The sequence below is a fragment of the Panthera uncia genome, chromosome A2 (genome assembly GCF_023721935.1).
Source record: "Panthera uncia isolate 11264 chromosome A2, Puncia_PCG_1.0, whole genome shotgun sequence".
Lineage (NCBI taxonomy): Eukaryota > Metazoa > Chordata > Mammalia > Carnivora > Felidae > Panthera > Panthera uncia.
The window spans coordinates 7,855,001-7,920,959 of NC_064816.1; the positions used below are offsets into that span (position 1 = coordinate 7,855,001).

The following is a 65,959-nucleotide window of genomic DNA, read 5'->3' on the forward strand; positions in this document are numbered from 1 at the left end:
TTTTAAATATACATATTGAGCGGCGCCTGGGTGGCTCAGTCAGTTAAGTGGCCGACTCTTGGTTTCGGCCCCGGTTGTGATCTCACAGTTTGTGAGTTCGAGCCCCGAGTTGGGCTCCGCACTGACCGCGCGGGGCCTGCTTGGGATTCTCTGCCTCTGCCTCTCCCGCACTCTCGCTCTCTCTTTCTCTCTCAAAATAAATAAATAAACGTTTAAAAAAAGTAAAAACATAAAAATAGATGAGATATAACTGAAGTATAATTCACATACTATACTACGCCCGTTTAAATACACAATTTGGGGCACCTGGGTGGCTTCGTTGTTAGGCGCCTGACTTTGACTCAGGTCATGATATCCCGGTTTGAGTTCAAGTCCCACATCTGGTGAGCTTGAACCCCGCTTCGGGTAAAAAACAGGAGCCATCCAGGGGTGCCTGGGTGGCTCAGTCAGTGAAGCGTCCGACTTCAGCTCAGGTCATGATCTCGCGGTTCATGAGCTCAAGCCCTGCATCGGGCTCTGTGCTGACAGCTCAGAGCCTGGAGCCTGTTTCAGATTCTGTGTCTCCCTCTCTCTCTGCCCCTCCCCCGCTCATGCTCTGTCTCTGTCTCTCAAAAATAAATAAACTGTTTCTATAAGCTTCTAGGTACTTCATATCGGTGCAACCATAGCACAGGCTACTTTTGTGACGGAAAGTGGCCAGACTAGGCTTTGTTTTGCCTAGAGAAGCTGGCTGCTACATCTGGCCACATTAAACACCTAGAAGGCATCAGGTGATGCCTGGACGATCCTGGGGTGTTAGAAGGGCTGAGGATGAAGGCTCAGAGCCTACCCCTGGCAGACTCCAGAAGCCAGGCCCTAGAGGAGGAGACCGCAGTGCGGAGATAAGGCCAGACTTCCAAATGGGACGACCGCAGGGGCAGAGTCCCCTTTGGCTCATGGAGGCATGAGCACTTCCTGGCCCAAGGAATGAGGGTTCAAGCTGGGGTCCACAATACTGGACCAGGCTGCTGTGTCAGATCCCTGCTGGCCCATGTTCTCAGAAAGAAGCCGGCTCTGGTATCGTAATCATCTGTTTACACACCTGGGTCCCTCTAGTATCTGAGTTCGTGAAGGCAGGAACGGCGCCTGGTTTGTTTTGGTACAACGGTTGGCATACACTAGGCGCTCAATGGATGCTCGCATTCCAAAAGTAGGATGAATGAGCGAATGGGCAGTTGCCACCGATCACAGAGAAGGCCTGACTTTGGACTCAGAAGACAGCCCTCGGATCTCAGCAGCGTGGCCTGGAACACGAGGCTTCCCCCCACGGTCCCTCTGGATTGTCAAGCAAAATGCGGGGGCTCCAAGAAACGGACACGCCAACTCTTTCAGATCTGTTAAGAGAGAACAACAGAAAACGGTCCGCGTGCAGCCTGCGGAGGAAATTCCGGGGCTGGGTGGGACTGTTTTCCCTGACCCCTGAGATCACGGCTGAGTCTGGGGCCAGGCCGGTTTTTGTCTCTGCAAATTCTCTCTCACTCCCGTGGTCAAGAGGAGGTCGCGGTTTCCAACGTGGACACCAGAGTCAGCGAGGAGATGTCCCCGGAGACGGCGAGAGAACTCGTCCAAGAATGCAGAGGTCCTGCTCCCAGACAACACCTGTCGTTGCAGCCTGGCCCCCTGTCCTTCAGCCCCTCCCGGGGTCCCCTTTTACGATCGCAACTTCCCTTCGTTTTCTTAAAAACATCTTTTCCCCCGCGTGCCTAAGGAAGACATGCTCCTTACAGACCACTGGGGGACATTTCCAGAGAAAAACGACATAAGAACAAAGAAGGTCGTTCAAAAGCTCACCGACGCTGGCGATTTTGTGGCCTTCATTCTGGTCGTTTTTCTCTACAGAACGGGTATCTGCTCGCCTTTGTCAAAAGTTGGGATTGTTCTGAATGCACAGCTTTGGAATCCGCTGTGTCCTCCCTGCAGTGCTGCTGAGATAGATAGTTTTTCCACACCATTGAACCTCCGAGGCTCTGATGGATTCCGTATTTTAACACAGGAAAGACTGTATGTCTGTCCTCAGGGGCAAAAGGCAGGACGGGCGCCCTGAAACCACCAAAACATCTATGTGGCGACTGCGACCCTGGGGGGCGCGTGGGTGGCTCAGTCGGTGAGAGCGTCCAACTTCAGTTCAGGTCATGATCTCGCGGTTCTTGGGTTCCAGCCCCGCGTCGGGCTCTGTGCTGACAGCTCGGAGCCTGGAGCCTGTTTCGGATTCTGCGTCTCCCTCTCTCTCTCTGCCCCACCCCTGCTCACGCTCTCAAAAATAAAGCAACATTAAGAAAAAAATTAAAAATAAAAAAGACTGCAACCCTGGGGCCAAATTATGACTTTCACCACTTTCTATCTGTGACATGGGCCAGATGTTTTAATTTTCATGCCTCAGTTTATCCATCTGTAAATTGGGGATTTATTATTTCATTCCTTTCAAAACAACCCTGCCTCCCCCACCAGTGAATAAATAGCAGAGATTTCCATGTTCTTTCTTTTTTTTTAATGTTTATTTATTTTTGAGAGAGAGACACAAAGTACGAGCAGGAGACGGTCAGAGAGAGAGAGGGAGACAGAATCGGAAGCAGGCTCCAGGCTCTGAGCTGTCAGCACAGAGGCCAACGTAGGGCTCGAACCCACAAACCGTGAGATCCATGACCTGAGCCGAAGCCGGACACTTAACCGACTGAGCCACCCAGGCGCCCGTCTATTTCCTCTTTTAAAAAAAGACTTTAAAAATAAATATTAAATAGTGTAAATTGTGGAACAACAAAAAAAATAGATACCACTACCAGAGTTTTCTTCTTTTTAATTAATAGAATTTACTTATTTTTTTAATTTTAGGCTTGCAGAAAAATTGGATGTAAAATGCAGAGGGTCACCATTTATGTCCTCTCCCCGCCAAGTGGCTTGTCCCATTATCAGCATCTTGCATCAGTGGGATCAACTTGTTACAAGCGATGGACGGATATTGAAGGTGAAATGATGTCTCTCTGGATGGGCCCTGAGCTGATGGGCCTGGTGTCCTTCGAGGAAGAAGATTAAGTGACAGATACTCCCAGAGGGAAGACCATGTGAAGACGCCTGGAGAAGATGCCCATGTGCAAGCCAGGGAGAAAGACCTCAAGAGAAACCCTTTCCCTTTCTGTCCTGCACTCCAGACTTTTTTTTTTATTGGATAGTCGTTTCTGATTTGTTACCTCCACCCCCCGATGATGGTTACCAAAACAACGGAAGCCATAAGATGCCCCCTTGTTGGGGCGCCTGTCAGCTCAGGTCATGATCTCACGGTTTGTGAGTTCGAGCCCCACACGGGGCTTTCTGCTCTCAGCTCGGAGCCCGGTTTGGATCCTCTGTCTCCCTCTCTCTCGGCCCCTCCCACTTCCGATCTCTCTCTCTCTCTCAAAAACAAACATTAAAGGAGAAAAAGAAGGAGACAAAGCAGGAGAGAAATGAACTATGACTATCTTAACACACCCTAAGCTCTGTGATTAACCAAATTGGAGTAACTCTGCTATTTCTACAGTAATATTTAAATGTCTTCCTACTGGCTCTGCAGCTCCCCTTCAAGAGCAGCTTTTCAGTGTTTTCTAGAACCTCTGAACTATTACTGACAGATTGCACTAATTTCCTGTACGATTTTCTTTTTTCTTTTTTGCCTTTTTGTTTTTGTTTTTGCCAAATGTCTGACCTTTGTAATTCGCCGGATGCCTGCACAATTCTGTCTCTTCGCGTCAGTTCAGTTGGTGTGGGTTAGGGGGGCTTGGAGGGTGCGTCACAGACACGCGCCATTTCCTCCCACTGGCGGACAGAGCCGTGGCTCTGGGGGACCGCGGCCGGCTGGGAGACTAGCGTGGGGGACCCGTGTAGGGCCGCGCTTCCGCTGATGACCGCCAGGGGGCGCGAGAGGCCGAGACCGGAGCCTGGTCCTTGCAGGGACTCCGGGGCGGGGCGGGGACTTGGTTGGGGGGGGGGGGGACTGCCTCTGGGGCGGGGCTTCGGAGGAGGTCCCTCACCCGCCAGGCCTAGGGTCCCACTTTTCCTCCAGCCACCGCCCGGCATGCTCTCCTTCCGCCTCCACTCTGCCTCCCGTCCTCCCTGCCCTTACTTGTGTTCCATTTTCCTGCCCTCTGCGCCACCCCTCTCCCTTCCTCCTTTGCGCCAACACTTTCCTGCCCACTTTTGCCCACATTTTCACGCCCTCATGTGCATCCCTGCATTTCCCCATGCTCCCTCGCATCTCCATTTTTCTCGCCCTCCTTTGCGTCCCCGCTTTCGGGCCCTCAGCCCCTGGCTCTTAGGCTCCTTATTTCAAATGACCTTTTAGAGAAAGTCATGGAAGGACACACTCCTAGCCGTGAATGTGGCTTGTAGTCCAGGGAGGAGGCAGTGACTCCTACATGAACATCTTTAGTTCCACATATTTCAAAGAGCAGACAGTTTGACAAACATTTGTTATTTAAATGTAAAGTATTTTCTCCCTTTGAGCTGAGCCCTTTGTAGGGGCGGGGGCGGTCACAGAAGATTCTGAAAGTCCTGAGCCCTCCAAGGACCGGCTCACACACACCCTCCAACCCAGGGCTGGATAAAGAGGGCACATGAGTGGAGTAGCACGGACCTGGGCGGGGGGCAGGGAGACAATGTGGGCTAAGGGCTGCAGGAGTTAGGGGGGAGCCCTCAATGCCAAGTGCATAATTTTTGCTCTGAAATGCCTGCTGTGGCCCAGTGATCAGTGGCACAGGGCTCGAGGCAACCTGCTTCACCTGCTATGGCTGAGCAGCCTTCCGAGGGAGAAAGGACAGGTTTGGGCCGAAATGCGGAAGTGGGGCAGGAGTTGGCAGGGTGGAGGGGTGTCAGAGGTTGCCACGTTCATGTCCCTCTTGGAGCTTCAAAGCCCAGCCTTGACTGACCTTGCTTCCTGTGTGGCTTTGGGCAGTTACCTTGGCCTCTGAGCCCCGTGAGAGGAATGAGTTCAGTGAGCTGATGCGTAGGCAGAGGCTTAGGGGACCCGATGGCTTGTAACCAGATGCTGCTTCATGGAGCTTCATTCACTCATTCATTTATTCCACATCAGTTTCTTGAGCACCTGCTGTGTACCAGGCTTTGGGAACGCAACCGTGACTAGGACAGCCCAGGACCCCACCCACTTGGAGCCCCCAGCGTAGCGGGGTTATTAACCATAAGAGTGGTCAGTGCTGAGCACTATACCTACGGGGCCCAGGTGGCACCTAGGGGGTACCAGGGCAGCACATCGTGCCTTTTCTCCACCCCTGGTGGAGAACGAGGGGCCCGCAGGGGCATTTCGGGGCATCTGCTTCCCTGGCACTGGGAGCCTTTGCTCCAGCATCCAGTTGCGATGTGATAAAAGCTTATGATGGAGGAGAGGTAACTGCTGGGGCCCCCTCCCTGGCAGACGATCAGGCTGCCAGGAGAGCGGGGGGGGGGGGGGGTGCACAGCAAACCAGCCTGGGTGCCCCCGACCCCGGCCCTATACCATCTGGGGAAACCGTAGCCAGGGGTTTAGGAGAGATGCTGACTTCAACCTCCGGAGCACCCCAGTCTGGCTGACACTGAAATGCACACTCCCTACTCTTCCTGGAAGAGACTGTTATCTTTCTTCAATGGCTTCACGGCGGTAAGTATGTCACCACCCAGACCCTGGGGCTTTGCAGCCCTTCCTCCATAGCTGTCTCCCTCAAAGACAGAAATAAGTTGATCCAAATTTCACCGGCATCCGGATCGGTGGTCTCCGGGGAAGCCGGAGGGATGTAGGGCAGACGGACGAGGAGCAGGACGTGTTGCGAACGGGTGTAGGCTCCATGGACCCAGAGTTGGTGAAATCAAGCACAGAGGAGTGTGATGGGGGAGGGGGGCCGGGTTGGCCGTGGAGGAGCTCGGCTCTAAGTCAAATCTTGCAGAAAATTAAGTTGTTTGGGAAGGGCAAAAGGGAGGGGGTATTTGACCGGTCCTTTAAATTTTTCGAAAAAGCCTTTTTTTTCTTACTATGAAAGTGACCCAGAATGTACCTCATTAAAGAAGCAATTGTTTTGGTAGCAGAATCGCACTAAGGAAAGACTGCCAGGAAAAAAAGAAGGATATTAAAGACCACTCTTCATCTTGTTACCTGTGATGTAACATTTTCACGGGAGTTAAATGAGACAAGTACATTTCTTTCCTTTTTTTTTTAAGTACATTTCTTTTTTAAAGCAGGCTCTACGTGCGGCGCCTGGGTGGCTCAGTCGGTTAAGCATCCAACGCTTGATTTCAGCTTGGGTCATGATCTCACGGTTCATGGGATCAAGCTCCTCAAGGAGCCCCGCAGGGGGCTCTGCACTCACCGCCCGGGGGCTGCTTGGGCCTCTTACTCTCCCTCTCTCTCTGCCCCTCCCCCACTCGTGAGCACATACTCTCTCTCAGGATAAAGAAGCATTTAAAAAAAATTTTTTTATTACATTTATTTATGTTTGAGAGAGAGAGAGACAGCACAAGTGGGGGAGGGGCAGAGAGAGAACGAGACACAGAATCCAAAGCAGGCTCCAGGCTCTGGGCCATCAGCACAGAGCCTGACTCGGGGCTCGAACTCACGAGCCGAGAGATCATGACCTGAGCGGAAGTCGGATGCTTAACTGACTGAGCCACCCAGGCACCCCTTTTATTTTTTATTTTTAAATATTTATTTTTGAGACAGAGAGAGACAGAGCATGAACGGGGAAGGGTCAGAGAGAGGGAGACACAGAATCTGAAACAGGCTCCAGGCTCTGAGCGGTCAGCACAGAGCCCGACGCGGGGCTCGAACTCACGGGCCGCGAGATCATGACCTGAGCCGAAGTCGGCCGCTTAATGACTGAGCCACCCAGGCGCCCCAAAACCTTTAACATTTTAAACATGAACTGCAAAGGGTCCTCCCGCACGCACACACACACACACACACACACACACACACAAGTCTGTTGCCTGGCAACCATATATGAGTCGATCTCTCCACATCCTCGCTAACTCTGGGTACACGGGTATTATCATTTTTTAATGTTTTTGCTGACTTTATCCGCCTTTGCTCTTCTCCCCTCCCCTGCGAGAGCTCCATTTGTATACAACTGACAGACTGTTTTTCCCTGTCTGACTCCTGTCCCAAAGATATCTGGTGTGATCCTCATTGGCCGGGGCATCTATGGCAGCTTCAGAGGGGCTGTCCTGACGAGGGTCCTCGCGCTGTCCTCCGCATACCTCCTTCACGTTGGCTCCCTGTGCCCGGCAATGAGCTGCCTCACGGGGCTGCTTGGCTTTGCCGGGTGGTCTGGAGCAACCAAAGGAAGCAGAGACACTCTCTTGTTTGTAAGTCAGATCTGCACACAGACCCCAAAGTACCCTCCCGTGTGAATCCTTCCTCACGCGCATCACAGCCCCCTGGCAGCAGGCGTCCCCTACTTTTCAGCGTTTGTGGTCTCATACGACGGCATCAGAATGCATCCGTGTTCTTCCTTTATGATGTACCTCGGTCGGGACTCCTCTCCCACCCAAGGCCATAAATTACAGTCTCCCGGGTCTTCTTTCCATAATTTTAAATCTTGCTTTCTCACTTTTAGCTCTTTGGCTTTTGGGAGTTTTATGATCGGAGCGTGGTGTGAGGTAGGGGTCAGTCCTCTCCCGCCTGCGCTAATTTCCATCTTTCTTGGGTCTTTTCTGGGCACACTGGTCTGTGTCATCAGCCCGTGTGTACGTTCCCACTCACGCAACACTGCGGCCACTGTCATGTGTGTCCAAGTACACGAGGGACAAGGGTTTTGAGCGCGATCGTGCAGACGGCGTGTTGCAGATTTTACGTGTCTTGCCCCATCCGGCCTCGGCTAACCCCCCAAAGTCTGGCCCCCAGTCTCCCCACTCCCATTTCCCTTAGAATCATGTTTGAGTGGATTATCCCACCCTAGGTAAAATTTGTCTCCAGCATTTTTTTTGTTTTGTTTTCCTTCCTCCACTGTGTTGCTCCAAAACTCTGGTTATTTCAGTGGGCGGGGGGGTTTCAGGGAGAGCCTCAGTACGGTCATCTCCCAGAGCATAAACCACCTCCACGATTAAAAGCACCCCGCCCCCACTCCCCTCCTCCCTGAAGCTCTATCATCTTGTTTGATTTCTCAGTTTCTCCCTTCAGCAAATAGTTATTGGACAGGTCCCGTGCCTGAAATATTTCATTTCCTTTTCAATCTGATGCGGACGCTATTTGCTAGTTTATTTATAGTTTAACTTGGAGGAATCAGAGTGCTCTCTCTCACACACCACGTCCAACCCATCAGCAAATCCGATTGACCTTACCCTTAGTACCTGTCGCTCCAAAGCCTCTGAGAACTCACTCAAAAAAAGCAAACTCAAGGGGGCGCCTGGTGGCTCGGTCGGTTGAGCATTGGACTCTTGCTTTCGGCTCAGGCCATGATCCCAAAGTCGTGGAATAGAGCCCAGTGTTGGGCTGTGCGCCGGGCACGGGGCCTGCTTAGGATTCTCTCTCTCTCCCTCGGTTCTCTCCCCCGCTGTCTCTGTCTTCTTAAAAAAAGAAAAAAGAAAAATTAAATTAAAAAAAGAAAAGAAAAGCAAAATCATTTTGATGGTGTTGGGAGCCACAGAGGATTCTGAGAAGAGGTAGGAGCCCTGACTCAGGGACTCACGGGCGCCCTCTGGTGGCCCTTGGGGGAACGGTGTGGGGAGACCACTCTGGAGGGACTGTGCCGGTCCAGGTGGGAGGCAGTGGGGGCTGGGAGGCATGAGGCTGCGGAGGGGGAGAGAAGCGGGCAGATTAGGGGTAGGTTCTGAAAATGGAACCTATCAAGGACATACAGACGCCTGGATATCAGTACTCTGGCCACCTCGGTCACCGAGAGGCGGGGACATGGTAATAATATTAATCCTCGCTATCTGTCCCATGAGCCGCTAGTCTAGGGTTCCACAACTGCTAAGCCCTGCATCCGTGTTTGTCCTTGTGGGTCCCTGGATGTGTACCCGCTGCTGTGCCTTCCTGCCTTTCTTAGCTAGATAAGGCCAGCCACGGGCCGGTCTGGCAACTCCAAGCCGGGATGTGCAAACAGGCAAAGATGGGAATAGATGAAAGGGGAGCCAGGAGCTGACCTTCCTTTACCCCCGTCTGACCCCCAGAAGCTCTGCAGAACTCACTGACGCCCCTGGAGCTGGTCCAACCCCCACATTGTACAAATGGGGAAACCGAGGCCCGGGCTGAGCAGCAGTTTCTCCTTGAGGGGTAACTTGGAGACATCTCCTCTGTTTGCTGCCTTTCTCATTGTTTTCCCCTGGGCTGGTGAATTTTGTCTGAAACATAAGCCAGCAGACCTAAGTCCCCCCCACCCCACCACCACCCTGTGGCCACCAACCTGTCCCCCCCGTGTCTTCCCTACAGTCCCCTTTCCCTCTTCCCCCATTTGCAAAGGTTTTCAGCCCGCTTCTCCTCCCCTCCTCCTGCCTCTGTTCTGTCCTTCCCACCCTCCCTCCTGCTTCCTCCATGGGCACCTGCTGCCAGTGCACACAGCCTTTATTGACCTGGAGGTCCCTCATAGGTCTTCCTGATGCCCAGAAAGTTCTGGGCATGAAACGGAGGTCCAGCTAGTGGCTCCCAAGAAAACCTCGGTGCCATCATCCTGGCCAAATGCAGGAAAATGACACACAGAGGAAATAACCCCCACACCCCACCCAGGCTGAGTTCTTTCAAACTGAAGAGGCTACGTGGCCTGGGGATGAGGCGAAGAGGGACAGGTCCCTCCCCTGCAGGGACAAGGTTGCACAGGCTCCCAGCCCTCTCCCTCCCTTCCCTCCGTGTCTTCCAATGTTTCCTGTTCATGGTTATCATTCTCATCGCTGAAATCACAGTGGTCCTCGCCTTCTTCCCCATTGTAAGTACAATGTTGCCTCTCCCACGGCACATTACAAATAAATCGAATCAGTAGAGACACTGCCCCTCCCTCCCCCACTCAGTGATACCTGGCCCACGGGTCCCTGGGACGGGAGACCGGGTCTCCACAAATGGGGTAAGGAGCCAGAAACTTCCGCTGTCCCCTCAAGAGACTGGCCGAGTTAATTTCACCATCTCTGCTTCTCTCCTGCATTTGGTGGTAAGGTATCAGAAAGGAATGGGGGAAAAATAAGACAAAAAAAAAAAATTAAAAATAAAGGTAATGGGAAAAGCTGTAAAATTTGTTGGGGTTTTGAAACGTGTTAGAAACAGAGGGCTATTTAGCAAAATCCGTCAAGATGATGAAGCATGGATGCTTTGACCCAACTGTCCCATCTCTAGGAATTATCCAAGGATTTGCTTGCTCAGGTGCAGAACGACATATAGCTCAGGGCGTGCAAAAGACTGCCACGGGCCTCGTAAGCCTCAGGAGGAGGGTGGCTAATTTATAATAATGCACACAAGGAAGTCCAATGCAGGGGGAAAGAAGGAAGTAGGAGGCTCCCCATGCACGAGGTGGTGCCTTCTCCGGGACAAGACGCTCTCCTCCATTGCATCAACGCCCCCAGAGGCAGACCCTGAGATGAGGTTCTGCAGGTTCATGGTTTATTAGAGAGGTGGTCCCAAGAAGCACCTGTAGGGGACAGGGGAAGTGAGGCAGGGAAGGGGACGCAGCCCTTAAAGGGTGACACTGCAGGGCTGCTGGGCTCATCGAATGTGTGCCCCCACAGGGGACAATGTTGACGTACCTCCCATCAGGATTGCCTGAGGGCCGCCCCCAGGGCACCTGTGGGCTGAGAGGCCACAGAGAGCCAGCCCTGGGTTGCTGGCCGTGTGCGCAGAAATGACAAATGCCACGGGGATGTGAGCAGGGCACCGAGAGCCATTTCTACTCTTGTTAAGAACAGCCAGATGCCTAGGGCGCCTGGGTGGCTGGGTCGGTTAAGCAGCTGACTTCAGCTCAGGTCAGGATCTCACGGTTCGTGAGTTCGAGCCCTGCGTCAGGCTCTCCGCAGTCTGCTCGGAGCCCGCTTTGGATTCTGTGTCTCCTGCTCTCTGTGCCCCTCCCCTGCTGGCGCGCTCTCTCTCTCTGTCTCTCAAAAACAAAGAAACATTAAAAAAAAAAAAAGTTTAAAAAATAATAAAAAGAACAGCCAGATGCCGACCAGTGAGAATAGTTACAAAGCAAGGAGAGGAATGATGAGAATATGCTTTGCTTTGACACACATTGAATACCTCTTTTGGGACACAGGAAACAGTAACAGTCACCGCGGCCGAGTGGGAGGCACTTGTTGGCTGGGAGAAAAAGGTGGGAGGGAGACTTTTTCGCGGCGTCGCCTTCTGTGCTTTGTGGATATTGTGCCACGTGACTGTTCCACCTCGTCCAAAAAGCCTGTTTTATTTAGACCTTTATTTAAAAAAAAAAAAAAAAGAAAATTACATTCGCCCCTTTTGTGCGGAGACTGATTCAGCGGCTAAAGACTATAGCGGAGGCTTTAATGGAGTTACAGCCAAATCGGGGGCGTAGCAGGCCTGTGGGCGATTCAGAAGAGCAGACGATTCAGGTTTGTGATGGGTACAACCAGATGCACGAGCTCAAGACCCACGCTCTTCTCTGGGGGGAGGGGGGGGTGATGGCAGCCAGGATTTATCCTCCTTCAGTGCAGACCCAGAGCTCAGGCAGGGCATGGGCTGTGAAGGGTGCAGAAGGAGGCAGAAGGGACACCCCCGCCTCGCCGCTCTGTCCCCGAGAAACCTCACCAAGCGGGGCACCTTGCGCTGCCGTGTGTCCGTCACTTCCCTGTTTCGTCTCTGAGGTTCAAGAAGTGGCCTTGGAGCACGTCTTCGCGACCCTGAGGAAGAATCTATAATCACAGTGAGCCAGACGACTATTCCGCAGAATGGAACTTGGTCACGGGGACGGTGAGGCTCACACCTTGTGCCTGTTATTGTGGCAAAAGACACGCAACATAAAGTTACCTGTCTCAACCGTTAGAAAAATTAAAAAAAAAATTTTTTTTAATGTTTATTCATTTTTTTGAGGGACAGAGCGCAAGCGGGGGAGGGGCGGAGAGAGAGGGAGACCCAGAATCCGAGGCAGGCTCCGGGCTCCGAGCTGCCAGCACAGAGCCCGACACGGGGCTCGAACTCACGAACTGCGAGATCAGGACCTGAGCCGAAGTCGGACGCTCAGCGTCTTGGTGTTTAAGGAACTGGACCGGCTGGCGTGTGGCATCTAAGCTCTTGGGGCGGGTGGGTTAGCAGCGTCCCTGAAGCCAGGGAGGGTTTGGAAGGAGAGAGCATTCCCTGTCTCTAGGAGTGTGTCACATCCGGGGCTTGGGCCCGGGAACTGCTGTGGGGCCACGTTCAGGCTTGGGAGGGGGCCCCACCATGGGTAGGCAGCCTCCGGCATCCCAGTTTTGGCTCCCGAGGCTCGAGACGGGAGAGAACGTCTCTCATACATCCGTACGGCCCTTGCACTGATATTTATTGAGCACCTACTGCGTGCTGGGCACTGTTCAGGGCTCTGGGGACACAGCAGGGCACAGAGCAAAATCCTTGCCCGGTGTTCCTGGCGCTTAAGTGGGGACACGGACGAGAAATCAATAAGTGAGCGTGGGTGTCCGAGGTGATACCTGCCGTGAAGAAGAACAAGGCAGGGAAAGGGCAGAGAGAGTAAGGGTCTGGTAGTCAAAGGTGCTGTGTGTCATCCATTGTCACCACACAGTGGGGTGCTCTGTCCTGGCCCCTTTGCGGGGGTCCTGCGATGCTTCCGGCCAATGAGCTGTGGCCGGAAGTCTTGTGGGTCGCTTCTGGGCCAAATTATTTAATTGCCTGTGCAGGGCCCCCGCGAGAGCTCTCTTTCTTCCTGCCATGACCGTAGGACATCTGGACGGTGGCTGCTTCCTCAGCCTGAGTCCCTGAGTCATTCTGATAAAGCAGAGCCCCCTTGCCAAGCCATGAGGGGCGTGTAGCATGCATGGGAAGTGAACTGTCGAGATTGAGGGGCCATCTGTTACGCAGCATCACCTGACCCCGCCTGGCTGATACAGGGGCTGTGGCTAACTTGGAAAGAGGGTTCAGGGCAGGCCTTCCCCGGGCGGGACGTTTGAATAGAGAGCTGAATGAAAAGTGAGTGAGAGAGCCGAGCAGGTATTTGAGGGCATAGCGTTCCAGAAAGAGGGAACAGCCTGTATAAAGGCCCCGGGGCTGGAGCTGGCTGAGTGCGTTTGAGGAACCGTGAGGGGACCAGGGTGGCTGGCGCTGAGTGAGTAAGAGGGAGAGTGGAGGGAGATGTGGGCCTGGGGGTGACTGGGCAGGTCGCGCAGGGGCTCTCGGGCCATGGTGAGGAGTTCAGCTTTTACCGCCCAGTAAGATGACTAGGCACCGAGGGCGCCTGGGTGACTCAGTCATTCAGCATCTTGACTTTGGCTCAGGCCAGGATCGCACGGTTCATGAGTTGGAGTCCCACATTGGGTGAGCTCGTACCCCGCTTCTCTCTCTCTCTCTCTCTCTGGCCCTCGCTCACTTGCACCCTCTCGCTCTCAAAAAAAAAAAAAAAAAAAAAAAAAAAAGATGAACACCCAGGGAGGTTCTGAGCCTAGACTGGCTAGAGGGAGGGAGGCATTTAGCGCGAGAGCCCCTGGCATAGGCCTATCTTGCCGACGCTAGACCGTAGCCATGGTGACCATGCTTTCTATTGTGTTCATTATTTCCAGAGTTGAAAGGGCACCTTCAAGTGACTATCCTCCTCTCTGCAGCTAAAGTGCTGTGGGGCAAGGAACTACACAGGCTTTTCTGGGTCTTCCTTTGAAATGACTGCTGGTCCCTCGGACCCCAGGGGCTGCAGCCCACAAGGGTGACACCATCCACCAGGGGGTCACTCAAGATTTTGTTGGACGGCACTTAGATAGACCTCCCCCCCCCACACACACACACCCCTGCCCAGGGCTGGTGACTTTTATAAAAATTGCCTATTTGCAGGAAGCCCAGCAAAATAGGTCAAGGGAGGAAGAACGTAACTGGAGTTGGGTGTTCAACTCATTCTGACCACACAGCCTTGGGGGGGGGGGTCAAGGTTACCACGCCCGTTTCACAGACGGGGAAACCGAGGCTTGGGGAAGGGACGGCTCAAGGTCACGTGGCCTTGGCAGAGCTGGGTTGGAAGCTGGGTTCGGGGCTACACTGCCTGCCTTACAGAGGGCCTGAAATACAGCGATAACGAGGAACAGAGATCACTGTAGGATAGTGACAGCGGCCACAGGACCGGGCACTCAGTTTGTGAGTTCAGTCCCCATCACATACCTTGAGGTGGGGACTGCTTTGCTCCCATTTTACAGATGAGGAGACCGAGGCACAGAAAGGTTCCCAGCAGCGAATCGGCACCTGACAGTGTTACTGCTGTGCTTTTCACCTGTGTTCTCCACTCAAATGTTGGCTTGGCCGAGGCAGGGGTTACGTCTTGTTTCGTACATTGCTGGGCTCCCAGTGCTTGGCTCCCAGCAGGCACTCAATAAATGCCTATTAAGTAAAGGGGGCCGGCCAAGAGCAAGGTCAAGGCAGCTCAGGCTTCCGGAAGCAAGAACTGCCAGGGGCCTAGAGAGCGGAGCTTCTCTGTGACTGTCCCCTCGCCTGCAGGTGGCTGTTCTGCCCACACACCGGGGCTTCCGCTCGTTGGCTCTATGACTGAGGTCAGGACCCCAGCCTCCCTCTCATTTGTAAGTTTGCGCTGGCCCATTGTTGAGTCACTCGTGATGGGGAGGCCATCCGAGGCTTCGCACCATGTCCTACCCAACTGCAAAGCCATGAACTGATTCTGGGAAGTGACTGTCACCAACACCAGGGAGGTCCTGCCCAAGGGAAGGGTCCCAGGGAGGCAGTGGTGGAAAGGGGATGACTTCTCCGTCATCTTCTTCTTTGAGGTGCTCTCCCTCTCTCTCTGCCCCTCCCCTGCTCGCGTGTACATACACACACTCTCTCAAAATAAATAAACTTTAAAAAGGAAGAAAATCCTTTAAAAAATAAGCAATAAAAGCTTAAAAGAAACGAGGCATGCAAAGAAACAAGAAAGTGGGGAGAGACAGACAGACAGACAGCGTGAGTGGGGGAGGGGCAGAGAGAGAGAGTGAGGGAGACACAGAATCCGAAGCAGGCTCCAGGCTCTGAGCTGTCAGTGCAGAGCCCGATGCGGGGGCTTGAGCCCGAGAACCCCTGATCTGTATTTTTTAAATAGGCATTTTTTTCATTGTACAAATTTATATTGCATCTATGTTTACAAACGATATCACACCCTCTTCCCCCAAAGAGGTCACGATAGTCAGGATCCCAGCAGGGAACAGAATCGAGCCCCGGGGTGGTCCTTTTAAGAAATTTTCAAGGGCGGGGCACCTGGGTGGCTCAGTCAGTGAAGAGACCAACTTCGGCTCAGGTCATGATCTCACTGTTCATGAGTTCAAGCCCCGCATCAGGCTCTCTGCTGTCAGCACAGAGCCCGCTTCAGATCCTCTGTCTCCCTCTTTCTCTGCTCCTCCCCAACTCATGCTCCATTTCTCTGTCTCTCAAAAATAAACATTTAAAAAAGAAAAAAAGGAGTTTTCAGGGGCTTCCTTGCTGAGATGTGGGCAGGGTTAAGAAAACGAGGGATGAAGCACCAAGAGTCTAGCAACACGGGGAGCTTTTACTTCTAAGCCTGAAGGGGTAGGAGAAGAGGGGCCATCCGACCTACGGCTGCAGTCTTGGAGGGCTCAGGATGGGCAGAAGAAAGGAGGGAGTGGGGAAGAAATACTCCAACTTTTCCTCCAGCCTCTCCCATCTCCTGAAGGTGTTTCCTATTGGCCAAAGCTAACAGGAAGTGGAAGGGTGGGAGATTCTGGGAAATGTAGTTTGCAGGACCCAGGGCAGAGCGGAAGAGAGTGAAGATAGGTGGGAATCAAGGGGAAAACGACCAACGCGCATGATGAAAGGCCTCCGCTTTCTGCTTCTAAGACTGATTGTGTAAACAGAGCCAAGTCGCTCCAGCCTGACCATGAGGGACCTTCAGCTCTTTGTCAAACCCTGCCCTTTACTTTTCTGGAAGAAGATGCTTCCCTTCTCAGTGTCTCCAATTTGATTTGGGTTCCAGAGGTCCCTCAAGTTGGTTCAATATCTCTTTCTTTTTTTAAGTTTATTTATTTGAGTGTGTGTGTGTGTGTGTGTGTGTGTGTGTGAGAGAGAGAGAGAGAGCGAGCGAGCGAGCGAGCAGGAGAGGGGCAAAGAGAGAGAGAGAATCCCAAGCCAGTGCAGAGCCCGACTCGGGGCTCAAACTCACGAACCTCGAGATCATGACCTGAGCCCAAGTCGGATGGATGCTCAACCGACTGAGCCACCCAGGTCCCCAGTCTGTGAAAGAAAGTCTTAAATATTCACAAAAAAACAAAAGAACTTGTCCAAAAAAACTCTTATATACCCATCACCCGGATTCAACAATCACCAAGAGCCCGACAGGTTTGCTTCATGATTCCTTTTTCCCCTTGAGGAAGTATTTAAAAACGGATCCCAGACAATGTCATTTCCCCCTTCGTACTTCAGTACACATCTCTAAAAGTGCGTACATTTGTGTCAACCCCAATGCTCTCATCACACCTGACTAAATGTTTGTGTCCCCCCAAATTCCCATGTTAAACCAAATACCCATTTATTTTTGAGAGAGAAAGAGAGAGACAGACAGACAGAGCGTGAGCAAGGGAGGGGCAGAGAGAGAGGGAGACAGAATCCGAAGCAGGCTCCAGGCTCCAAGCTGTCAGCACAGAGCCCGACGCGGGGCTCGAACCCACGGACCGCGAGATCATGACCTGAGCCAAAGTCAGATGCTTAACCGACTGAGCCACCCAGGCGCCCCATGAGAACTTTTGAGATGTGCTGTCTTAGTAACTTTCAAATATGAATTAGGGTATTATTAATTACAGCCCGCATGCTGTACGTTACATCCCAGGACTTACACATTTGGTTTCTTTGAATCGGATCCAAATAACGTGCACACATCATGTCTTCTTGTCATGTCTCCTAAATCCCTTTTACTCAAATTAGAGCGTGCGTTAAAATCCCCTGAAGATTCTGTTCAAGCACAGAGGCCGGTGGCCCCACCTCCCGGGCTTCTGACTCCAGATCCGGAGTGGGACCCAGGGCTCTGAATTCCAAACAGGTTCCCGGCCGGTGCGCCAGAACATGCGCAGAAAACCGCTGTTCCGGGTTCTTCCTCCTCGTCTCCAGTCCCACCAACCTTCGATTTGTGGCAGAAAGAGCGGGGAATACTGGGGAATGCCATGCCTTCTGGATTGACTCCTCAGTGCTGTTGTGGTCCCTTTATCTTCTTCCTCCCTCCCCCATATTTCCTGTAAGTCACTTGTTGCCAGCCCTGGCTGTCCCTTAGAACCTCCTGGAAGCTTTCACAAAATACCCAAGCCTCCACCCCCTCTCCACCTTCTGGTTTAATTGGATTGGGCCGGGGCCTGGGACTCTGATTGAATTGGATTGGATTGGGCTGGGGACTCTTACATTTACCAGACGATTCTAAGGGGGTGGCTAGGGTCATTGCAGAGAATCAATAAGCGAAGGGCTTCATCCAATGACCTCAGCCACCTGGACCAGTTCTGTCACTGGGGATTCCAAAATGGCGGTTTCTCTCATCTTTCCATCCTTCCTTTGGGGGGATTTGGAGAAAGATAATATGAGCACGTGTGGTATGTGTTATTGCTGCAATCACTTCCCACTTCAGGAAAGGAGGCTCCCACTTTCCTCTGGAGCCAGCCCACCTCTCCGATTTCCATCCCTAAGCCTGTCGGGGCAAGTGGTCTCAGTCAGCCAATCAGAATGTTCCAGCTTTCTGTCCCATGCTCTGGTTCAGGCAAGGGACCCAAGCTGGTCAAGGATGCTTGGCTTGGGGACTTTGGATACGGTGCCCAGCTCCCATGAAGCTCACCTCGCCTCGTGAGGGCAAGGCTGCAGAGCAAAGGCACTGGGAGCGGCCGAGAATCCTGGGACGGTATGCAAGTCCCTGGACCCAGCTCACTCTTGAGCCCTGCAGTTCATACATTCACTCAACAAACATCTGTGGCGTGCTTGCTGTTAAGTCACAAATGAACCGTTTTTACTCGCAACACTTCTGGCACTGCGCGCGTGTGTGTGTGTGTGTGTGTGTGTGTGTGTGTGCGCGCGCGCATGCGTGCACGTGTAGGGGTTTCACAACAAACAATTCTCTCCAGGGACCAACTGGGTGTCCTAGAGTTCAATTCCGACACTACCCAGAGTTTGAGGCAGATACCAAAAATGTAAAGACTCAGTCCCGCGAGACTGCCCCCACTTCAGACACCGGTTACAAGTATTGGGTCCCCAGGTGACCTCTACTGTCTGACTTGGCCCCCAACCCCAGGCAGAGGGTTCCGACAATCCCCCTTCCCTTTCAGGCTTCACAATTAGAATGACTCACAGAACTCAGTAAGTTTGTCAGTTACTATTGTTAATTAGGCAGTTAAAAAAAATTTTTTTTAATGTTTTATTTATGTTTGAGAGAGAGACAGAGACAGAGTGCGAGCAGGGGAGGGGCAGAGAGAGAGAGAGGGAGACACAGAATCCGAAGCAGGCTCCAGGCTCTGAGCTGTCAGCACAGAGCCTGACGCGGGGCTCGAACTCACAACCCTGAGGGATCAAGACCCGAGCTTCGATCAGGAGTCAGAAGCTTAATGGACTGAGCCACCCAGGTGTCCCAAATGATGAAGGGGTATAAATCAGGAACAGCCTAATGGAAAAGACGCACCGGGCAAGGTATGGAGAAGGGGCGCGGGGCCTCTGTGTCCTCTGCAGGTGCGCCCCCCACCTCCCTAGCCCCTTAATTGGCCATTGGGGATGAACTCGATCTCCAGCTCGGGCCTGTCTCCCCTCCCCGGAGGTCAGGGTCTTGGCTTGTTCTTTCTGGAGACCAGCCTCCATCCCGAAGCATACAAAACACACTCTTATCACTCCAGAGATCCCAAGGGCTTTAGGAGCTGTGCGCCAGGAACCCCAGGACAAAGAGCTAATATTTCTTTTTTATTCTGTCAAACAGGAAATGAGCTGGGGGTGGTGGCGAAAAATTTTTAAAAATCCCTGCATTTGAGGAACTGTCATTGTATTGAAAGAGGCGCTTGTTTACGTTAAATAAGTAAATTGTATAGTTTCCATTCTAGGGGCTATGTGGAGAGGGACACAGGGAAATGGACATTAGAAATGCTGCAGAGACCCCTCTCTCTCTGCCCCTCCCCCGCTAGCACTCTGTCTCTCAAAAATAAGTAAACATTCAAAAAAAATTTTTTTTTAAAATGCTGCAGAGAGGTTACAGCACTAAACGCGGGGAGGGAAGGAAGAGGGAAAGGGGGTCAATGAGAAGGTGAGATTTGCACAAAGAGGGCTTGAGGGAGAGGAGCCATTTGACTTCAGGCAGGGGGCATAGCCAGTGCAAAGGCCCTGGGGCAGGGGCCTGGTGTGTTCAAATAGCAGCAAGGCCAATGTGACTGCAGCATTGCAAATGTGGGGGGCAGGTGGGAAGAGCTGAGGGAAGGGAAGTGACAGGTCAGATCATGCAGGACCTTGTGAGCCACAAGGAAGACTTAGGCATCTACTCTGAGTGGGAGCCATGGAGGGTTCTGAGGAGAGGAGCAATCTGCCTCGACCCGGGTATTCACGGGCTCCCTCTGGCTGCAGCGGGGAGGACAGATGTCTTACCCTGCCCCCCGCCCCCCCCCCCCACCACACAGCAAACTTTCCAGGGCCCAGGTGGTGGGCACGAACCTTGGCTAGAGGCAGCCCCAGACCCGAGCCTCTCTAGCCTGATTCAGGTTCTGCTGCAGAACGCACGGCCCTCGACCAAGCATCTACTTGGCTGATTCAACCCCTCTCTTCCTGGAAACCACGTTTCACTAATGGAAATACAAGAACAAGGGCATCTGGGCATAACGGCTTTATTTTCTCTTGTGGATAAAAGTGCTCATCTTGCCGAGTGGACATCAAGGAATTGCTTACACAGGAGAACCACATCCAGTAAAACAAATGACCGAGCCGAGAGCTCCCTCCGTAGTGTTCCGGGATGGAGGCGAGAAGCCGGTTCGTGGCCTCTCCCGACTCCACTCTCCCCGGAGACGCGGCTTTCCCGCAGCTTTTGGCTTCGTTTTGGTTTGTAAAACTCAACAAATCTCCATCCCCCTGCCCGTGATCTTCGAGGACATTGGTTGCGGTTCCCCAGAGACCATCGTGAGTTAAGCCTCCCACCTAAAATTATAAAATAACCACTTGCATTATTTTTAGAAGAAACAAGCCAAAAAAGAAAAAAAAAAAATCCCTCTCCTACATAAACCTAGTCTTGAGAAAACCCAGAGGCAGCTCGCTGTCTCAGGGCTACTCAAAGCTGAACTGTTCAAAAATCTTGTGTAAACACAAGGCTTAGCCCACGTCAGGTACAAGACACAGGTTGGTCCGTCCCTTTAGATAACAGCAGTCTGGTCCACTGTTTTGTTTTTTTTTGTTTGTTTGTTTTCTGGCAGCAGCCTGAGAAAATGGGCTGGCTGACACACTCTTGATAGACCATGATGCATCTTAACAGGCTTTTTCCTAGCTGCCTTCATTTCTCTTTCACGCTAGAGCAACTAACATTTTTGACTCCTGCCCCGAACGTTCCCCAAACTCGCTGTGCGTGTTTCCAGAAACTTGTCCGTCTCACCCCTGTTGTCTGATGTGTTGGCTTACAAAGCTACCCTCGCTTTGAAAGCTCTAAGGGCAGCCCTCGGCAACGGGACGAACGGGGCCCTCTAGAAAGAAATTCAATCCACAGCTTCTATAAAGGGAAGAGCTAAGTCGAACTTCCAGCAGGAGGAGGCTGAGATCTTTAAGGCTCCAGGAAGTCATTTTGGTGTCAGGGGCTGGGAGTGGAATACGAACCATCTGTTCAGGCCATCCTCACAGGGCCTGTCAAGTTATGGGAGGTTAGTTGGTGTGCCGGGGCCCAAAGAGGTGCCATGCCACCCGAGTTCGGACTTCGGGGGGGGGGGGTAGGAGGGACACTGAGTTGGGGTGGGGGATGGAGGTCAAGATGTAGATCCTCCAACTGCACATAACCTCCCAGCAGGAGCCTCCCTGCCGGCTGGGGACCCCAGTCAACCGGGGAGACTGATTTCCAGCCCACCCCCATCAGCCTGCCCCTCCCGAGCTGTATCTGCGAATCCCATGTGGCAATAACCATTGCACAACGCTGCCTTCTTGCCTCTTCTGCCCAACCCCAAAGCCTCCCTTAGAGGGACGCCTCCATTTGTAGGAAGCGTCACATCACTGGGCCCCACCACTGATGTGACTCAGGAAATGGACTCTGGGTCCTCAAGGGTCCTTGATGGGGAAGAGCCCAAGTCCTTCCGTCGGCAAGCCGCCAGCAAGAGCAGGCTATAGGAACATTGCTCAATTTCCTTTTCTAGCAGGATGTAGGATGTGGAAAGACCTTGCTTAAAACATCGCCGGCCAAACGGGGTCTGGGAGAGGCAGGTATGGGCAGGAGGGCCGGGGCTCCCGGCTCTGAGGCTAACTCCTGGCAAAAAGTCGCAGGCAGGAACACCCAGGGTTGGGCCATTCTCTGCCCAGCCTGATGCGGCCCATAGTTCTAGGATTCAATCCAGGGATCAGAGATCTAGCGAATAGAGTAAAACAGTGGCAGGGTTGTGGGTGATGTGGAATACTGGGGAAGCTCAGAAGGCACTTCTGGGGTCCCTGAAGCCGGCAGGGGGGCAGGGGGGGGTGCTGGGGGGTGGGGCTCTGACTTCCTGTCTCTTTACAATGGGAAAACCTGCTTTAATACTGTGTTCACAGGCAGCCGATCTGCAGGCCAGAAGGGAAGGGTCTGTGCGGGCCAGAATCACCTCCCCGCCTTGGAAGCTTGAGGTGTGAGGAGGTTCACGGGCAGGCTTGGGACCACCCCGGGGGACCCTGAGAAAGGAGTTGCCTTCCACATCTCCGAGGGTGAACTCTGAGGACTCACACCGCAGGAGGAAGAAGACGAACGAACCAGCTTGTGAATTCCAGGCAATGCCCAACCCAGAATGGACGAGAACAACAGTTCTAACCCAGAAGGCACTGTGGATGCCCCTCCTCCAGACGGGTTGGGACAGGCCGCCCTTGCTCCCTCCATTAAAATGGCTGAAAAGCAGCAAGCTCGCGCACGTCAACATCCACGGACCCCGCCTGCCGTGCAGAGTCCCCAGGGTCTGGAGCTTATGATAAGGCTGCTTTGGGCAAGTTGGCGGCCATGGCGAGAAGACGAGCCATGCGGGAGTCGGGGCGGCTGACAGCTGGGGGGAGGGGAGGGGGTGCCCTGAGCTTAGAAACAGCCCTTGTGGCTCATGCCTCAGTCACAGTCCCTGCCGAGGCAGGAAGGGGTGGACAGGGGTTGGGGATCATCTCTAGCAGCTGCAGCCGCTGGGCTCGGGGGGTGGGGTGTCCCCCAAGGCCGGGCCTTTCCCGTTGCTGCCCGGGCTGGAGCTGGGTTCTAGGGACTCATTCATCTTCTCACAGATGATGTCCACCAGGCGCTCGAAGACCTGCTTCACGTTGATGTTCTCTTTGGCACTGGCCTCAAAGAACTCGAAACCTGGACAGACACAGGGTGGGAACACCAGTAAGCCCGGGCTGTGGCATCACCCAGGCACGGCTTCCGAGCCCAGGTCCGCCCTTCGTGCAGCCGTGGGATCTTGGCTGAGCGCCTCGATCTCTCGAAGCCTCCATTTGCTCATCGGTAGGATGGGAACGACGCCGATGCTGATAAGACCTGTGGCGGCAGCCCCCCCGTGGGGACTATTCTAAGAATCTCCTTGTCACAAAGCAGTGGCCGCAGGTGACGTTCTGGTGCCCAGCAGGCACGCAAGGAACGGCAGGTTTCCCGGGGTCTGTGGGGTGTATGCGATGCATACCGTTCTTGACCCACAGAACGGGCTAAAGATGGTAATAAGGATAATACTAAATAACAATAATAATAATAATAATAATAAGCGGTGCTGACATTATCCTTACTATGGCAAGCGCTTTTCTCAGCATTTTCTGCAAACTGACTCATTTCATGATACTCTGAGGTTCACGGTATTAGAGTCCATTTTACAAATGAGGCAACCAAGGCACAGAGAGGAAAAGCCACTCGTCCAAAGGTATCACACGGCAGAGCTGGGATTCACACCCAGGCCGCCTGGCTTAAGTGACGATTGTTAATAAACATGAAATACATATTTCAGATCTAAATAAACAAATGATGATAAATATCCCTACAGTCCCACCTTGGGCCTCAGGAGGGAAGACACGCTGGTTGAGTCCTTCCGGGGAGGAGGACACGAGGGTCCTTGATATATATATTTTTTAACAGTTATTCATTTTAGAGGAACGGAGAGACCGAGCATGAGTGGGCGAGGGGCAGAGAGAGAGGGAGACACAGAGTCCGATGCGGGGCTTGAATCCATGAACCGTGAGATCATGACCTGAGCCGAAGTCAGATGCTTAAGCGACTGAGCCACCCGGGCCCCCCAGGACTTTTTTTTTAGGATTTTATTTTTAAAGTAATCTCAACACCTAACGTGGGTTCAAACTTACAAGTCTAAGATCAAGAGTCGCATGCTCTACCAACTGAGCCAGCCAAGTGTCCCTGAATATATTCTTAGCATCAGAGTGACCAGCATACCTGTCTCTCATTTTAAAAAAGCTTGTCCTGGGGCACCTGGGTGGCTCAGTTGGTTAAGCATCCGACTTTTGATTTTTGGCTCAGGTCATGATCTCACGGTTCGGGGGTTTGAGCCCCACGTCGGGCTCTGTGCTGACAGTGTGGAGCCTGCTTGGGATCCTCTCTCTCCTTCTCTCTCTGCCCCTCCCCTGTTCCCTCTCTCTTTCTCTCAAAATAAATAAATACACTTGAAAAACAAAAAACAAAACAAAACGAAACTTGTCCTCCCAAACGTGGAAGGTAGTAAATATACTTTGGGGACTTGCCTGTCGTCCCTCGGCTACAAAAAGCGGCTGTCAACCTAAAAATAAGGGCGTACATGTACATGACAAGGCTTCCCGCACCCCGGAAGGCTGGCTCAGGCTCTGCCTAGGGGTCCCCGATATGTCCTCACCCACCACACCTGCCAAGTTGGGCCAGAGATTCAAACATCTACCATAGTATGCACACAGCACCGGGCAAACAGGCCTCTCTCCCAGCACCTGTCATGCCGCACTATAAAAATGTAATTGTAATTAAGTAATTACGTGTGTAATTACCCATTTACTATCCGTCTCCGCTACTGGAAGGCCAGCTCCAAGGTGGTAGGATTTCTGTCTGCCTCGTCGGGTGCCTGGCCCAGAGCAGGTGCTCAGAAACTACTTGCTGAATGAATGAATGAATGAATGAATGGATGAACGAACGAACGAATGACAGAGGCAGGGCATGAACTCAGATCTCTTACGCCAAGCCTCGTGATCATAAGTGTCACTCCACTGTCCTCCTAAACAAGACTGGCATTTCCTTATCTGCGTGCAGCTCTGTCTCAAACAATCTTAGTTTTTTTTTTCCTTAATACTTTTTTTTTTCTCATTATAAATATTCAGTGGAGAAATCCACTGAAGAAGTTAGAAACTCCTGAAAACTACCAAGACAGAAAAGCTACCTGTGATTTTATCATTGAGAAACAATTACTATTGGTCTCTTGATATTTAGCTTTCCGCTATATATTTTTTTAACATAAATACACAATCATTGGGGTTGGGTCTGCAGGGGGTATGTGTGCGTGTGTGTGCGTGCTTGCGCGTGTAGTTTTTTTATTCTTTTAAGTTTCGAGAGAGAGAGTGCAAGCAGGAGAGGGGCAGGGAGAAGAGAGAGGGAGAGAATCCCAAGCAGAGTCCGCGTTGTCAGCACAGAGCCCGACGCAGGGCTTGAACTCACGAACCGTGAGATCATGACCTGAACCGCAATCAAGAGTCGGACGCTTAACCGCTGAGCCATCCAGGTACCCCGTGTGTGTATTCTTTTCCCTACAAAACTGGGGTCAAATTCTGCCTCCTGCTCTGTATGTCAATATTTTAAACTTAATGCCAGATCAGACACCCCCCCCCCCCCCACCACTAGATGTTCTCTGCAAGGTGTGGGCAACATCCCCAAGTGTTCCAGCCCATGGCTGGGTCATAGCTGATTTTTCCCGGTTCCAGGCAAATTGGGGATCTAGTCCCCAGCAGCAAAAGCTGACTCCCCAGCATACCTGCAATTGAGAGCCAAAGCCAGAGCTCCCAGAAAACACAGGGAACAAAGGAGCAGGTTAAATGATACCGCGAGGGAGCAAAGAGGCAAATCTCAAATGGGAAATATTCCATAGAACAAAGACCCAGTTTGTCCAACAAACAGATGGTAAGAAGAAAAAAAAAAAAAGAGAGAGAGAGAGAGAGAGAGAGGGGCACCCAGGTGGCTCAGTTGGTTAAGCATCTGACTTCGGCTCAGGTCATGATCTCACGGTTTGTGGGTTCGAGCCCCACATCGGGCTCTGTGCTGACAGCTCAGAGTCTGGAGCCTGCTTCGGATTCTGTCTCTCTGCCCCTACCCCGCTTGTGCTCGGTTTCTCTGTGTCTCTCAAAAATAAATAAACATTAAAAAAAATTAAAAAATGACAGAGCTATAATTAAAAAGAGAGAGAGATAGAGAGAAAACCGTTCTAGTCCAAGGTCCCTGACCTTTCTCTGTAAAGGGCCAGATAGTAACTACTTTAGGATTTGCAGGTTGTTATATGGTGCCTAGAGTTTTTTGTACAAAGCATCAATAATAGTTCACAATCACGCTAGCTGAGATTCCGATACATTCTACGTGCGTGCCTGGCTGTGATATCTGCTTCGTAGGTCGTAACTCATTTAACCCCCGCGACAACTTGACATGGTGAGGCTGTTATTAAATCCACTTCACACAAGAGGGAGTGCGGGCCCAGAGGGCTGAAGTCACCAACACAAGAGCACAAAGCGATCGAGAAATAATACGAGTTAACGTTCAAATGGGGCCGGTGTTGGCTTATTTCATCTTTCTAATAGCGCTAGGAAGTAGGCAGTTTTCACTCTGTTTCCCAGATGGAGAAATGGAAGCACAGAGAGGGGAGGCGATGTGTCCAAGGTCACACCGCTAGTGGGTTGCATAATGGGATTCTAGCTCCTGAGTCTGGGTCCTTAACCCACCTTCCCCTACAGTGGTCACACCGTCTCCTGCAACGGGAGTCCTAGGCAGGGCTTAGAGTACTAGAATACTCCAGGCCAGATTCCCTTTGAGCTTAAATTTCCATTTACCCGATTCAAAAAGGTAGGCTGAAAAAGCACTCCTTCCATCCTAGTACCCTGGCCCCCAGTTCTCAGACACACACAGATCACTGCTGTGACAAGATCCTTTTGTATCCTCCTGGAGTTTCTTCAGGCAAACATAAATATATATTCTTATTCTTACCCTTTTTATACACTAATGCAGGGGTCAGAAAACTTTAAGTCACAGGCAAGATCTGGCCCATTGCCTATTTTTATAAACAAAGTTTCGATGACAGTCAGACTCACTCATTCAGTTATTTTCTGTGGTAGCTTTCAAACAGAGCTGAGGGGCGACAGAGACCCTAGGGCTGAAAATATTTCCTATCTGGCCCTTTAAGAAAAGATTGGCTGATGGGGCACCTGGATGGCTCAGGTGTCCAAGTCTAGATTTCGGCTCAGGTCATGATCTCTCAGGGTTGTGAGTCTAAGCCCTGTGCTGGGCTCCACACTGGGCTTGAAGCCTACGTAAGGGGCGCCTGGGTGGCTCAGTCAGTTAAAGCATCAGACTCCGGCTCAGGTCACGATCTCACAGTTCGTGAGTTAGAGCCCTGGGTCGGGCTCTATGCTGACCGCTCAGAGTCTGGAGCCTGCTTGGGATTTTGTGTCTCCCTATCTCTCTCTCTCTCTCTCTGCCCCTCCCCTGCTCACGCTCTGTCTCCCTCTCTCTCTCAGAAATAAATAAAACATTAAAAAATTAAAAACAGGGACACCTGGGTGGCTCAGTCCGTTAAGCATCTGACTTCAGCTCTGGTCATGATCTCGCGGTTCGGGAGTTCAAGCCCCGTGACGGGCTCTGAGCTGACAGCTTGGAGCCTGGAGCCTGCTTCGAATTCTGTGTCTCCCTCTCTCTCTGCCCCTCCCCTGCTCACACTCTGTCTCTCTCTCTCTCTCTTTCAAGAATAAATAAACATTAAATAAAATGTAAAAAATAGATAAGTAAAGTTAAAAAATGACAACAACAACACTTGCTGAGCCGCCGACTAAAGGAAGCAGCCAAGCCCATTTTTCCACAGTAAGCATATAGCCCAGAGATCTTGCCAGAGCAGAGCATAAGGAAAGTGCTCGCCCTTTTTCACAGCTGTGTAGTATTCCACAACGTGACTATACTTTATGTTTGGCTGCTTCCCCCACCGTGAGACATTTAAGAGGTTACCGAGGTTCCCCTCCTGCCAACAGCGCTGTGACTCGATATCCTTGCCACTTCCCACATGCGTGGCATGTTTGTAGGATACATTTCCAGGAGTGTTTTGTGGCAGGGAGGTGGGGAATACCTGTAACTGAATTCTCTGAAATGAAATGCGCATTTAGTTTCATTTAACATATGGCTATTTTTCCTAGCAGATCCTCAAAGGGCAAAGGGTTGCTGACTGCGGTTGGACCTGGAACCCAAGGGCGGGGACTGGGGTTTGGTCTGAGGGGTCCGGGGCCTGGGGCCCAGGCTGGGCACTAACCAAGGTCATCAGCGAGCCTCCGGCCGTCCTCAGTAGGCACAACACGCTCATCCTCCAGGTCGCACTTGTTCCCCACGAGGATGACCTGCGCGTTGTCCCAGGAGTAGGTCTTGATCTGAGTGGCCCTGTGGAGTGCGAGGGCCATTAGGCTAGAGATTGAGGGTCAGGGGGAGAGGGCGAAGGTCAGGGTGTCAGTGGTCAGCAAGCACTCACCAGTCCTGCACAGCGGTGAAGGACTCCTGGTTGGCAACATCATACATGAGCAGGAAGCCCATGGCGCCGCGGTAGTAGGCCGTGGTGATCGTGCGGTAGCGCTCCTGGCCCGCCGTGTCCTAGGACCACAGCAGGGTCAGGCGGCTAGGTGCTACTCTGCTTCCCACCCCACCCCCGCAGGGTCCCAAGCGGGGCACCGCCCCGTGCTCATAGCCCCGGTCTGCCGGAAGACGTGGCCCTGCCCCTGAGGAATTGCCAGTCTGAGACGTCAGTGCCTCCCACAGACTCGTAAGCTCCCTCGACCTCGTCTCCAAGACCAACGTGGCGACCAGGGTCAGAGAGCGCCATCTTGACGCAGACACCCCGGGGCTCAATACCATGACAATCATCACCAGCGGCCTCGCTGGGAGGGAGAGCATCTCCGAAGAGCGCAGAGGCTCAGCGGGGGGACCCGCTGGGTGTGCCCCTGCGATGGTACCCAAACCTCTGCCCCGCTGGTCACCAGGACATCCAACCTGCCTTGGATTGGCACTGTCTGCCCCTCAGACCCCACAGGGCAGGGCCTACCCCCCTCATCTTGATGAATTCATCTGTGGGAGGCCAGACCCCGGTGCCAGGCTGAGACCGGGTCGAGCAACGGCTCCCTGTTGACTCAGCCTGGCACCGGGGTCCGGCCTCCCACATTCATCTCATAGATACTATCCCCCTCCTCTTCGCCTCTACCCCAAGCCCCCTCCCCAACCCTGGACCCCTCCCCACAGCCCCACACCCTATCGTGGACATCCTCGGAGGAACCCCAGGCCCTCCCGGCCCGCAGACAGACTCCTGTCCTTCGCCACAGACCCACAGCAGCCGCCCGGCCCACCCAGATCTGCAGCTTGATCCTCTTGTCATGGCGATAGACCGTCTTGACCTTGAAGTCAATGCCCACGGTGCTGACGAAGGCAGGTGTGAAGGAGTCGTCCGCGTAGCGGAACAGGAAGGACGTCTTGCCCACGCTGCTGTTGCCGATAAGTAGCAGCTTAAACATGTAGTCGAAGTTCTGGTCTGCTGCATCCCGTGGGCCTGTGGGGGGGTCTCCGGCCGATGCCATCTTGGCAGAGAGCCTGCTGGGGGCGGAAGGGCTGTCGCCCTGCAGAACAATAAAACACCAGGAATGGCTGCGGTGTATACACCAGACCTGGATTCAAATCCTCCCTCTGCCACTTGGAGGCTAAGCGGCCTCCGACGCGTCACTTGCTGTCCGTGGGCCTCAGTGTCCTCGTCTGGAAAATGGGGACGTTTATCAAGTGCAAGGGCCCAGGTTGTAGGGGGCGCATGGAGTGCCTCCTGTGGCCACTGAGGAACCAGACCCTGCAGAAGGCGCAGGTGTGGACTTTGCCCCACAGTGAGCAGCTGGCTGGGCCCAGGTGTGAGATGGGGGGGGGAGGGGGGGGCTGCCAGCTGGTGGATAGAGCCACCCCCCCGCCCCGCTCCCGGGCCTGGGTGTTGACTTTGGCAGGGACACCTGCCGTGACACCCCCCTCCAAAGCTGGGTTTAACCCCCTCCCTGACCTCCACGGGGAGGGGGGATTTCAGCGGACACAGTCCAGGCTTAAAGCCCAGATCTACCCCCAAATGGGTACTGCCACCTTCTGTTTGTCAAAGGGGTGGGCCCGTCTCCCTCGGGGCAGGGCTGACTCACCCGGGCCCCAGCCCCAGCCTGCAGAGGCTGCAGTGACAGTCCCCAACTCCAAGGAAGCCACACAATAAGAACCCTACCACCACCCCTCCACCCCTGATCCTGCCTTTCCTGGCAATCTGTCCCCACAGCTGGGCTGCTTCAGCTGCGTCAGGGACCCTCCCTCAGCCCTCACTGCCTCCCTAGGCCTCAGTTTCCCCAGCTGTCTATGGCTACTCCCTGAGCTACACAAGGAGGCGATCCAGGAGGCCTGGTTGAAAGGAAGGCACCCGGGCGGAGGAACCCTTAGCAAAGCTATTTCTCAACTGCCTGTGGGGCTTTTTTCCATTTTAAAAGAGGACCGAACCTGTGCGTTTTCCTGCCCAGCCCTCGGGGCCCCACCCGGTGTTCCGGGAGAACGAGTTCGAGGAGGGGAAGACAAGTGGCAGGAAACCTTTCCCCATGCTGGGCAGGGCCGCCAGGCTGGGGCCCTTACCCCACCCCCCAGCCCCAGCCCACCTGTCAGCCTGTGCCACCTCTTCCTGACCATCCGCCCACCCTCGCTCACGCCTGGCACTAGATGGGGGTCCCCGGAGGGCCCGGCCTTGTCCCTCTGCTGGATTCGGGGCGCCCCCGCCGGTGCAGGGGGGCTCAGGAGCTTCCTCCCATCACCATATGGTCCCATCTCCGGTTCCCAGCTGGACTCTCCGCCCCGCCCGCGCCCCACTAGCGCTCCCCGGGGAGCCCAGCTGGGTGGGGGCGAGGGAAGAGGCGTTCCCCCTCCGTTCGCCTTTGTTCCCGGGGCCCCGGGCCCTCCCTCTAACCCCCGGCCCCCCAGACCTGCTGGGAAGCGGATGTACGGGGCAGGCTACGCTCCCTCCGAAGGGGTCACCTCGCGTGGCGGAGGCGCTACCCGCGGGCGTTCGTCCTCCGAACTCGCTGCGGCCCGGCCCCCGCCCCGACGCCGACCCCTCAAGCCGCCGCCGCTGCCACCGCCGCTGCCCGCAGCCACCCGGATCCCGCGCCGGCTCCGCCCAGGCGGGGGAGGAGGGGCCGCTCCCCGGAGAGGGCGGGGCGGGGCCGAGTCCGGGGCGGGGCTTGTAAAAGCCGGGGCCGTGAGGCGGCGGGGAGGGGGTAGCAGAGGCTGGAAGCGGCCCTAGGCTTGGAGCAGTCTAGAGCCCTCCCGTCACCAATAAACTTCTCGTTTTTCCTGACTATATGTAGAGCGCCTACTACGTGCACAGAAGGGAAGAGCGTGGATTCTGGAGTCGGGTTCGAATCCCCGCTCCATCAATGTCTAGTTCTGTTCCACTTTGGACGTGTTCCTTAACCCCGCGGGCCTGGTTCCCCAACCGTCCAGGGGTCCATAACAAGAGTCCCTACCGCACAGCGCTGCGTGAAGGCTCTGATCGGAGACAGTGTTTGTAAAGTGCAAAGCCTGACCCTAAAGCCGGCTAGTCCCTGCGAAATACACTTCCGGGCCCTTAGAATTAAAACCTTCTACAGATAAGGAAATGGAGGTTCAGAGCCCGGCAGTCCCTTGCGGGACACACTTGGCATCCAGGCCCAGCCGAGGCCCCAGAGTTTTTCTTCAAGCCATGAGAGGATCTGCAGGCTTTGCTGGGATCCATACCCCAGTAACTGCACCTGAAGCCACTTCTCCGGGTCCCCTGTTGCTTCCAGGAACAGTAGTAGCTCCCTCTCAGGGCTATCACGAGTGGGTCGGGCATGCATGATTCAGGAAGGGCCTCGTGGGATCAGTGACAAGCAGTCCCCAAATCTCCATGGCACTCAACATCCAAAGCGTGCTTCTCACTCACCCTGGTCATTGTGGTGAAGGGGAAAATGTGGCTAACCGTGCACGGGCTCCCACGCCCGTGACTCTTCACATTTCCGTGGCTTTGGCAAGTCCTGTGGCCGTCCCCGATGTCGGGGGAGGGGGTGGGAAATACGATTGTTCCCTAGGGATCAGAACCAGCCATTGTTACAATAAGACACGGTTTGTGCAACGGTCGGCGCCGTGTCCGGCACACGGAAGAGCCCAGTCAATGGGCCCTGTTATGGGAAGAGCTTGGGGGCTGTGATGGTAACATCCCGAATCATCAGGCCACGTGAAGGAGGCAGCGAGGCTCTACCCTGGCCCCCCCCTCTGCCAGCTTTCCGGTTGGGAGAAAAATGACAGCAGCCGTTTCCAAAGAAGTGTTTATTGACACCGGGGCCCTGAGCAGGGCCAGAGAGGCAGCGGGTGCTACAGGCTACTGAGGCCCAGGGCGAGGCCCGCCAGACACAGCCCGTTGCTCAGGACGCAGCCCAGGTTGCACATGGAGGACAGGCCGTGGTAGCGGAAAAAGATCTGGCGGAGGACACCGTACTTGGGGTCCTGTCCCCGCAGCTGGCGGTAGGGGTCGGGGCCCTGGTGGCTGCCGGGCACCTCCCCGCCCAGGCCCCGCTCCTTCTCCACCGCGTGCAGGGCCCACATGGCGGCCGTGGTGCGGGGCTCTAGCCAGCGGGCGTTGACGGTGGACAGCGTGAGGCTCAGGAACAGCAGGAAGAGCTGGCGGGGTGGTGGAAGGGCAAGGTGAATCATGCGCAGGAGGCAGGAGGGGTCCCCCTGCGTCCTTAGAAGCCCAGAGGGGGGTGGGAGACAGCATTAGGTCAAAGCGAAGGCCTCCCTCTCCTTCCCCGAACCCAGTCTAGAGGCCCCAAACAGAGCTCTGGCTCTCAAACCCTTGAGGCCAGCAGCTCCTAAGGAAAGGCTCTATCACTGTCTCCTCTGTTCCCCCCAACACCTTCTGAGCCTCTCCTCCTCTGATACCCAGACTGGAAGTTTCCACAACACAGCCTTGTCTCCTCCCTTCCTGTTCCCCCAAACTGGGGGCATCTCAGGGCAGAGCCTCTCTTTCCCAGAGACAGAACACCATAACCCTCCCCCCCCCAAAGAGAGACTAAGACGGGGTCCATCTCCTCTGTGAACCCCGCCCAGACTCCAGAAGCCGAGACTGGGCCCACAGGGAGCGAAGAGAAAGTCCTGTAAGTTCTAGTCACAGATAGTCCTGCCCTGTCTCAGTGGGATTATTCTGGAAACCTTTGTCAGGCCTCACCTGCCTACAGCTGCGGAACATAATGGGGGGCAGGGGGAGGGCAGGATAGAGAAATATGAGATGCAGAGACGGTTCCCTGCCTGGTGGCTGGGAAAAAGTGTGGATGGGAGTGGGGAACTGTAAATTCCCAGTCGGGCTGGTTTTTAAACAATGAGCTGGGGTCACTGCCCCAACCCAGCTGAGTCACCACAACTTGGCCACAGGCCTAGCCAGGGAAAAGAGAGGGAGCAGCAGCCAGCAGAGAGACGCTGGGGGATAGACAGGGCTACTAGTGATGGTTGTGCAGGCTGTGCACTGCTCAAGGGTGTCCAGAGCCCAGCTTTGTACCCACCAGGAAGGTGCAGATGCTTGTTTTTTGTTTTTGTTTTTGTTTTTAGTTCTCACAAAGGTATAGCCATAGGTGCTCAGTGGGGTCTTGGGAACGAGTCTCCAGAGGGCAGTGGAGCCCAAGCCCGCATACCTGGCTGGCTTCCCAGAATGTGAGCTGAGCCCAGGCATGTTGTGGAGCCAAGATGCAGAGGTTGATGAAGGCACAGCCCATGGAGATGTGAAAGTAGAAAGGGAAGAGTTTGCTCTGCACGAGGCCGAAGGTATGTCGGGGCAGGCTCCGGAAAAGCAGGAAGCCTGTGGGGTACAAGGGACCACACTCCTGTTAGGACGGTTCCAGGTCCCCCCCCCCCAATTCCTGTCTCCACCCCGGGCACCCATGATGTCCAGGTGGAGGGTGCCTACCTGAGACGAAGGTCACCCACATTTGCATGCCCCAGGCCCCTGACAAGACCAGTAGATGGACCATCTTAATCAGGCTTCCTGGATTCCCATTTTCCTCCATCCTGCAGGCCTGGGAAAGAGGCACCGGCTGGCTCAGAATTTTACCTTTGCCCCATGGCCTTCAGCCTGTGAGCCTGCTCAAGGCCAGGGTCACCGCCAACCCAGCAGAGATCAAGGGATACCAGCCGGGGGATGGGAGTGGGGAGGACCCAGAACAGTCCTGTGACAACCTCCAACCCCATCTCTCCAAATGTCAGCCTTCAAGATCTCAGGCTCTCTGGACCCCAGCATCCACGCCGCCTCCGAAAGCTGAAAATTTCAGTTAGGCCCAGGAGTACAAATTCACAGCCCTGGGTATTCAGAGGTCTTCCTAGTGATTCCCCCCAATCAGCTCAGGGACCTAATTGTGACAGTAAAGACCCCTGTTCTCATCTCAGGATCCCGGATATCACTACGAAGATCCCCATAGCACCCCCGGAGATCCCGTCGAATCCTGGGAAACCTCAAATCTCATCCCGAGGACACCGACCCTACCACTGCACCCAGACCTCAACCCGCAGCACCCAGGAGTCCGAGAACAGAGGCACCCAGGCCGTATCTCGTAGGGCAGGTGGCCTGGGCTTGCTACCTCACTCCCGCGCTCCTAGGTGGCCCGCAGACCTCGTCAGCCACCTCTCAAGAATTCATCCCGCCTCCCAGAGAAGTCCGAAGCCAATTGGATCTTAGATCTGCCGCCCCCCGCACCACCCTCTTGGATATTGACTAATCGATTAGCGGAAACCAGCCTGGAATCCCGCCCCCTCGACTAGATTTTATCCAATTACACCGCGGCTCCTAAGATCGGCGGAAGCAGGAAGGCGCCAATGAGGCCTTTGGCTGCATCGGAGGGGGCGGAGCTAAAATGTCAGCCACACCCCTCTCTGTGACTCTACCTTTAGGCTTTGCGCGTTTTAATGCGATGGTGTCCCCACGGGATCAAATTTCAGCGTCACAGCTGGGGACTGGCTTTGCGGTCCCTGAGGGGAGAGCATGAGCAGGTGGTATGTGGTAGGTGGGGGTGGAAGGGGGTAGGGAGCCAGGAGGGCGCAGGATTCTCGGTCCGGAGGGCGGGGCTCAGGCTAATGACCCCGCCCCCTTCCCCCAAGAATTCTCCCGGAGACAGCAGGAGAAACAGATGATGTGGGAGGGGTAGGAGGAAGGTTATGGGGAAGGGAGGGGGGCTCGACTGGGGACCTGCCCGCAGTTGGGGCTCAGAAATGCATCTTTCCTTTTTCCCTTCAAGCCTCCCAGGGCTCCTATGGTTTCCCAGGTTCTCAGCGTGACGTGGGAGGACAGTTGCCCACTACTGTATGTCAGGCACTGGCATAGATTAATTTACTTAATCACAATAACCCAGCAAGGTGGATAGTATGACATCCCATTTTTATAGCTGGGGACGCCGAGTCATGGAGAGAGGTTCAATAACTCTCCAACATCACACAGCCAGGAAGGGGCAGAGCTAGGATTCGAACCCAGGCCACCCAGCTGGAGAGTCTCCTCGCTTAATCATCATGCTCTGCTGCCTCTGGAAGTGCGGGCCTCCCGAGACAGTGATTCTTGAAGGGGTAGCCTAGAACATTTCGGGCAGAAGAAAAGCTCCTATATCGCAAAATGGGTATAAAGACCCAGTGAGTGCTTATGGTGGTGCCCAGCACTCAGTGCGGTGCTCAGAAAATATGAGCTTAAAAAAAAAAAAAAAGACTAAGGAAGATTTTACAAAGCAAATGCTGAGTAGAGTTGTGAAGGGCATAGAGGAGTCTTTTAGGAGGACTGGGCCAGAGGAAGGGCACCAGCCAGCCCAGCAAGGGCAGAAGGAAAAGCCCTAGAGTGTGGGCTTTTTGGCTGAATGTGACTCAGGACAGAATGCCTTTCACCTGCGAGTTTTTCCAGGCAGATCTGCCCCAGGTCTCCATCTGTACCAGCCCTGACAACACTGGAATGTTGAACAGGGGGCATGAATGTGAGACCGAGAGTTGTGTTTTTAAACTGCCCTGCTTGGCTTTCAGCGCCTTGCTTGAGCTGCCCTGCTAACCTCCCACTTCCTCTTGGACCCTACCTTAGCCATCCTGAATTTACCAGCACAGAGCACGCGGTTCCACACCTCCATGCTTTTGGAACACGCTCTTCCCTGCTGGGAATGCCCTTCCTTTAGTGCCCAATGCCAAGATCCTTTTTTGCTTTTAGGCTCTTCCGAGGCCTCACTTTCTCCTGTGGGGGGTCTTCTGGATCCTTCTCACTACCCAGCCAATGCCTGGGGCTGGGATCATCTTTCATCCAGCTTCTGCTCCTGCCATAACTGGGAGGCCTTGGGTTCAGGGCTGAGGCCTCTCTGGGGTATTAGGGAAGGTCTGGGGGTGTCAGGACATGGGGGCTGGTCTCAGGGCAGCCCCCTGTCCCCCCCTTGTTGAAGCGACCCTCTCCTGGCTGGCCTACCCCAGGACCCTGACTACTCTCTGCCCTGCTCCTCATCTCCCTTGCCCTCCAACGTGTGTGTGCCTGCTAACAGGAAGTGTGACAAGTACTGGGGTTTGTTGAGGCACTTCCCTAGGGCTGGGGAGCTGGGAGGGGCTGGAGGGCTCTGGGTTGGCCCCAGAAAGCCCTCAGCCCCTCATTCTCCCACCCCCACCCTCTGTTCAGACTCTTCCTCAGACAAGACCTTGGACTATACAATTCACTGGTCCAGGACCCCAGAGCCAGAGATCTTGGGGCCAGCTGCTTCTGAGAACACAGTGCGGAGTATAGACTGGAGGCCTGGGAGGGACTCAGGGCCTCAGTTGTGTGGGTCTCCTCTCATCCAGACCCCAGACTCACAGGAGCAGTGTAATGACCAGGACCTGAAGAGGCATCACAGCATCGCTAAGGTCACCCCCACCCGGGGAAACCCCTCCTGGCCACACCACAGTCTACTGCTCCGGGACTTAGGGAGGGAGCCATGGGGGAGGGGGAGGGGTCCTCCTCAAGATGTGTGTCTTCAGCACCCAGAACAGCACCCGGTGCTCAGCCGGCCCACACTAAAAATGTCTTTTTTTTTTTTTAATGTTTATTTATTTCTGAGACAGAGAAAGACAGAGGATGAGTGGGGGAGGGGCAGAGAGAGCGGGAGACAATCCGAAGCAGGCTCCAGGCTCTGAGCTGTCAGCACAGAGCCCGACACGGGGCTCGAACTCACAGACCGCAAGATCATGACCCGAGCCAAAGTCGGACCCTCAACCGACTGAGCCACCCAGGCGCCCCAAAAATGTCTTAAATGAGTGGATGAAGGGATGAATGGAAGGGACGCACGATTGTTTCTTTGTGGGGTCTTGTCTGTGATTGTGTCTATGGTGGTGGTTGTGGTCGTGCGTCTGAGATGGAGGCGGGTGGATGCCCTGGGTTTTACCACCTGGCGGGCATGGCTGTGTCCGAGCTTGTGTGGCTGTAGCTGTGTTTCAATGATCGTGCGTGGTTGTGCTTCGGGGCTGCTGGAGCTCCCCACAGGCATGGCCTATGTCATTTGCCCCTAAGGAGGAGGGCCGTTGCCTGAGCCCAAGCCAGGGACGGGGCTCTGCAGGCGTGTGCTGTCATACAGGGGCAGCCCCCGGGCGTGCGCAAGTAGGGGACAAGCCACACAAGTATACCTCTGACCGTGTGTGGGCCGGTCGGGGGGTGGGGGTGGGGTGGGCGGTGGTGCGCACAGGTGCATAGAGGCAGCTTTGCCTGCACGCAGGGTCCGGGACACCCAGCACTCAGCAGACCCAATTCACGCCCAGCCCCACACACAATGGGTTGGGGTGAGCAAGGAGAAACACAGAGATGAATTTCTACTGCCCTCATGTCCCTGTTTCCTAGAAGCCCTTGGAGGCCAGCTCTCCCAAAGTCAAAGGTGAGAAACCTCCCTCCCAACATGACCGTGTGTGGAAGATCTGCCAGGTCCTACCTCCACCCTCTGCCCTGGCCTGGGAGGAGCCACGCCATTGCTGGCCACTTATCCCTGCCCCAGCATCAGCTGGAGTTTTGCCCCTGACCTTGTCCCGCACGCCTGCCTCTCTACCTCAGCCTCCACAGACCCTAGCTCTTTACTTTGCCCCTGCCCCTCGCTCTCCCCTGAGTTTCTGCTGACCCCTGACCCCACCTTGCCCCCGCCCCCCCCCCTCCTGGCCTTGGCTGACTCTTACCTCTTCTCATAGTTAAGTCCACCATGATGATCCCTGACTCCCAGAAGCACCTGCGATGCGAGCTGGAGTCACTCAAGAGCCAGCTACAGGCCCAGACCAAGGTGTGAGCCACCTCTGCCCCGCCCTCAGCAACCTCTGGCCTTGTTCTCCCGCTCCCTGCCCCTGTCCCCAAGCCCCACCTCTTCCTCGCAGGCTTTCGAGTTCCTAAACCACTCCGTGACCATGTTGGAGAAGGAGAGCTGCCTGCAGCAAATCAAGATCCAACAGCTTGAAGGTGAGGACTGGCCAAGGGTCAAAGTCAGGCTGGGGGCTGGTCCTGTTGAGGTCAGCTGGGTTAGCCCAAGGTGAAAGAAGTTGGGCGAGTCTAGTGTCAGGGTCAGGGTCAGGGTCTGGCCGGGGATAGGGCAAGCTGGGTTCAAAGCTGGGCGCAGGCGTGGATGGGGCTCAGTCAAGATCCCAGTCTCATCTGCAGAGGTGCTGAGCCCCATGAGCCGCCAGGCAGAGAAGGAGCGACACAGGTGGGGCGCGGAGCAGGGACGGCAGGAGCTGTATGGGGCCCTGGCTCAAGGCCTGCAAGGGCTACAGAGGACCCTGCGTGACAGTGAGGAGGTAGAGAGGGCCCGCACCACTCGCTGTCTGCAGCTGCTGGCCCAGGAGATCCGGGACAGGTGGGCAACGTCAGGAGGGCAGGTGGGAGATGGCTGTGGGGGGGAGGCTCAGGGAGAAGGAACCGAAGGTGGGATGAGGCGGGTGGGAGAGGCCTGAGTAAGGGGGACTAGGACTCTGGAAGGCTTGGAGAACAGACGAGGGGATGAGGAGGCAGTGAAGCAATGGGGGGGGGGAGGGGTGTGTGGGAAGCTGGAGGCCAGAAGGCAGGGAAGACAGGAAGCTGGAGATGGGATGGGGAGAGAGAGCAGGGGATCAGGAAACTGGAGGTGACCTGGGAAACCGGAGGGAGGAGAGGCTGAGGGTATGGGAGTAGAGTATGGGAGGCCAGAGGGGCAGAAGGCGGGAGACGGAGGCCAGGCAGCAAGTGAGGCAACGGGAGGCCGGAGGTCAGGAGGCGAGGACGAGGGGGAAGGATTGGAGGTGGTGGGGGAGTAGCCGTAGGAGGGGCAAAGTGGGCTGGCAGGTTGCGGGAAGGGGCAGACCCTGGGGGGGTGTGGGGGGGGTGGTTGACCAGATGGGAACATGGGAGTTGGAGGCTTGAGGAGTCAGGCGGGCAAACGGGAGGGCAGAAGGCCAGGGAATAGGAGGCCGAAGGCTGAGCAGGGACTGTGGGTCTAGGCTGCACTGTCCCCTCAGCAAGAAGTTCCTGTGGGAGGAGCTGGAACTGGTGCGGGAGGAGGTGACCTTCATCTATCAGAAGCTCCGTGAGTGCCCGGAGCCCACAGCCAGGAGGGGGGGTCCTTCTGCAGCTCTGGCCCCCCTGAGTCCCCTCCCCCCTACAGAGGCTCAGGAGGACGAGATCACGGAGAACCTGATGAACATCCGGAAGGTGCAGAAGACACAGGTGAAGTGCCGCAAGGTGAGCGGAGAGGACAGGACCACGTACTGCTCTGTGACTGTGGTCAAACCACTTCATCTCTCTGGGCCTCAGTTTCCCCATCCATATAATGGGCACAACAGTCCATCCCTACCTGAAGGAGTAGCTGCGTGAACCGACTGTTAAACACTTTGAGGGCAGCCTGACGTGTAATACACAGTGAGCGTTTTCCACCATGGTCGTTGCTAGTATTATTGTACTAACTAACATCCCCCGCCCCCCCCCCCCACCTCGGCCCCAGGTCCTGACCAAGATGAAGCAGCAGGGGCATGAGACCTCCGACTGGCCGGAGACTGAGGAGATGCCACCAGGAGGCAGTGGCTCCTGGAGGGGCGACCTCCAAAAGGAGCTGAGTGACATATGGTGACGCCCTGCTCCCACCTAACCTCTGACTCCTGACCCTCACCGCCCCCCCTGCCCTCCCACCAGTCAGATCAAGCAGCGACCACCAGAACCCGGAACCCACCTGAGTCCAGACGTCCCTCTCCTCCCAGGACTCACCTCTACCCGTGTCCCCACCGTGGCCCTCCTGCCCCAGCCCTGAGCAGCCTGGAGTCCGCCAGGGCCCCCACCTCCCCATCTCCCTGCAGGTCCGCCGTGCACTTGCTGCAGAACTCCTTTGATGGCTTCACCATGTCCGCAGGGGGCTCCCCCAGGGACTGGAACCTCAGGGGTGAGGGGGGATGAGATGCCCTCTGGGGCGGGGGGGGGCAGGTGTGGGGGGTTCCTTCTCCAGTTACACACATAGAGGTCACGTTCAGAGGCCGCGTTCAGGGGCCACATCTGTTGGATCTTGTTCTAGGGTCGTATTAAGGATTTCCATCCAGGGGTCACTCAGGGTCACTGGGATCTTTTTAAAAGATCAGTGGGGTAAAATTCAGGGGTCACTGAGGTCATACTTTGGTATCGCGTTGGCTCACATTCAAGTGGCATAATCAAGGGCCACTGGCCCCTGATCATGATGCCACTCAAGGGTCACATTCAGGGCTCGTGGGTAAAAGGCCAGAATTGCACCTGCCCCTCCTGCAGGCTACAAGGGGCACCGATGCCTGAGCCCTCTGTTCCCCTCCTGGGACTCGGACTCAGACTCAGACCAGAACCCTTCCCAGCCACCGTTCAACAAGAGCCACTCCTCCCCACCTGGTGCGGATCCCCCCTTGCCTCACCCCACCCTTCCCCTCTTGGCCCCCCCTGGAATGGACCCTCCCAGCTCCCAACCGGGGCATCGGCTCCCTGACCTCCAGCCCTGAGGTCCTCTGGGCTAAGCCGGGCCCTGACCCTACTCTCTCTCCACAGCCTGAGCAGCCGGGACTGCTCTCCCTGAAGACCCCTCCAGAGAGAAAATAAACTAGCCAAGACCCTCTTCCACCTGTGGACTTGCTCCTGCTGCTTCCTATGCCTGAGAATGATCCTCCCCCCCCCCCCCGGCCGCTTCCCCACCCTGGTTTACTTCCCAGGGTTGGGGGCGGTGTGGAGACCCCAGAGGCTGTTCAGGATATGTAGGCTTAGGGTCAGGGGACAGAGTGAGGCCAGATTTAGTATATAACAAAGTCAGGGGTCAGTCTGTCCAGATAAGAGTGTCCAGACGGGCTCGTTATACTAGCCACCAGAGTTCCTTTCGGGGGGGCCCAGGCCATCCAGCCTGCTGCCTGTACTGCCCCAAAGGGGAAACTGAGGCACCGGGAGAGGGTCGAGGCCCAGGGTCACCCTCTCACACCCTGCCCTCCTCTTCCCCTCAGCGCCCCCACCACCTAGTTCTCCCTCCACCTGCAGCCTTCATTCCCTCCCGAATTTGTTCTAACGCTCTTGGTCCCCAAGAGCAACGGTGGCCCCGCCCGACCATGCTGATAAGACGCCTCGAGTCCCCGCCTCACAGGGTTATGCAAATGAGGCGCCCGGAGGCCCCGCCCCTCGCCCCTTCGCTGAGTCTGCGCGGCTCGGCGGGGCCGACGGAGTCTCCCATCTCCGCGTCCGCCCGCCGGGCCTGCCGTCCGTCTGTTCGTCCTGCTGCCTGGGTGACTTCTAAGCGGAGCGGGGGCTCAGGCGGTGACAGCCTCGACCCGGTGAGGGAGAGGGGCTTGGGGCGCCCCCTGCTCCCCCCCCGCCCCCCTCTCGCGGGCTTCCGATCCTCGGTCTGTCTGTCTGGCCAAGGTTCAGTTCCTGCGGGTCGGGTCCCCTGTGGGTCCAGACCAGGGAGGGGGAGGGGAGGCAGTGAGCTGGGGCTCGCGGACCGGGTTCGGGGAGGGGAGCGTGGAGAGGGGACCCCGGACCCGAGAAGCCAAGCGGCGGTGGTGAGGGTGACTGTGATTGTGTGGTTGTCATTATGTATCAGTGTGTGGTTGTGTAACTGCAATTGTGTGGCTTTGGCGATGCCTGTGTGGCGCGCGTGTGACTGTCTCTTGGGGCTGTCGTTGTGTGGCTGTCGTCACGGGGTATCACTCTGAGGGTGTGTGTGGCTGTGTGGTTGTGTGCACATGACTGCCATTGTGTGTCCCTCCCGATGGTGTGGGGGGGGGGCCCATTTCTATGTTTCAGTGTGGCGGTGATCACGCGCCTCTCTTGTGTGGCTCGGCGTGCAAATCCGTGTCACGGTCCATATATGTGCCCTTGTGTAGCCGTGTGGCTGAGCTGGTGGATGACATCGTCTCCTATGAGTGTCCGCGTGGATGAGAGATTGTTAATGTGCGTGGCTGTCATTGAGTGCCTGGCAATTGGGGGCGTGACGCTGTGCCCGGCTGATGACCCCCACTGTGTGTGGTGACTCTTTCGGATGTCGCTCCGAAGTGTGCTGCGAGTATGTCCCTGACGATGGGGGGCGGGGGTGAGCGCTTGTGTGGGGCTGTATGCGGGGCTGCGAAATGTGTGAAGGGCCTCCTCTTGTGTCCCTGAGTCTGTGTGTGTGTGTGTGGGGGGGGGGGGATTGTTTGATCTGTGTGGGTGTCTGTGACAGGCCGTGTGCACACTGTGCCGTGTGTGTGAGTGTACCGTTGTGTGCGAGTGGGTGTTGGGCACCTGTCTGAATGAGCAGGCCCGTCTTGTTCACCACAAGCCAAGTGCCTAACACCCGGCAGGCCCTGGATCCCTGTTTGGGGGATGGACAAACGCCGTGCCGTGTGTGTGGTGTTGGCCACGGAGGCTGTGGCCGAGTTGTGTACCCTAGGGATGCCAGCACGTGTGGTTGTGTCTCTGGAAGGGTGAGGGGCCGTGGCCAGGTGCGCATCTGAGATATCTGGTGACCCTTACCCCACATGTCACACTGCAGAGCAAGCTGCGTGGATGGGGCACTGGACCCAGAGTGCCTACCCTCACCTTCCTGGGCCTCAGTTTCCACCTCTGTGCAATGGGGTTGACCATCCCCGTCCTGCTGGCCGCCAGGAGCGGCTGTGAGTCTGTGGGTGTGGCGGAGGCCTGTGGGAAGCCATAGGGCCTTTTCACAGGTGAGGTCAGCCTGGGAGAATGGGTCGAGCAGGTGTGGCTGTGTTGGCCCCTCCGTGCTGGGGACTGAGGTTACATATTGGGGAGAGGGGGCCTGTTGGGAGAAGAGAGCCCCCTCATGATCCAGAGAAGCAGACAGGCTGGGAAGAGGGGGAGAGGGAGAGGCAGCTGGGAGAGAAGGAGGGCCTGGCCATCAGCCCAAACCAGTTAGGCACAGCCCATGGGGACAGGAGAGAGAGGCTCCTATGGGCCATGGGGGAAGGCGTTTAGAGGAGGAGCCTGGTAGGGGTGGGGGCCACGGAGCATGGGGGTCCCTTATAAAGCACACGGAGAAAGAGGATGGGGTCCCCTAAAAACCAGTGGGGGCCTAGATCCCTTCTAATTGGATCCTTCTCTGTGGGGGAGGGGTCCCATTAAGCGGAAGAAGCCTCTTCCAGAGGCCGAGGGGAGGTGACCTACAGGGTAAGGAGGAAGGCCCTCCTGAAAGGCATGGGGTCTGAATCTCCTCTGTGGGCTGTCGGGGGAGACCACTGGAGAACCTCTGGGATCCCTGGCAGAGGCTGACCGCCGGTTGGGTCAGGGGAGGCCGGAGCCTCCGATGGGCAGCGTCCTGGATGTCCAGAGTCCGGGCCAGGAGGCTCAGTGGGTGGAGCCGGGACTCCTTCGTTGTAGTGTTGGGGCCTAAGGGGCCCCGCCCTGGCCGCCCCATTCCCTCCCCACCTCCGCAGGCCCGGCCTTCACCATGGCAGGAGGGAGACCTCAGCTGAAGAGGAGTTTCTCCATCATTCCCTGCTTTGTCTTCGTGGAGGTGAGGAACCCGGGAACTCTCTGCCTGCACCTGCGTGCCCCCCTGACTCGCTCCCAGACCCTCAGCCGGGAGGAGGTGCGTTCAGGAGCCACACTCCCAGAGTTCGAATCCCGCTCTGTCCGTCCTTCCCGCAGAACCCTGGGTACCTCGCATACCCTGCTCTCGAGCCTCAGTTTCCTTGTCTGTCAAATAGGCACATAGAGTCCCTTTCTCCTAGCGTGGTTATGAAGGTAAAATGTATTATAAGTCACGGATGAGGGTTAGTATGACACCCCCAGCAAGGATTGCGCTATTATCTTCTTCCCTGTTGGTCTGTCCTCCCCCCACCGACTGACCCTTCTCTCTGGTCTGAGCCCTGGCCCAGTCCTCACTCTCGCTCTCCCTAATCTCATCTCCTCTTTCCTTCCCATTCTGAGTCCCTTCTCTTTCTCTTCTACCTTCCCCTCCCTTCCTCTCCCACCTCTCCCACCTTCTGTTTCCATTTTTTGTGTCTGCCAGTCCCTGACCATTCTCCACCTTTCTCTCGCTCTCTCTCACCCTTTTTATCTCTCTCAGTCTTGATCTCTCTGTCTCTCTCCCCCCCCCATCTCTGTCTCTCACCACGGCCCCTGCTTGGACCTGACCCTGTCTCTTCTCTCTCTATCTCTCCGCCGTGACTGGGTGGCAGTCAGTGCTTCTGGGCATCGTGGTCCTGCTCGCTTACCGCCTGGAGTTCACGGACACCTTCCCCGTGCACACCCAGGGGTTCTTCTGCTATGACAGTACCTATGCGAAGCCTTACCCGGGGCCTGAGGCTGCCAGCCGAGTGCCTCCTGCTCTCATCTATGCCCTAGTCACTGCTGGGCCCACCCTCACGGTGAGACTGGGGGTAGCCTTGGGCAGGCCCAGGCAGCGGGAAGGCGAGGTGGAGGTGTTGGGGTGGGGGGAGGGTTGGATTTGAAGGCCAGGAAGACCCTGCCTTGATCTTGCCCACAGATCCTGCTGGGGGAGCTGGCGCGTGCCTTTTTCCCCGCGCCACCCTCCACAGTCCCCATCATCGGGGAGAGCACCATCGTGTCAGGGGCCTGCTGCCGCTTCAGCCCCCCACTGCGGAGGCTGGTCCGCTTCCTGGGTGAGTGACATGGCCGGCCGGTCGGCTGTGCAAAGGAAACATGGGCCAGATTCAGCCATAATAAGAAGTTTATAGGGCAGAGGGCCTAGAACTCTCATGACGGTGACTTCCTGGAGCAAAAGGGGACTTGGGGTGAGGCCAGGCATGATGGAGGTTCTAGGGACATGGGTGGGGCCTAAGCCAACCATGATGGCAACCGGGAGGGCTCCCAGATTGCTACAGGGAGAATCTCAAGGCCAAAAAGGGGGACACAGGCCCAGCCCAAATACCATCCCACCTTCCACCGCACCCTGAACAGGACGGTGAGATCCCACTGTGCTTTAAGTGCGATCCCAGCCACAAGTGGCAGAGAAATGTAGGAGAGGGGCAGAGCTCATCCCAAACGGTGGCGCCTGTGACAGAAGGCTACAGATACAGCTCTGGCTAATTGTTCGTCCGGGGAAAAAGTGATCGACTCAGTGAGTCCAGGACAGGTGCAGAAAGGCCCAGAAATGCCATCAGGATCGTCCTAGGAGGTTCCAGGCATAGGCCCAATCCTGATGTAATGCTGTTGAGGGGTCCTGGGCCTGGATATATGGGGGTCCCAGGGGCAGACCCCCTCCTGATATGGGAGCAATCCAAGAGAGAGGCAAGATGCTCAGAGTGCCATCAAGGAAAGAGGACCTTGGCCCAGCTGTAATGTGATATGGCTTTAGAGGGATTCTCAGCTGTGCTTTAATGACGGTCACAGCAGCAAGGAGACAGGACGCCCAGATGAGCCATAGGGGCTCGCAGGAGGCTGGCCCCTGGCATCTCAGGGGCCCAGCATGAACCCTGTCTCCCACCCCACCCCCAGGTGTCTACTCCTTCGGCCTCTTCACCACAACCATCTTCGCCAACGCTGGGCAGGTGGTGACTGGAAACCCCACACCGCACTTCCTGTCCGTGTGTCGCCCCAACTACACGGCCCTGGGCTGCCCACCGCCTTCGCCTGACAGGCCGGGGCCCGACCGCTTCGTCACCGACCAGGGTGCCTGTGCCGGCAGCCCCAGCCTGGTGGCCGCTGCGCGCCGTGCCTTCCCCTGCAAGGATGCTGCCCTTTGCGCCTACGCGGTCACCTACACGGCGGTGAGCCCCAAAATAGGGGCACAAAAGTAGGGGGGGGGCGGCCAGTGGGCAGGAGGCCACCCTGGGCTGGAGCCTCTGATTCCTTCCCAGGGTAAAGTTATGCCCGGGTGCTGTGACACGGTCCCTAGGGTGGCCCCACCCCTCTGGATGGCCGGTCCCAGAGTCTGAGTTTATTGCTGTGTTCGTGACTGCCCCTTTTGGGTCTGGCCACGCTGCCTGACCCAGGAATGCTGTACTCAAAGGAGGCTGTTGGCTCCGCCCTGCGGGACCAAAACGCTGTTCCTGGAACGCTGGACTCCGTTTCCGGGGGCCTAGCCATGTCCCCATGATGCTACAGGTGCTAGATACTGGCTGGGAGACTGGACAGAGGTGCTTTCCACTTGGTCCCCTGGAGCCTTTTTGTCCTTGCCCTTTGTTGATGTGGCCATGTCCCTGACTTGACCCACTGGGACTTCCTTTGTCCCCTGCTTTTCCCTGGTTCACACCTCCTGTTGCTTTGACTCCTTTTTCTGGTGTTCATGACTAGCTTCTATTCTTGTCAGTGGTCCGGGGCTTTGGGGATTCCACCTCCTGGAGTTCTTGCACCTGCCCCCTGAGCCTTGACTACACCCTTTGGGCCTGAAGCTTTGTGTTAACCTAGCAAGCGTCTTCCCCTGTCTCTGGTCCTGGGGAGACCTGGGCCCCAGACTCTGTCCTCTGCTCTTTGGTGCCCTGGCCACTCCCCCATTCCTGCAAGGGCCCACTGGGAGTTCACGACTCCATTCCCGAACTCCTGTTCCCCTGATTCTGTTCCCTGGAGCCCCTGGCCGCAGCCTCTTGCCCCAACGCCCCCCCGTTCCTAGAGATTCTGGCCACGCCCCCAGCCCGGAATGTCGTATCCGGGTTCGGCACTGTGTCCCCTGACTGGTTCGGCTCCTGCAGATGTACGTGACGCTTGTGTTCCGAGTGAAGGGCTCCCGCCTGGTCAAACCCTCGCTCTGCCTGGCCCTGCTGTGCCCCGCCTTCCTGGTGGGCGTGGTCCGCGTGGCCGAGTACCGCAACCACTGGTCTGACGTGCTGGCCGGCTTCCTGACAGGCGCTGCCATCGCAACCTTCCTGGTGAGCCATCCATCCCGATACGGGAGACCCTCTGTCAGCTCTGACCCAAGAAGCAGGACCACATGATAGTGAAGGGTGTGGCCTCTGTGTGACCTTGGGCAAGTCCCTTACCCTCACCCTGCCTAGATGTTCTTCTCATCTGTGAAATGGGATAACAGGACGAGGGTAAGTAGAGTGAGGTCCTCGCTATGAATGCAGAATTTAAGGGGGCACCAAAACACTCGGTAATCAAGAAAGATAATGTCTTAATGAAATATTTTTAAAAATCACAATTAGTGCAAAAACACATAATGTCCCAAGCATCGAAAACTTAAAGACAGGATCAGATCCTGCCCTTGCACGACTTAGCTTTATTTGTCTCGCCCTAGTCGTGGCCCTGTGGGATAAATAATAATAGTACCCACCTCTTAGTCAAGTAGAAAGAACAGGGCCTGGCACATAAATGTGCTGCTAAAATGTTAACTGAGGTTAACTGAGCCTCAGTTTCCCGATCTGAAAACTGGGGATGGTATTTACACAATGCCTACAGTATTGGCTTCAGGCTTCGAATGCACCTCTCCCTCTGCCCCAGGTCACCTGCGTTGTACACAACTTCCAGAGCCGGCGGCCCTCTGGCCGAAGGTTCTCCCCGTGGGAAGACCTGGGCCAAGCCCCCACCATGGACAGCCCCCTCGAAAAGTTAAGTGTGGCCCAGGTAAGGGGGGCCGGGGTCTGCTCCCGGCTGGAGAGGGTGGTGGGTGGAGGGGGACCAAGGAGGCAAGGAATTCGGGCAAGAGGTGGGGGTCTCTGGGCCACAGGGAGGTAAAGGGATTGCTCGTCTTTGTGGACCTAGGTCCTGGGGGACAGTCACACAAAATAGAAGAATGTGTCATGGTTAATCTGGAAAACTCTAGTTGTCTTTTCCATTGGGCTCTCTGCCCAAAGAGTCCCTCATGGCTGTGGCCGGCGGGGCCCAGGGGGCCGCTAGCCCCTTCCCTCTGCCTCTTTGTCTCAGGAACCCGAGGCCTGCAGGCCGCATTCGACACCGGCACGGCTCACCCCATCCAGTGAGTGTCGAGGGGGTGGGGGGATAACCGGGGGGACTGCCAGGTCCCAGTCACTGCCACAGAGGTCTCGCCTATGCTCTCGTGGCCCCCTCCCAAGCTTTCTGATCCCCTGACCTCTGACCCTGACCCCCAGAGTCGCAGAACTGTGCCCGCCGTGGCCACCTGATCCCCAGCTGCGTGTCCTCCAGGGCTCCAGCCATGTGTTCGTCGCCCCGTGTGCCCCGCCCTCGATTGAGGTCTGAGCCGACGCCCCTGCCTCTGCCCCTGCCCCTGCCAGCACCAACCCCCAGCCAGGGCCCCTCACCCTCCTCCCCTGGGCCTGGGGGGCCGGGTGGGGGTGGTGGACGTGGTCGGAAGCTGCTTCTGCCCACACCCCTGCTTCGGGATCTGTACACCCTTAGTGGACTCTATCCCTCCCCCTTCCACCGGGACAACTTCAGCCCTTACCTGTTTGCCAGCCGTGACCACCTGTTGTGAAGGCCCCACCACCCACCCAGAATCTTCCAGGTCCCCATTCCTTCCCCGCCACACGTGAGTGTGCGTGTGCCATGTGAGTGCCAAAGCCCCCTGTGCACAAACCAGCCAGGCCTAGATGTTAGAGGCTGGCTGGAAGGACATTTGGGGGGCCCCTGCCTCTCTTGCCCTCTGGAACATCCAAGTGGGCATAACTGGGAGGTGGGCCCTTGCCCCCAGGATGGCTCTTTTAGGGCCCAAACCTGACCCCATTGGCCATTGCTGAGCCAATGGGAGTCCCCAGTTCTAAAACTTCTACTCAAAAGGAGTTTACTCCAGCCAATGGAGCCTCCCCTCACATCTTAGAATCCTCAGGCAAGAGGGTAACTCCAGTTTGTGTTCAGTGTCTGAACAACCAATAGGAGTCCTTGGTTTTCAGAACTTCTAGGATGGGTGGGTATGATTCCAGTCAATGGGGGACCGCCAATGTCTAAGCATGTGCAGAGGAGAGGAGGGAGATGGGGTCATCCTGTGTCATTGGGTCCTCTCTCAGAATCAGAGAGTCCAGCTGGAGAACGGGGGGCAGGCTCCCCCGTGGCAGGGTTCTTGGAGCACCCCTTCCTCTCTCAGCCCCTCCCCCATGTGCAACCTCTCACTCAGTCCCTCCTAACTCCCAACTTACGCAGGGCTTGCCCCAGTTCAGAGGTTTTGGGGTTCAGGGTGCTGTCTCTCCCCTTGTCTGTGCCCAGGTCACCTCAAACCCCTCTGTTATCAGGGCTGTGGGAGGGACTTTTTTTGCCTTGGAGTCTGTCCCTGTTCTTTACACTGCCCCCCACCCCGGGCTCCAGCCTCATGCAGATGTGCCATCATGGGGGGCATGGGTGGAGCAGAGAGGGCTCCCCTGCCCCAGGCAGCCAAAGGCAGTGGGCAGAGGAGATACTGCCCCCCTTTCCTGCCCCCACCTTATCTTTAATAAAGACCTGTTTGTAACAGAAGTTTGGCCACCTGCCTTCCTCCTCCCCCAGGTGCTGGGGTGTGGAAGACTTTAATTGTGGGTCTGTAGGTGAGGTTGGGCGAGGGTTTATTGTCACAGTGTATCTGAGAGTGATATGGAAAAGCAGTGTGGGGCCATTGAGCCAGCGGCTTGGGTTTAAATCCTGGCTCAGCATTTCCTGGTCGCGTGACTTCAAGAAAATTAACCTCTCCGTTCTCTTGTCTCTTCATCTGTCAAACGCAGACAGTGCCACATGTAAGGCACACAAACACATGGTGAGCAGCCTCACACGACCGCCTCCTCCAGGCAGTTGGCCTGTTTTTGACTATGGTCAGGTGGAGAGGACCTGGGGAATAGGGTGAGGGCACTAGGACCCCCATGCCAAAACCTGGCTTCATGGATGAGAGCAAGGGTTCTGACTGTGAGGTTGTGCTGAGACCCAACCCTTGAGGACCCAGTGGAAACCAGGAGGGTAGGAGGGGCATGGAGGCAAGACCTCCCCACAACCCACTGCAGGTCTGAGGGGCTTCAGACAGGCCATTCGGGCCATGGAGTTATTCCGGAGCCAGGAAAGGGTTATCTGCTTCCCTTCCCCCCTTATTTCATTCATTCATGCATTCACTCACTCATTCACTCATTCATTCAACAAACACTATGGATCAGCTACTGTGTGCCAGGTTCTGTGTAGTTAGGCACAGGGGTTGTAGCAGTGAACAGAAGAGACACAAATTTCTGCCATCAGGAAGCTAATATTCTAATATGTGAGAGACAGACAACAAGATAAATACACTAGACACAGAGTCACAACTCCAAATTTCAAAAATGTCTGAAAACCAAACTTCTTTCATAGCTCATTTGTGGCAAAGCCTGATCTTTACTGACATAAAGTTATTATAGCTTTTATTTACTGAACTTTATGTGAATATTCTTTTTTAAATAAAGTTTATTTATTTATTTTTAAGAGACAGGGAGAGAGAGAATCCCAAGCAGGCTCCATGCTATCAGTGCAGAACCCAATGCGGGGCTTGAACCCATGGACTGTGAGATCATGATCTGAGCCAAAATCGAGAACTGGAGGCTTAATCAATTGAGTCACCCAGGTGCCTTTTGATTTGAATATTCTCATGTTTCATTGCAGATAAAGGAAATTGTTTGATTTGGAGATGTTATCCCAGGCCCCACTAGGATGTTATGCAATACATAGTATTTATACCATAGTACCTTTCAAAAAAGATCTGAAGAATTCTGAATTCCAAATTCTAGGATCAAGGATTTAGGTCAGGGTTTGGGATCTCTGATACATTAGATATTGGCAAGCGATAGGAGAAAATTCAAGCTAGAGAGGACAATGGACACCTTTGGGATGGGAACAGAGCTTGCAATTTAAAGAGGCATAAAGGGGAGCCTGAGTGGCTGAGTTGGATAAGCATCTGACTCTTGATCTCAGCTCAGGTCTTGATCTCAGGGTCATGAGTTCAGGTCCCGTGTTGGTCTCTGCACTGAGCGTGAAGACTACTTAAAAATTAAATAAATAAAATATAGATAGGTAGGTAGATATAAAGAGTTCAGGCCCTGAGTCGGGCTCTATGCTGGGAGTGAAGCCTGCTTATAAACAAACAAAAGCATGAGGAGGGAGGGAGAGAGCCATGTAAATAGGCAGGGGGGAAGGAAAGTTTGAGACAGAGGGAACAGCAAGCACCAAAGTTCTGAGGTGGAAACCAACCCCCTGTGTTCAGGGACCAGTGAGGAGGCCTGTGCAGCTGGAGCTGAACGAGGCAGGGGGCAGATAGGAGAGGAGGTGGGGTAGGTGGCAGGGCTGATTGTGGGCCACGGGGAATTATATGGGGGCATGAGAGGGCTTAAGACAGAGGAGAGAGAGAATCACGGAGCCCTCTTCTTCACCAAACAGAGCTTCTATTTCCAGGGATCCCACCCCTGACACTTTGGTTCCTTCTGTTACACAGCTACCTCCACGCGGGCCAGGAAAGAAGCAAAACTTCAGCACAGCGGACAGCGTTCCAGCCAACCCAGCTAGCGCTGTCCGTGGTCCTGAAAGCAAGTGCTGGCTAAGAAAGGGTAAAGTGAAGGCTGCCGGACACAAAGAAGTGTTTGGGCCTGCTAGAGGGGGTGGAGACGGCCGACCTTACCTTGTCCACACCCCATCCCAGGATGGATAATTTTAGGTAGAAAACCCAGACCAAGGTATATGTACTTACTCAAAAGATTTGTTGACATGCCCTGTACGCTTCACAGAATCTCAAACTCAACTCAACCAAAACTGAATTCTGGTTTACCATGCAAGTCAGACCACAACCTACCTCTGCTCAAAACCTCTCATGGCTGGTTCCCATGCATCCTGGTAAAAGTCAAAGTGCTCCCAGTGTCTCAGGGCCTTTGCACTTGCAGGTGCCTCCACTTGGAATGCTCTCCCTCCGTGCTCTACATGGTTTACCCTCTCAGCTCCTTCAAGCCTCTTCTCAAATGTCACCTTCTCATTGAGACCTGCCCCCTCTACCACCCTCTTTAAAATGGCAAGAAACAAACAACTGGTCCTTTCAGCTTTTTTTTCCCCCCCTGGGCAAAATTTTTTGCATACACTTATCCACTCATAGACTACTTAAACTCCTCTTTATGCTTAGTGGCCATTATCTTCCCCCTCACTAGGATGTCAGCTCCACGAGGACAGAGACTTATTTGTCTTTTCACTGCTGAAGCCCCAGGGCCTAAAACAGGGTCCGACACACAGTAGGTCCTCAATAAAATTTTGTTAAATGAATTATTTAATCACGTGATGCTGAAAAACAAGGGAGAAACACAGACTGACTGAAATGTCTACTCCCCAGTCTCCTCACCCTTTGGTCCTCCCTCCCAGGACCTTCTCTGTGGTAAAAGTCCTTCCATCGGGATATGAAGACAGCCTTCTAAGAAAAGAAAGAAGTACTGTGTGTACAAGAAACATGCCAAACCTCTGCATCTCGGCCAATGTACTCAGTCTACATTTATGAGCACCTGCTGTGTGCTGAGTACTGTTGTAGGAGCTGGGGGCCCAGCAATGAACAAAAGAAAGAACCTCCCTGGTGGAGCTGACATTCTAGTGAGGAGAGAGGCAAGAAGAACAAGACATTGGAAATGATAAGTTATTTGAAAACAAAGACAGTGAAGCCGTTAAAAAGTGTAGGGCGTGCAATTTGACACAGGTGATCAGGGAAAGCCTCTGTAACGAGGTGATATTTGACCACGACCTGAATGGTGTGGGAAAATGAGCCACAGGGATATTTGGGAGCTGAGTTCCCTCAGCAAGGGAATAGCGAGTGCAATGGGGCTGTGTTGGACATGCTCTTGTGTACGTAACTGCACGACGACGTGATATATGTGTCACTACTGGGTGTTTGTGCATTTGGAGTGTTACAAAGTGAGGTGAATCATGGTTGTGCATCAGTTGCAGGGGGATTGAGGTGATGCCTCTGACAAGGAATGCAACACAGTGGTGTGTGTGTGTGTGTGTGTGTGTGTGTGTACAGAAAGAGCTGCAGTCACATTAGCTAAGGAAATGTGTCTGGGTGTGTGCGTGTGCGTGTGTAATAGCAATGGTATGGTTGTATCAGAGTGTGTTCTTGTGTGTGTGCAAGGGAAAGAGTGTGGGGACATAAGTGTGAGAGAAAGTGTGTCTGGGATGTTTTGTGCTAGGATAGGGCTGTGAGCATGTGGGTGATGGGGCTTTTGAAAGTGGAATATAGGCAGAGATGCGTGTGGGTGTGCGCGCGCACACGTGTGTAAGTGGGGGGGGTGTGTGAGGTGCCCAGCTGTGTGGGTGGATGTATTGTGGGATGTGGCGGATCTGTTTTCTGGCCCCAGAGGGAGAGAGAAAGCCCAGGAAATATCAGTTCCACCCCGCCCCTGTGTCTCCTGGCAACAGCACCACTTTGAAGTTACCAGGAGAGAGTTGCCAGGGCAACAAGGGGTGAGTGGCAGCTCTGGGGCGAGGTCTGGGTGAGGAGACCCAGCCAACCCTCACTTAACCACTCACCTTGTTTCTCCTTTCCCAGTTTCTCAAAAATCCTATCTTCCTTTCTTCACTCATTCATTTAACAAGCATATATTGAAAATCTACAACCATCTAGTCACTGTTGTGGGCGCTGGAGACACCTAAGTGAACCAGACAAACAAGGTCCCCTGCCTTGGCTGTCCCTTAGTCTCCCATCCCCTGTCTTTTTGTCTCTCCTGGTGCTTCTTTGATCTATGGCCATGCCCACCCCGCTTATTCCAAGCAAAACCCAAGGAGCCCCCAGGCCAATAAAGAAACCAGTTGAGATTCCTCTTCTCACAGACCCTCAGAGACGGCTGCTGATGTTTTGCACGTGAATGTTCCTGAGCCTGCAAGCCTCCAACACAGCTTGTGCAGATACTAAGGTGCAGAGGGAGAGACAAGCACACAAGTGCCTCCCTCACTCACTTCCTCAGTTGTCATTGGGTGACATCAGCAGAAACACACACAGACAACATTCCCATCACAATAGTCCTCTAAGATATCACGAGCTCCATTTTATAGGTGAGCAGACTGAGGCTAGGAGACTTTAAGTAATGTGTCAGTGATTAGGGCCTGCTTCCTCCAACTCTCAACCCTTGTATGTGTCTAATTAGCTGATTAATTCACAATAGTAATATTCGCGTTGCTTCCTTCAGCGGACTCGCACAAGGGAAGGGCAATCTCTCCTTCAAGCGCCTCTATACCTCCTCCCTCCTTCACCAGGGGAGGAGCCAGTAAAGGCCGATCTAACTTTGATGGCAGATCCATGGACCAATGGAGACGCTAAGTACATTGTAACCAATGAGACCTCGGCTTGGGCGGGATTAAGGGCAGGAAAGGGCCGCTGACTGGACAGGAGTATCTTACGAATGGCGGAGACGCTGAGGCGGGTGCTAAACCTAGGCACCTCAGCAAGGTCCGGGGAGGAGGATACAGCCGAGGCTGGACCGCCTTTGCTGCTGCTCGGCGGCCCAGGGTCTGGAAAGACAGCGCTGCTATTCGCGGCGGCCCTGGAAGCGGCAGGAGAGGGCCGAGGCCCCGTCCTCTTTCTGACTCGAAGACCTCTTCAAAGCCTGCCCCGCGGGACTGGCGCAGCACTCGACCCCCTGCGGCTACAGGTAACCGAGGGGCGGGACCGGAGGCGGGCTAGTTAGTACTGGGCGAATTGAGGATTGAGTGACAGGTAGACAGACCAATGGAGGAGAAGAAGGAAGAGCGAGCCTTAGCGGCCATTGCGGGGCGGAGTCATGAATACGCGGGGCGGAATAATAGGGGCGGGACCGTAGGAAGCTGTGTTAAGATTGGGAAACCGTTTGGTGAGGGGGCGGAGCTAGCGAAAAAAGGCGGTGCCCAACGGGTGGGGTTAGTCGGGGGATGAGTAAGGGGTGGGGCTAAACCTGAGTCCAGTTTGAACGCCAGCTTTTCCTTTGGAGCCGGTCAGGAGGTCCGACTAAGAACGCTATGGGCAGGTTTTCCGTGGAAAGATTGCCTTAGATACTTGGTAAGAAAAACGTACCTTGTTCCCAGCTAACACCGGGCAGTGATAAATGCGGGATAAAAAACGGGGGTGGGCACAGAGCATGTGACTCTTGAGCATGTTGAGTTCCAGCCCCACATTTGGCATAGATGACTTAAAAATAAAATCTTGTTATTAAAGAAAAGGGTGGTGAGTGGGTACGAATTGAAGAGCATGCGGCCATTCTGAACTGCTTCACTCGGAACCAGCTGTCTGGGGTCTGAGAGCCTAGTGCAGGGAAGTATATACAAGGAAGCAGGGCAGCTCTAGCTTGGAGCCTGCCTTCCTGAGCTGAATGTGGCCGTTTCCTTTTTTCCAACCTCTAGAAGGTCCGCTTCCAGTACCCACCCTCAACCCATGAACTCCTTCAGCTTCTGTGCTCTGCCCATGAGGCCCGCGGTCCAGCCCCCTCCCTGCTGCTACTGGATGGCCTCGAGGAGTACCTAGTGGAAGACCAGGGACCCCAGGATGCCGCCTACCTGGCTGCGCTGCTTCTGGACACAGCTGCCCACTTCAGCCACCAGACTGGGCCTGGCCAGGGCTGTGGGCTCATTGTGGCCCTACAGACCCAGGAGGAGGGAGTCAGTGGGGATGCCCTGCAGGTGTCACTGCTCCAGCGGTATTTCCCTGCCCAGTGCTGGCTGCAGGCAGAGACACCAGGCCCAGGACAGCACCGCCTCCGAGCCTGCCTGGATCCAGGTGGGCTGGGGCCTAGGGCAGAGTGGTGCGTGGCTTTCCGACCAAATGGAGAGATGACAATCACCCCGTGGCCTACCCAGGCTGGCAACCTCAGCTTAGACAAAGGTTCAAGCTCTGGAGGCCAGCCTTGAGCTTTGGTGTGTGACAACCTCTCTATGCCTCAGTTTCCCATGCCTGGAATACTTACTTCAGGGACACATGCAGATTCAAAGACCTAAAGAATATAAAATGCTTTTTCTCATTTAAAAGTAGCATTATCAGGGAACCTGGGTGGCTCAGTTGGTTAAATGTTGGACTCTTGGGGCGCCTGGGTGGTGCAGTCGGTTAAGCGTCCGACTTCAGCCAGGTCACGATCTCGCGGTCCGTGAGTTCGAGCCCCGCGTCAGGCTCTGGGCTGATGGCTCGGAGCCTGGAGCCTGTTTCCGATTCTGTGTCTCCCTCTCTCTCTGCCCCTCCCCCGTTCATGCTCTGTCTCTCTCTGTCCCAAAAATAAAAAAAAATTAAAAAAAAAAAAATGTTGGACTCTTGATTTTGGCTCAGGTCATGATCTCATGGTTCGTGGGATCGAGCCCCACGTCGAGCTCTGCACTGACATCATGGAGCCTACTTGGGATTCTCTCTCTCTCTCCCTCTCTCTCTCTCTCTCTCTCTCTCTCTCTCTGTCTCTCTGCCCTTCCCCCACTCCCTCTCTCTCTCAAAATAAATAAACTTAAAAAAAATAAAAATAGCATTATCATGTACCTGTTATGCCCAATTAACATTGTTGAATTTTGCTGTTTTGAACTTTATAAAAAGTTTCATGATAAATGTAGTCTTCTGAGACTTCCTTCTTTTCCCACTCAACATTATCATTGCAGATTAGGCCAGTTTTGGGGTGCCTGGGTGGCTCAGTTGGTTAAGTGGCCGACTGCGGCTCAGGCCATGATCTTGCGGTCCATGAGTTCGAGCCCCGCATTGGGCTCTGTGCTGACAGCTTGGAGCCTAGAGCCTGCTTCAAATTCTGTGTCTCCCTCTCTCTCTGCCCCTTCCTTATTCGCACTCTGTCTTTCAAAAATGAATAAATGTTAAAATAATTTTTTTTTTTTTAATTTTTTTTTTCAACGTTTTTTATTTATTTTTGGGACAGAGAGAGACAGAGCATGAACGGGGGAGGGGCAGAGAGAGAGGGAGACACAGAATCGGAAACAGGCTCCAGGCTCCGAGCCATCAGCCCAGAGCCCGACGCGGGGCTCGAACCCACGGACCGCGAGATCGTGACCTGGCTGAAGTCGGACGCCCAACCGACTGCGCCACCCAGGCGCCCCTAAAATAATTTTTTTAAAAAGATTAAGCCAGTTTTTAGTTCACTGCTTTCTCCCGACGGCATATAGTTCCATGGGTGACCATATCCCAATTTATTCATCAAATGGACATATCTGCTGCTATGAACATTCTTGCACACATGTCCTGGCTCACGCGTGTGAGAGTTTTTAGGGTATTTAGCTAGGGGTGGCTTTGGTAGAGCTTCTAGAACACCTGCATATGCCCGTGTTTCCTAGGTCATGTCTAATTTAGTGATATCATTATTATTCGTGGCAGAAACTAGCCAGAGGCTCAGGCAACAGCTTTCCTTCCCCCAGGGAGCACAGCTTAACTGCATTCCCCCCTCCCCCCCACAACGGTCCATGGACCAAGCTGGGGTCCTGGGACTGTTTCTAATCCCTAAAATGGCCCCCAGCATGTTCTGTTTTCTCTTTGCTGCTTGGTTAGCAAGATGCCGGGGGTCCATCTACAGACCAGCAGGGTCTGGGCTTCTGACTCATCCCAGAAATGGCTGCCTGCCTGCTTGCATTGAAATATGATAGAGAAACCATTTAATGTGTAAAGCCAGTCATATTTAGGAGGTTTTTTTTTTTTGTTATGGCAGCTAGTATAACATATACTGAGTCCTCCATTCTATTAGGATTATTATTCATATCGCCAGGTCCAGAATTTCAGACTGAGCTCGAGGCCTTTTACCGTTGCCCCTATGGTCTGGGCCCAGGGAAAGATGGGGCCTACAAGGATGTTTGTAGAAGTCATGAAAGGGGGAAAAAAATTACATACACACACAAACACACATACACTCATACAACTCTATACATTTTAAAATAGTCCAAGGTTGTACTGAGCAGGACGGATTGGGCAGAAAGCCGAGGTTAGCAATGCCCCTGGTCCTGAGGGAGCCCTCACCAACCCTGCTCAATAAGTCTAGGGCCTGGGCTAGCACTTGAGGTCACGCTGGGTCCCCAAGCATCTGAGGGCTGGAGTCCTAGGAACAGGCCACATAGCTGGGGGGCGAAGGCTCAGTGGCTGGGATGAGGCTGTTCTCATAAGGGTTCAAGTAGGGGCCAGTGGATGAGTCCCCCTGGGCTTCCTGGGAGCCCCCTGAGCTGTAGTCAGTTGAGATGCCAGAGTCAGACACCATGAGGTACAGGTACTTTATGTGGGGTGGGGTGGGGGGCAGCTCAGGGGGCAGTGCTCTTGGGCGCAAGAGCTGGGAGCTGGGATCCAGGATCGTGTACTCAAAGCTGGCACCCAAAGCCCCCTCTGGCCCAGGCTTCAGGGACAAGGCAGATGAGCAGGAGGAGGCTTCTGAGCCTTTATCCATGGCTACCATGTCCAAACTGCCATCAGGCCGCGGGAGATCCTCGCTGGGTGGGTTCCGGGGCAGCAACCACTTGTCCAGCACTAGGTAGGTGTCTTGGGTATGTTCACTGCCCAGCGGCTCCAGCAGGGGCCCCTCCTCTGCCCCCGGCTCCGCTGCCTGGGTAGCCCCCCAGCAACGCTCAGAGAGGACTTCCAGGGGGGAGGGGGGGTCCTCTGCAAAGGGAGTGCAGGGGCTCCACCAAAGACAGCCCTCATTCTGGTACAGCCACAGCTGGGGAAACAGCACCAGCCTGCTCAGAGACCTATGGTTCAGCCACAGGAGCAGGGAAACCCCAGGCCCCGAGGGGACAACCAGGCCACCTACCTGGAAGTTACCCTTGTGGGTGGTAAAGAGGCCCTCAAACTCACTCTCAGGGCTTGGGATACCAGGCCAGATCTTCTGCTTCAGAGTCCTGATGAAGCCAAAAAGAAACAAGTACATGGATATGTGTCACTGAATGCTCACCAATACCCCCCTAAAAAGCAGCCACAGGGGCACAGATAGTCCTAGTCCCTCATAATCACAAGGCAGAGGAGTGCATAGGGGCTGAGGAACAGATACTCTGGCTGAAGCATCTGCAAGGCCCTACAGATGGGTGACTGGAACAGGGTTTTGAAGGATGCATAGGAGTTCAACATACACTGCCTGGTGCTCTCCCTTAACCTGGCCCAGGCTTGTCTGGAGGTTCATTATGTTACTTCCCTTCTCACTCCTTTCCATAATTCCCCGAATGTACTCAGAATAAAATAAGGGGGCACCTGGGTGGCTCCGTTGGTTGGTTGAACATCCGACTCCTGATTTTGGCCCAGGTCATGATATGTGAGTTCGAGCCCTGCATTGGGCTCTGCACTGACTGTGGAGGCTGCTTGGGATTCTCTCTCTCTCTCTCTCTTTCTTTCTCTCCCTTTCTCTCTGTCCCTCTTCATCTTATGTATGCTTTCTCTCTCTCCCTCTCAAAATAAATAAAGTTAAAAAATTAAAAAAAAAAAAAAAAGAATAACAATCTCTTCTCCACAGCCCTGCAGACAACCTTGCACGTTCTGACCCCTGTGACCTCCCTCACCTCATCATTCACCACTTCCTCGTAATATATTCTGCTCTAGCCAGAGATACCCTCTTGGCAGCTGCTTCAGTGCTCCCAAGCTCATTCCCACCTCGGGGCCTTTGCACTTGCTGTTCCTTTTCAATTGTCTCGCGGCTGCCTTTGTCCAAAGGTCAGGTTTCCATTCTGATATCATCTTCCAGAGGCCTTCCCTGACCATCCTGTCACGGCCCCACACCCCATTTGTTTCTGTGATACCACTTACCACAATGTATAACCAAATATCTGTTGCTGGGGTGCCTGGGTGGCTCAGTTGGTTGAGCAACCAACTCTTGATTTTGGCTCTGGTCATGATCTCATTGTTTGTGGGATCACGCCCTGCGTCGGGCTCTACACTGACAGCATGGAGCCTGCTTGGGATTCTCTCTCTTTCCTCTCTGCTCCCGTATATGTTGGTACCCTTGTTTGCTATTTGACTCAGCTTTGAGATCCACAAGGTCAGAGAGATGCTTGTTTTCCACTTTCTCCCCAGTGCCTAGCACATAGTTGGCACTCAGTATGTATTTTCCAACCAAATAAATAAACAAGGCCCTTAAAGACAACAGAATACTGCTTGGCAGACAAGGCAGGAAAGGCATTGCAGGCAGAAGGAACAGCATGTGCCAAGGCTTGGGGGTATGAAACCACATAGTATGAGCTACGAATAACAAAAACCTCAGGATGGCTGGTCCTACCATAAACAATCTAAGGAGCTTGATAACAGAGGCAGGAGGCACTCAGGATGTTAAATCTTTCCATTAGGCCCATCTGGGGATTTTACGAAAGTTGATGAAATTGGGAAAAGGAACAAGCAAAGGAATTCAAAAAGGAGCAACCGCTGAGGTTCAAGGAAAACCAGGTGAATGTTCCCAAGAATTTTAACTAAGATTCTGGATATGGTCTGGCTTGCATCCCAGCCCTGCCACGGACTCCTCACTGTGTGTCCCTGGGCAAAGTGCCTTTCCGTCTCTGAGCCTAGCTTTCCACAGCAAAAGGAGAACGTAAGTGCGTTGGAGTCTGGGCTAGGTGCCCGAATGGGGCGCTCACCGGCGGTGGGAAAGCAGGGCGAGCACGGCCAGCAGCAGCAGGATGAGCACGAGGATGAGTGAGAGCGTCAGGATGAGAGGGTCCAAGTCTACAAAGCAGGGAGGAAGTCAGGGCAGTAGGATTACCCCACGCTCCTCCCCAGGCCCTCCTAGCTCCTAGCTGGGGCCTCACCACTAGCCGTCAGCAGCGACGCAGGCTCGGACCAGGCGCTCCAGAAGCCACCGAAGCTCGGCTCAGCCATACGCGCGCGAACCATAAAAGTGTAGCGCGTTCGGCCGCGAAGGTTGCTCAGCGCGCACTCAGTGCGGCCATCCAGGATCTCCACCTGGGGGCGGGGCCTGGGTGAGAGGCGTGGTCAATAGGGGCGGGGCGAGCAGAGAAAAGCTTGTGGGGGCGGCACTGAGCCAATCAGAGAAAGGAAGGACAGCTTCGCAATACTGCGGTGAGGGGGAAGGGCAATGAAAGCAAGAGGCGGGTTCCAGGAAGGCTCGGGCCAATCAGGACGGAGGCTCAGGGAGCAGGGGGCGGTCTCGGGCTATTTAGGGGCGGGGCCAGGGAGCAAAGGGTCGGGATGTTGAAGGGGTGTAGTATTTGGGACAAGGGGGTAAGTGGGCTTTGGGCTTGGGTCCAGGTGGACTGGGAGGCACTGGCAAGGAAGACATGTCAGTGGGAGTTGATGTGTTTTGGGCAAAGAGATGACGGGCGTCAGAGGTGGGCCTGGAGGGGCGCGGCCAGGAGGCGGGGCCATGCTGGCCATGGGGCGGGATTTAGAAGGGGAGGCGGGGCTGTCCACACAGCCTTTTGGACTGGCGGTCGGGGCGGCCTCACCTTCTGAGCGCCCCCTGCGACGTTGCCTGAGGAGATGTTCACTTCGTAGCGGATCAGGCTTGCGACGGGGGCTCCAGGAGGCGGGAGCCAACGCAGTACCACGTGGCCGCCCTCGTCGGCCCGCCGCGCCAGCAGCCCCGCGGGCGGGTCCAGGAGCACTGCGAGAGGGGTTGATCAGGTGGGCGGTGACCGAGACTCCCTCGCCCGACAATTTCCCCATTCCCTGCGCACGTACCCACTTCGTTGATGTGGATGATACGGTGATAGCGTGGAGCGCCCGAGGATACGGCTGTGACGCGCAGCTCTAAGGGCACAAAGCTCGACGCGTCGGCCGTAGGCAGCGAGCACCAGAAACGCACAGCGCCGCGAGCCGTGGGCGCCTGGTGCAGGCTGCATGGCTTCCACGGTTCGCCCCTGTGCGCCAAGGGGCCAGAGAGGGAAGGGAGCAAGTTGGGGGTGGGGGGTGCGAGAGAGTTTGTATTGCCTGGAGCTTGGGCCCGGTTTGGACACTACCACCAGGGGGCGTCCGGCCCCCGACTACGCGACGCCTTAGTCCTATTTGGAGGGGTGCTGTCCCTGCCCGAATGTCTGGGATCGCTCCGCAACGGAGATCGCGAGACTGTTCCGGCCCCAGCCACTAGGGGGCGCGTCGGCACTGACCCCGGGGCTTCCCACCAGTGACCGCCAGTGGCTTCCCGTCCCACCAGTGTCCTCCCGCTCCCGACGCCAGCAGATATCCCAAAGTGTGAGCCCCTGCCCACCCGCCCCCTCCTCAGAGGGTGGGGGCGCTCCACCTGCCCCGTCGCACTCACTCGAGCTGGTAGAAGAAGCTGTAGTTGTCGGGGCCGACCCCGGCGCTTGCCGCTTCCTCCCAGAAGCACACCAGGTCCTCCAACCGTTCGGTGAAGCACAGAAGCTCTTCGGGCCCGCGGGCAGCCAGCAGAGCCGCTGCGGGGGGAGGCGGACACGGGGAGGGGGTCGGGAGAGCCCAGTCCTCGGGCCACAGCAGCCTCCCCCTCGCTCCCGCCGCCTGTGCGAACCGATAAGCAAAAAGCCCCGCCTCGCTCGCTAGCCCAAGCGGGGGCCCTCGAAGGGTCCGCGGAGGTGGTGCCGCCCTCCCCCCCCCCCCCAGCCCCGAACTCCGAAGCGCTGGTGGCTTGCCTTACTGTTCCCACACACGCCCCCGCCCACCCCACAACCCGCTGGACCGCGCGCGGCTTGGAGGGCCGCGGTCCCCCGCTGCCCGCCCCGCCCCGGCCCAGGACAGGCGAGCCACTGGACGTGTGCGGAGAAGGCGGGGCCCCCTATCGGCCCCGGCAGGCTGCCGGCAGCCCGATAGCGCCAACCGTGAACCCCTCCCTCGCCTCTTCCCTCGACCCGGCAAGCCGAGGCATCTGGCGCCCGCATACAAACCATGTTTACAGTCGCCTGAGGCCCGGCCCCTCGGCCTCGACGCGGGCTTTGTCCTCCCTCCCCCGGTGGAGGGTCGGCCAGATCCCCTCTCCTGGGGACTCTAGATTTCGAGGCCTAGACCCAGCACCAACCCTGCCCCGTTAGGATTTATTATGTCCCAGGCTCCCTGAAAAGATAAAACGGGAAACTTATGCCCCCCACCCCCCCACACCCCCGCCCACAACACAGTCTGGAGTCTTAGACCCCAGCATGCCATCCAGGTGCCACTCTAAGGAGGTTCAGCCCCCAGCCCCCAGATCCTAGACTGTAGGGTCAGAACCCGGCGTGGCTCCCAGGACCCAGGCTGGAAGTTCAGGCCTCGCATTGCCCTCCAGGAACCATTGCGGGGGTCTACACACAGATCCATCCTTACCTTTACTTTCGAACTTGGGGTCCAGGGGGTTGGGTGGGGGAGCCCAGGCGGCCCCAGCGAGCAAGAGACAGAGAGAGCCGACTCCAGGCCAGAGGGGCGCCCAGAGGTGACCCATGATGCAACCCCCCGCCACGGGGGGCGCAGGGCCCCTGCTCCCCTTCCGCCCCTGGCACAATCCACAGCTGGGTCAGCAGCTGCCTCCGCCGGACACAGCTGACCAGGCCCTTCCCGGCCAGGCGCCTCCAAGTGGCAGCTCCCCCGAGGGGGCGGGACCACACGCAGCCTGGGCCGAGATAAGCGGGAGGTGGCCGCCCTGCCGCCCCGGCGGGAGGGGGCGGGGCCCTTAGAGACCCCGCGACTGCTTGGGGGTCAGGGACAGTGCCGGTTTCTGCACTTTCTTACTGTGTGACTCTGGACAGGTGGCTGATCTGAGCTTCAGCCTTCTCATCTATCAAATCCGGTTTGGCACATAGCAAATATTCCAAAAGTGTAACACACTGGTATTATCGTGCTAATCAACATCTCTTCCCAGTCTGGGTAGGAATAAATAATCGTAATAAGGACTGGCGGTTGAGTGCGCAGTGCTAGGCAGTGTGGCCAGACGATATATACCATACATATATTCTGGCATGTTGGTAAAACAACATTCTGGATGTTGAAATTTGTGATTTTTAAAAAAGTTTTTATTTATTTTTGACAGAGAGAGAGACAGAGAGGGAGACACAGAATCCGAAGCAGGAATTACAGTACAAAGCGTGAAAGCTATTTGCTTGGGCTCAGCTTCTTAAACTAGGGTTAACACCGGAACAGAGGTAAGTGCTTGGGGGGAAGGGGTGGATACTTGCGCCTGCCCTGCCCCAGAGTAGCCAATCAGAACACTTCATTTTCTGGAGCACCGTGATTGGTCCAGCGTGGGCATGTGACCCAAAGGGATCCAATGAGCCTCCGCCCTGGGACTTTACTCAAAGTTACTGGGAAAAGGGTGACTGTTTCTACTGGGCCATGAGGGCGTATCCAGAGATATCTTCTCTACTAAGGAGGGGAGAAATTGCCTGATGGTGAAGCTAACACAGGCTTTTACACCCTGTTACCTCTCTCTGAAACTCTTCCTCTAAATATCCACGGGGCTCAGTCCTTTATTCAGGCTTCTGCCCAAATGTCACCTCCTCAGTGACATTTGCCCCCTGAGATGACCCCATTTAAAATAGCAACCATCTGGGGGGAGGCTGGGTGGCTCAGTCAGTCGAGCTTCCGACTTCGGCTCGGGTCATGATCTTGTGGTTGACGAGTTCGAGCCCCATGTCCGGCTCTGTGCTGACAGCTCAGAGCCTGGAGCCTGCTTCAGATTCTGTATCTCCCTCTCTCTACACCCCCCCCCCCACTTTCTCTCAAAATAAATAAACTTAAAAAAAAAAACAGCGACCTTCTCATCCCACACCCCTGTCGCCCTTAAATGGATGATGGTGATGATTTTACGTTCCCTGTTTATTATCACCTAACAAGCATTTGATGTTCTGTTACTGATTTGCCGCCCTCACTAGTTCATTTTGTTCATTTGTGTATCCCTAGCACCTAGAACAGGGCCTGGCACACAGTAGGACAAATAGTTGTGCAGGGGTACGTAGGTGGTTCAGTGGGTAAGCTTCCCACTCGATTTCGGCTCAGATCATGATCTCCCGGGTTGTGGGTTTGAGCCCCACGTCGGGCTCCTCGCTGACAGTGCAGAGCCTGCTTGGGATTCTGTCTCTCTGTCTCTGCCCCTCCCCTGTTCTCTCTCTCAAAATAAATAAATATATCTGTGGAGTAAAAGATTAGAGAAACACTAAGCCAGGAGATGTAAAGAGATGGGTGATACTGTGTCAGCCCCTGGATACAGCTGTGCCTGAGCACCCCTGAACTTAAAAAAAAAAAAAAAAAAAAGCCATAGTGATGCAGCAGTAATCCCTCCCTCAGGAAATTGGCCTTTGCACCGTGCGTGAAAGAGCGTGAGAGGCAGAAAGTATAAGCTGTTGTTATGAGAGGAAAAGTAACCCAGTGGTTAAGGGAGGGCATGTGTTCTGGCACATCACACATCATTCAAGTTTGAGCCCCAACCTTGCCACCTTGGGTAAATTACTTAATCCTCACTAGGCTCAGTTCTTCATGTATAAAATAGACATATGCAATGTATGCTAGTCCATAAAGCTAGTATCAGGATTTGGTGAGATCAATTAGGTAAAGTTCTTAGGACAGTACATAGTAAGCCCTCAGTAAAAATAAGTTATTTTATTGAAATATAAATGACATATTACATTGCGTAGCAATTATTATTTGCTTAAGCTATTTCAAGAAGGATACTGTTACTTACATCTGACTGGTCCTATGGTCTTAATATTCATAGCCACAACAACAAAAGCCTGCAAAATAGCATGTTCTGTTCTGTAATTGGTCTTTTCCCAGACGGTACGTGATGCTTAGGTTCTCCTTTTTGTTGTTGTTGTTGTTTATTTATTTTATTTTATTTTTGAGAAAGAGAGAGGGAAGGCGGGGCAGAGAGTGAAGGAGACAGAGCAGAGGATCCAAAGTGGGCTCGCCCCTGACAGCAGACAGCCTGACCCAGGGCTCGAACTCACGAACCATACATTCATGATCTGAGCCAAAATCAAGAGTCTGATGCTTAATCTACTGAGCCACCTTTCCCTTAGTAACAGTACTCAAATGTAATTTCCATGTATGCGCCCTCCCAGGCTCTAGTCTTCGTGATCTGAAGTTGCTCTTCTGGTTCGAAGCATGGGCACAGGACCCAGAGCTGGACAATCTGCCTATTAACATTTCTCTGAGCACCGTGATTGGTGCAGGGGTGGCCACGTGACATGAGTTGGTCCAATGGGCATCTGTTCTGGGACTTTTGCTTGACCTGATGGAAAGGAGGGGCTCTCCTTGCACGGGAAGGTGTGAGCCTACCTTGCAGTGGGGCTATATTAATTCGATGCT

The 65,959-nt window shown here is 54.9% G+C and overlaps 7 protein-coding genes across 16 annotated transcripts; 4 read left to right on the forward strand and 3 right to left on the reverse strand.

Annotated features, from left to right (window-relative positions):
* Nucleotides 1–5,599: 5,599 nt before the first annotated feature.
* Nucleotides 5,600–13,885, forward strand: TSPAN16 (tetraspanin 16). Its single transcript, XM_049639862.1, is given in 5 exon segments — nucleotides 5,600–5,659; nucleotides 7,159–7,356; nucleotides 11,788–11,837; nucleotides 11,839–11,893; nucleotides 13,732–13,885. Coding segments are annotated over 5 exon segments (465 nt in total). The 3' UTR covers nucleotides 13,834–13,885.
* A 6,040-nt stretch (nucleotides 13,886–19,925) lies between these two features.
* On the reverse strand, nucleotides 19,926–30,714 carry RAB3D (RAB3D, member RAS oncogene family). The gene is made up of 5 exons (XM_049639863.1): nucleotides 30,473–30,714; nucleotides 28,838–29,104; nucleotides 27,973–28,091; nucleotides 27,760–27,884; nucleotides 19,926–22,607 (listed from the first exon to the last, which is right to left on the reverse strand). The coding sequence occupies exons 2-5, from the start codon at nucleotides 29,063–29,065 to the stop codon at nucleotides 22,420–22,422; spliced, it is 660 nt and encodes a 219-aa protein (XP_049495820.1). The 5' UTR covers nucleotides 29,066–29,104; nucleotides 30,473–30,714; the 3' UTR covers nucleotides 19,926–22,419.
* Nucleotides 30,715–31,820: 1,106 nt separating this feature from the next.
* On the reverse strand, nucleotides 31,821–34,233 carry TMEM205 (transmembrane protein 205). Its single transcript, XM_049639874.1, has 4 exons — nucleotides 34,133–34,233; nucleotides 33,466–33,574; nucleotides 33,194–33,357; nucleotides 31,821–32,186 (listed from the first exon to the last, which is right to left on the reverse strand). Exons 2-4 carry the CDS (start codon nucleotides 33,563–33,565, stop codon nucleotides 31,881–31,883), a joined length of 570 nt encoding a protein of 189 aa, XP_049495831.1. The 5' UTR covers nucleotides 33,566–33,574; nucleotides 34,133–34,233; the 3' UTR covers nucleotides 31,821–31,880.
* A 41-nt stretch (nucleotides 34,234–34,274) lies between these two features.
* CCDC159 (coiled-coil domain containing 159) lies at nucleotides 34,275–40,609 on the forward strand. Of its 8 annotated transcripts, none has more exons than XM_049639866.1 (13): nucleotides 34,455–34,544; nucleotides 35,954–36,069; nucleotides 36,181–36,404; nucleotides 37,372–37,405; nucleotides 37,710–37,798; nucleotides 37,890–37,971; nucleotides 38,158–38,365; nucleotides 38,985–39,070; nucleotides 39,149–39,225; nucleotides 39,485–39,606; nucleotides 39,834–39,916; nucleotides 40,273–40,386; nucleotides 40,540–40,609. In XM_049639866.1, the coding sequence occupies exons 1-13, from the start codon at nucleotides 34,534–34,536 to the stop codon at nucleotides 40,542–40,544; spliced, it is 1,251 nt and encodes a 416-aa protein (XP_049495823.1). In that variant the 5' UTR covers nucleotides 34,455–34,533; the 3' UTR covers nucleotides 40,545–40,609. The 8 variants fall into 8 exon arrangements, with proteins under 8 accessions (XP_049495829.1, XP_049495823.1, XP_049495827.1 ...); XM_049639870.1 differs by having other exon boundaries at nucleotides 39,003–39,070; XM_049639869.1 differs by having other exon boundaries at nucleotides 38,170–38,365.
* A 44-nt stretch (nucleotides 40,610–40,653) lies between these two features.
* Nucleotides 40,654–49,635, forward strand: PLPPR2 (phospholipid phosphatase related 2). 2 transcript variants are annotated; one of them, XM_049639864.1, is made up of 10 exons: nucleotides 40,654–41,306; nucleotides 42,506–42,680; nucleotides 43,407–43,486; nucleotides 44,154–44,342; nucleotides 44,462–44,597; nucleotides 45,433–45,704; nucleotides 46,626–46,802; nucleotides 47,374–47,496; nucleotides 47,797–47,848; nucleotides 47,982–49,635. In XM_049639864.1, the coding sequence occupies exons 3-10, from the start codon at nucleotides 43,421–43,423 to the stop codon at nucleotides 48,323–48,325; spliced, it is 1,359 nt and encodes a 452-aa protein (XP_049495821.1). In that variant the 5' UTR covers nucleotides 40,654–41,306; nucleotides 42,506–42,680; nucleotides 43,407–43,420; the 3' UTR covers nucleotides 48,326–49,635. The 2 variants fall into 2 exon arrangements, with proteins under 2 accessions (XP_049495821.1, XP_049495822.1); XM_049639865.1 differs by having other exon boundaries at nucleotides 40,659–41,306; nucleotides 47,374–47,480; nucleotides 47,982–48,117.
* Nucleotides 49,636–54,140: 4,505 nt separating this feature from the next.
* On the forward strand, nucleotides 54,141–55,835 carry SWSAP1 (SWIM-type zinc finger 7 associated protein 1). The gene is made up of 2 exons (XM_049639875.1): nucleotides 54,141–54,440; nucleotides 55,165–55,835. Exons 1-2 carry the CDS (start codon nucleotides 54,192–54,194, stop codon nucleotides 55,666–55,668), a joined length of 753 nt encoding a protein of 250 aa, XP_049495832.1. The 5' UTR covers nucleotides 54,141–54,191; the 3' UTR covers nucleotides 55,669–55,835.
* Nucleotides 55,836–56,907: 1,072 nt separating this feature from the next.
* EPOR (erythropoietin receptor) lies at nucleotides 56,908–63,548 on the reverse strand. 2 transcript variants are annotated; one of them, XM_049639877.1, is made up of 8 exons: nucleotides 62,987–63,548; nucleotides 61,974–62,109; nucleotides 61,397–61,575; nucleotides 61,162–61,319; nucleotides 60,505–60,658; nucleotides 60,334–60,421; nucleotides 58,530–58,617; nucleotides 56,908–58,436 (listed from the first exon to the last, which is right to left on the reverse strand). In XM_049639877.1, exons 1-8 carry the CDS (start codon nucleotides 63,099–63,101, stop codon nucleotides 57,828–57,830), a joined length of 1,527 nt encoding a protein of 508 aa, XP_049495834.1. In that variant the 5' UTR covers nucleotides 63,102–63,548; the 3' UTR covers nucleotides 56,908–57,827. The 2 variants fall into 2 exon arrangements, with proteins under 2 accessions (XP_049495834.1, XP_049495833.1); XM_049639876.1 differs by having other exon boundaries at nucleotides 56,908–58,617.
* Nucleotides 63,549–65,959: the final 2,411 nt, after the last annotated feature.

Coding starts and splice junctions, on each gene's coding strand:
- RAB3D (XM_049639863.1), bottom strand. CDS start 29,065: ATGGCATCGGCCGGAGACCCCCCCACAGGCCCACGGGATGCAGCAGAC. Junction 28,092..28,837: donor GGATCAAGCTGCAGATCTGG/GTGGGCCGGGCG, acceptor CTGTGGTCCTAG/GACACGGCGGGCCAGGAGCG. Junction 22,608..27,759: donor GAGGCTCGCTGATGACCTTG/GTTAGTGCCCAG, acceptor GTGTCTGTCCAG/GTTTCGAGTTCTTTGAGGCC.
- TMEM205 (XM_049639874.1), bottom strand. CDS start 33,565: ATGGAGGAAAATGGGAATCCAGGAAGCCTGATTAAGATGGTCCATCTA. Junction 33,358..33,465: donor GTGGGTGACCTTCGTCTCAG/GTAGGCACCCTC, acceptor TGTACCCCACAG/GCTTCCTGCTTTTCCGGAGC. Junction 32,187..33,193: donor CATTCTGGGAAGCCAGCCAG/GTATGCGGGCTT, acceptor CCACCCCGCCAG/CTCTTCCTGCTGTTCCTGAG.
- CCDC159 (XM_049639866.1), top strand. Junction 39,071..39,148: donor CTTCATCTATCAGAAGCTCC/GTGAGTGCCCGG, acceptor TCCCCCCTACAG/AGGCTCAGGAGGACGAGATC. Junction 39,917..40,272: donor CAGGGACTGGAACCTCAGGG/GTGAGGGGGGAT, acceptor CCCCTCCTGCAG/GCTACAAGGGGCACCGATGC.
- PLPPR2 (XM_049639864.1), top strand. CDS start 43,421: ATGGCAGGAGGGAGACCTCAGCTGAAGAGGAGTTTCTCCATCATTCCC. Junction 45,705..46,625: donor ACGCGGTCACCTACACGGCG/GTGAGCCCCAAA, acceptor CGGCTCCTGCAG/ATGTACGTGACGCTTGTGTT. Junction 47,497..47,796: donor AAAAGTTAAGTGTGGCCCAG/GTAAGGGGGGCC, acceptor TCTTTGTCTCAG/GAACCCGAGGCCTGCAGGCC.
- SWSAP1 (XM_049639875.1), top strand. CDS start 54,192: ATGGCGGAGACGCTGAGGCGGGTGCTAAACCTAGGCACCTCAGCAAGG. Junction 54,441..55,164: donor TCGACCCCCTGCGGCTACAG/GTAACCGAGGGG, acceptor TCCAACCTCTAG/AAGGTCCGCTTCCAGTACCC.
- EPOR (XM_049639876.1), bottom strand. CDS start 63,101: ATGGGTCACCTCTGGGCGCCCCTCTGGCCTGGAGTCGGCTCTCTCTGT. Junction 61,576..61,973: donor AGCTTCTTCTACCAGCTCGA/GTGAGTGCGACG, acceptor CTTGGCGCACAG/GGGCGAACCGTGGAAGCCAT. Junction 61,320..61,396: donor CATCCACATCAACGAAGTGG/GTACGTGCGCAG, acceptor CCCCTCTCGCAG/TGCTCCTGGACCCGCCCGCG.